The 72,089-nt window shown below is 42.8% G+C and overlaps 1 protein-coding gene across 1 annotated transcript; it reads right to left on the minus strand.

The window, feature by feature from the left end:
* Positions 1–285: 285 nt before the first annotated feature.
* LOC115169164 (one cut domain family member 2-like) lies at positions 286–29,676 on the minus strand. Its single transcript, XM_029724662.1, has 2 exons — positions 28,617–29,676; positions 286–662 (listed from the first exon to the last, which is right to left on the minus strand). The coding sequence occupies exons 1-2, from the start codon at positions 29,674–29,676 to the stop codon at positions 286–288; spliced, it is 1,437 nt and encodes a 478-aa protein (XP_029580522.1).
* Between the last annotated feature and the right edge of the window lie 42,413 nt (positions 29,677–72,089).

The raw sequence follows: 72,089 nt of genomic DNA on the forward strand, positions 1-72,089 counted from the left end.
GTCTGAGGATAATTTGGGACACCAATACACCCTTCCGCTCTCAGACCTGTTGGTTTCTCTTTGGTTTCTGATGGACAAAACAAAATGGAGTAAAGGGTGAGATCCCACACAAAAAGAGAACACCTTCAGACCAATGGTCATAGACACCTGATTCAATTCATCAACTATTCATCAAGACCAGGAGTTGAATCAGCTGAGCTGAACAAAAAGCCTGCACACCAGGGTCAGTGACCACTGCTTTAGATCCAAACCCCTCCATCCTCTCCCACCCCCTTCCCTTCTCTCTCACTCCTTGGAGAAGGTGGTAGCAGAGGAGGTACCCGGTTGCGCCGTGGATGAACCGGCGTTGTTCCCATGAGCGTGCATGTGACCGTGCCCATGCACGTTCCCATGCACACCCCCGTGCTCGTTCCCCTCAGCGCCTCCGGTGGACCCCCAGCGGTCGTGGCAGCGTCGCCGTGCATTCATGAAGAAATTTGAGACGGTGGAGAGCTCCAAGCCCAGCTGCTGGCTGATGGTGATCTGCATCTCCTTGGAGGGCCGGCGGTTCTCCCTAAAGATAGCCGCCAGCGTGCGGCGCTGCAGGTCGGTGAACACCAGCCGTTGTTTCTTGGGGACCAGGTTCCTTTCACGACCCTGGTCCTGCTCCTTCCGCTTACAGGCTGGAGAAGGGGAAGACAGGGGGAAAAGAGAGGGAGAGAAGAGAGGGGGAGAAGAGAGGGAGAGAAGAGAGGGGGAGAAGAGAGGGGGAGAGTTTAGTTTCCTCCTGTCTTTCCTGCTCTTTCCAAGTGTATTTCCCCCTATACTGTTGAATTTGACACTGATTTTACTGGTAATATTGATAATACAAAAGTCTATTTCAAACAGGAACCTACTACATAAAATAGTCAATATTGAAGGAGGGATGCAGGCAGTGTAAAGAATGGGGTGGATGGATAGATAAAGTAAAGTGAGATTCAATGGATGGATGGATGGATGGATGGATGGATGGATGGATGGATGGATGGATGGATGGATGGATGGATGGATGGATGGATGGATGGAAATACATAGATTGTCAGGTGGAATAATGGCGAAATAGAGGGATGTAGGGATACAATGAAGGACTGATATAGTGGAGGGACAGGGTGTTTAGGTGATGGAGAGGTGAGAGTGATAGAGTGGGAGGATAGCGGTGTGAGGTTCAGCTGTTTGTTCACCTGCACCTGCTCGCAATTGCTAATAACCTATCCGCAAATGTCCAACTATATGTGATAAAGGGAAAATCTGACCCTAACCCGCAAATATGGAAAATGCACTGTAGGCTACAGTCAGAGACAGCAGAACGTTTTGTTGACAGGGAGTGCAGGATTTTTTGTTGTTGCCTAATTTAGATATGTTTCTGCTTATAATTTCCTATTTTTTATTGGCTATTTCAAAAAAGCTTGAGACTATAAGGTTCTTTCTGCATTTTTGTCAAAATGTAGTTATTGACATTGTCTTGTTCTGTTCAATGGTTTCTACCTATATAGTACTCTAAATACACAAATGCATGTTGATAAGTTAAAAAGAATAGAATATAAAAATTGCTGACACCATTCAAACCCTTGGAATTTTAAAGTCAGTTATTTCAGAATCATCTTTTTGCAGATGGAACCTTATAAGTCCCAAGCTCTCCATTTGTTAATCTGTCTATAACTAGATACATGCAGCGTCTCTTCTGTGATTATATGTTGCCCTAGAAGACTAAACAAACCCTTGCTCACCACAATAATGGCATAAGTCGATAGAATCAACACTTCAATCCAGGGGCGGAAATCCCGGGGGGGGGGGGGGGGGGGGACACACGACCCCCCCATCCTGGGAAAAATATGATTTGTCCCCCCCAATATATCACTGAAACATAACTATGTAATTTAAATAATATTAATAATATGCAATGAAAGCAATTGTGCTGATTATAGACACTTAATAGCGCGTTTTTAAGTTTCAAAAGATTGCGACCCCCCCACCCTTTGCCTCACAATGGTTTGATCCACTGCCAGTTCCTTAGTTGGCAAGGTAACAGAGGTGTCGTATCTACTGTCTGAAAGGCACTCAATGAACGTAACTGACGTGAGGTTAATCTAGTCAATCGCGCACACACACTAGCTGAATATGCAGAGCTAGCGCGCAAATATTAACTATTAAGCTAGCTAGTACCTATTCCATTTATGTAGCGTCGTCAAAGATGGAATCTTTGCTATCGTCAATTTATTCCAAGATCAGCCTGCAGATGATGTAAGTTAGTGCTTCAAAGTCCCTGTGATAAGGTTAGCGATAAACTGAAGTCCAAACTGAACAGAACTACACTCTCTTCTACCATTGTCTTAAATATATTTAATGGTCTCGTTGCAAATGCTAAATTGTCGCAAGGGAACTTTTATTTATTTATTTTATTTCACCTTTATTTAACCCGGGTAGCAAAGATTATAGCAAACACCACTGAAACTGAATTGGTGCTCGCTAGCTTTGCAAATTCAGCTATTGTTGGAAACCAGCCAATATGAAACAAACTATTAAAATTACAAAAGGTTGCAGCATATGTTGTGTAAATGGTGAACTCATACAGCTGTCAACTCTTGTCATTTTAATCCGTTTCACATTTGCTAGCTACCTTTTAGATTGAAGCCCAAATAGAATGATAGAAGATGATAGAAGCCCATATCCTACTGTGAATAACCTACACACTGTGTGTGTGTGTGTGTAGCCAGCCAGCCAGGTAGAAAAATGGCAGAAAAATAAAAGACGGACATCAGAGTATTTTTCAATACACCAAAACGCATAGTAAGAACCCTAGTAGCCTAATATCTCAAAGACTAGTTGATAAAATGTTCATAAGAAAGAAATGAAATTCTAATGGAAATGTTTCACAATGATGTCATTAGGCAGAGCAGGCAACAGATGGCACACAGACAGCAGAGTTGGGGACAGATATGCAGGGACAGACTGGCAGAGACAGGGAGTCTCAGGTAAGTTTGTTGAGTCTTTGTTTGGCAACATTATGAAAGGTTCTCAATTTTTTTGACTTGTAAAATAGGAACATAATTGGAAAATGCCATGGATACCCCCACTCTCAACTTAAACTGGTGACTGAACTAAGATTTGTTAAAGGCAATGGTATTGCTGTTGTGATTAGTTGTGTAGTTTTGGGTACCGGTAGTTAGGTTTCTTTGGTTCCTCAATATACATTTACCATATTACAATGTAGGCTATGTGTTACAGCACTACTTTTGGTGTCCCCCTCAGGAATTGCTCTTGAGAAAATTTCCTGTAATTGTCCCCTCCAAAGTTGATATCAGATTTTCGCCCCTGCTTCAATCTAGTTGACATCCGTTAAGTTTTCTCTGTCATCCACGCTTCTTTCGCGGAGTAAAGGCCTTTAGGCACCGGGGAGAAAATGCAATAACAAAAAAAAAATGGGAATGATTTTCTGTGCAAAATTTCAAAATGACATCAGTTTCACCAGTTGTATTAAAAGAAATAGAAAGCTGTGAAAAAGACCCAACATGTTTCGGATAATATTTTAGATAGGCTTGGATGCATATTTCATGTGGTTGAAATACTATCAGCTTTTATGATGCTGATAAAGATAGAGCCTCAGCAGATGGTCCCTAACTGTGAATTTGCATTCTCTGAAGATGCTGAAATAAATAAATAATATTTGTCCACTCCTGTTCCCAGTGTCAAAATGTACATTTAGTGTATCATTTTACCCCAAGTAATACTTCATTTGGCAGGAGTTAATATTAAGGCTATGTAAGAGGTTATAGAACTACAATCAGTGTCCAGATTTCAGTTTCCATTTAAACAATCTGAACTGTAGGCTACGGTTCCCTTGACGTGCCTTAGGCCTATTTGAAGTCCCCATCTTGTATGACTGTAAAATTTGTAATAACATAGCCAGCACTGAAATCATCCTCTTTTACCACATATTTCCCAAACATAATTTTTCTGGCCCTCCCTTCTCTTTATTTTGAATTCTCATTTCGCAGCGTTTCTCTTATTGAATTAAACTCTGACAATGTCATTTTTGCCTCAGTGGATATACATGAACTTTTTCTGTCCGTTACCAAAAGCATTTGGTAATTGGCGTGTAGGCAATTTGGCACGCATACAGTTAGGTCCAAAAAGGACAAGAATTATACATTTATGGATCGTGTTATGTATTGTTTTCTCTTTATTCAACCCGCCCCACAGATATAACCGTGGGTTGTGAGTCAACCTGCGCATCACTATGGGTGGACAGACAGATGAAAATACACTGGGGTTGGGAGGAGGGTTGTCGAGTTAATTACCCAATGTAGACCTGATGTGATGTTGAGAGAGACATGAGTAGGATGTGAAGGGGGTAAGGCAACAGATTTTTCAGCTTAACTGAACTAATTAATGTGTGTGTGTGGTTTTTTTTTAGGGTTAGGTTAAGGTTTACGGTTATGGGTTAGGGAAAATCGGATTTTGAATGAGAATCAATTGTTTGGTCCCCACAACGACGTGTGTGTGGTATAAATTGATGGTCGTGAAAGACGACAAATCTCAACACTTTTTATTGAATTATCACGAATCAGAGTAATCTACACAGCTTTTCCTTTTCGCATTATCACCGAGGTATGCAGGTAAAGGAACGGGTGTAGCGTCAGACTTTCTTCGCGATTTAGCCTACAAAGGGTTGGTTGGCAGTGAAAGCTGCATGTCATTGATAATTGCATGTTTAGTTTATTTTTATTGGTAATCACTGTAGTTTCGCCTGCACCACGAGATGTTGGAACTGGACCATACTGTTTGCCTTTGCTGTGGTCGGCCTTTTGTTCATCTTTAAGCTGCATTGGTAGCTTTTGGAACGGTGGAGTGGAGAGTATTTTCTTGCTTTGTCGGGTGCAATACTAGGCCTAGGGTTTCTGAGCCGTTCTGTGCTGCTGGTCTAAAAGCTGCAATGATCGATTTTCCGCGGTTTTCTCCTGAACACGTGGTTCAGTAATCAGGGCTCCCTTCCCCACCCAATTGATCCGTATTGATCTGCGAGCCCGCGGTTTGTGTATGTGGTGCGCGCGCATGTGCACCCGTGTGTGGGCTTGTGCGCGCGCGCGCGTCCACTCACGGCGGGGGAGAGAACATGAGCGAGCATGTGACAGACAGCCAGATAATAAATGGTTTATCTCTGGAGGAAAAGCAGTTGTGGACAGACTGTCAGAACCACTACAATACATAAGTAAAATGCAATACTGTAAAATTGAATACATGATTACAATAAAAGTGGACGGTGTATGATTGCCATCCCCATGAGCGTACAGACCTATGGCAGGTTTGAATTCGCCATGGCAAAAGGTTTTTCTCCAGGTGCATGAACAATGAGGATATTTCCTGCGAGAAGCTATTGCCAAGTGCTCAAGAAACATTACGTTTCTTTCATTTGATTACATTGTGAAAGATGTCTTCAATGATCACACCTTTCATCACACATATTACAGAAATGTGATGTTCAGTTCATTTTAATGGATAAGGCATGTGTATTGCCTAATGTGAATATCGTTTCATGTACTGTAATTTAGAGTACTCTAGCATGTAAAACATGTATCTAAAATGTTGTTGGAATAACTGATTGATATAATTGTGTTGTGTTTTGGTGATTAAACCAATGTACTCATTATATTTGACAGTAAACTTATATTATGGATCAGTAACCAGGTTTGCATCCAACCTTCTTATGCGAGTAAAGTAGGTACATGTCGGATAAAACATTTAATGACAGGGCTGATGGAAACAGAACATTTGTCGCGAAACTTTCCAAATGTCAAAACAAAATAAGCTAGAGAAGGTGTGATATTTTTGTTTCAGTAAAATTCATTATGCGAGAAATGTTTGCGGAAACGCTTTTATGGCCAAATAGACTATTGATATAATAACCATCATATCGAAATAAATGTGGAGTCAGTCACACGATGACATGTTGTGTGGTCCTCCCACTTCAACTCGTAGGGAAAGCATGCAGTTTATCAGCCTATATATTACATAAATGATGAACTTCACAGGGTGGTGAAAGTGCATGGTGATGAGCTTGATGCTCCTTTCCAATGAATATCCAGGGTTTTATTCTGGTAACTAATATCAAGGGTCATCACGCAGTCTTTCATCCCTAACAAGTCCATCTGATAGAAACATTTCTGGTGGGAAAATGCGCATATTTTTTTTAATGCGGATTTTAGAATATTCGCATGAAAATCTGTCGCCAATTGGATGTATACAAACAAAACGAATGCGCAATGAAGGTTATGAATTTAAGAATGGTTGCATTACAAGTGTTTCCAGTTTGGAGTTTTGTAAGAGTTTTGAAAATTCACCACATTCTTGTGAAAATGCTACCAAAGCTGTGGAACAACACAAAGGAATGCCTTTCCTCCTCTCACAATGTGTGTGTGTGCGCGTGCGTGCATGAGTGTGTGTGCGAGTAATGTTCTCTGCAATGTTGAGGTGCTGTATGAAAATGATGGATGACTGAATGGCAAATTTAGACAACACCAGTAAACAAATATGACTGTGTGGAGGTGATCAATGTGTGTGTAGTGTGTATGTGTGTACGTGTACGTGTGTACGTGTGTATGTGTGTACGTGTACGTGTGTGTGTGTGTGTACGTGTGTATGTGTGTGTGTGTGTGTACGTGTACGTGTGTGTGTTGTATGTGTGTGTGTGTGTACGTGTGTATGTGTGTGTAGTGTGTATGTGTGTGTGTGTGTACGTGTACGTGTGTATGTGTGTGTGTGTGTATGTGTACGTGTGTGTGTGTGTGTGTACGTGTACGTGTGTATGTGTGTGTGTGTGTACGTGTACGTGTGTGTGTGTATGTGTGTGTGTGTGTACGTGTGTGTACGTGTACGTGTGTATGTGTGTGTGTGTGTATGTGTGTGTGTGTGTACGTGTACGTGTGTGTGTGTATGTGTGTATGTGTGTGTGTGTGTATGTGTGTGTGTACGTGTACGTGTGTATGTGTGTGTGTGTACGTGTACGTGTGTGTGTGTATGTGTGTGTGTGTGTATGTGTGTGTGTGTGTGTACGTGTGTATGTGTGTGTGCGTGTGTATGTGTGTGTACGTGTACGTGTGTATGTGTGTGTGTGTGTACGTGTACGTGTGTGTGTGTATGTGTGTATGTGTGTGTGTGTGTATGTGTGTGTGTGTACGTGTGTATGTGTGTGTGTGTGTACGTGTACGTGTACGTGTGTGTGTGTGTGTGTGTGTGTGTGTATGTGTGTGTGTGTGTGTGTGTGTGTGTACGTGCGTGTGTGTATGTGTGTATGTGTGTGTGTGTGTATGTGTACGTGTACGTGTGTATGTGTGTGTACGTGTACGTGTACGTGTACGTGCGTGCGTGCGTGCGTGCGTGCGTCTGTGTGTGTCTGTGTGTGTGTGTGTGTGTACGTGGACGTGCGTGTGTGTGTGTTGAAACAGTGGCATGAATTGCAGATCATAAAAGAAGACAAATCTCAACACTTTTAATTTAAAAATCACGATTCAGAGCACTTTATATGGCTTTTCCTTTTAACATAATCATTGAGGTGTATACAGGTAAAGTAACGGGTGTGGCAGCAGACTATCTTTGGTTGGTCGGCAGTGAAAGCTGCATGTTCGTGTGTGTGTGTGTGTGTAGTGCGCGGCACGTGTGTCTGTGTTTGTGAATGAGTTGACTGATTTGTTAATGCGGGTTGATGTGTGTATAGCCCTATACTGTCAACATCTCACGGTTTTTAACCAATTTGACTTCAGATTCCGAGTTTTTTTCCAAGTTTCTCCAATATGTAAATTCGGGAAGATTTCCCAAACGTTTACATTTCAACGGTTACGTTTGGGCTAGGGTTACGGTTACAACAGTAACAACTGGTTAAGTTTAGGCATTAATTCCGATGGGTAAGGGTTAAGGGTTTGGGATAGGGTTACAACATTGCTAAATGTAATTACTTCGCCACTACGGCCTATATTGCCTTACCTCCTAATCTTACCTCATTTGCACACACATTATATATATTTTTTCTGTTGTGTTATTTACTGTACGTTTGTTTATTCCATGTGTAACTCTGTGTTGTTGTTTGTGTCGCACTGCTTTGCTTTATCTTGGCCAGGTCGCAATTGTACATGAGAACTTGTTCTCAACTTGCCTACCTGGTTAAATAAAGGTGAAATAAAAAGAAATAAAAAAAGAGTTACAACAGAAAAAACTTGACGGTTAAGTTTAGGCATTCATTCCGAATGGTTAAGGTAAGGGTTATGGTTTGGGATAGGGTAATACTTTTATTTAAAAAATATATAAACGCGTGGCTTGCACTGGAATTGAACATCCGACCCTCGAGCCCGGAGCTCGTGGACTACTTGATGGTAATAGTGCTCACCATTTTCCCTAGTGGCAGGGTCCCTAGGGGCAACGTCCTGGGTATCTGGACGGAAGTCAATTGCCTTGGATCTTGAGCAACCTGACTGACACTGTAGGCTATGTTTGTGGGGGAGCAATGTGAGTGTGTGTGGTCTGTGTTTTTGTCTCTGAAAGCAAAGCATGTTAACCCTCATACATCACCATTACTCCAAATGTCTGGCAATTTATTTTCTGAAATGTATTTTCCTTTCAATCTCATATCCAGTGCATTCGGAGTATTCAGACCCCTTTACTTGTTTCACATTTTGTTACATTACAGCCTTATTCTAAAATTGATTAAATAGATTTTTCCCCTCATCAATCTACACACAATCTACACACCCCATAATGACAAAGCAAAAACTGTTTCTTAGACATTTTAGCAAATTTATTTTAAATTTTAAAAAAAAGAAATATCCCATTTACATAAGTATTCAGACACTTTAGGGATGGTGACAGGTTTCCTCCAGACGTGACGCTTGGCATTCAGGCCAAAGAGTTCAATCTTAGTTTCATCAGACCAGAGAATCTGTTTCTCATGGTCTGAGAGTCCTTTAGGTGCCTTTGGCAAACTCCAAGCGTCCCTGTCATGTGCCTTTTACTTAGGAATGGCTTCCGTCTGGCCACTCTAACATAAAGGCCTGATTGGTGGAGTGCTGCATAGATGTTTGTCCTGCTGGAAAGTTCTCCCATCTCCACAGAGGAACTCTGGAGCTCTGTCAGAGTGTCCATTGGATTCTTGGTCACTTCCAAGGCCCTTCTCCCCTGATTGCTCAGTTTGGCTGGGCGGCCAGCTGTAGGAAGAGTCTTGGTGGTTCCAAACTTCTTCCATTTAAGAATGATGGAGGCCACTGTGTTCTTGGGGACCTTCAATGCTGCAGACATTTTTTGGTAACCCTTCCCCAGATCTGTGCCTCGACACAATCCTGTCTCGGAGCTCTACAGACAACTCCTTCAACCTCATGGCTTGGTTTTCACTCTGACATGCACTATCAACTGTGGGACCTTATATAGACAGGTGTGTAACTTTCCAAATCATGTCCAATCAACTGAATTTACCACAGGTGGACTCCAATCAAGTTGTAGAAACATCTCAAGGATGATCACTGGAAACAGGATCCACCCGAGCTCAATTTCGAGTCTCATAGCATAGGGTCTGAATACTTATGTAAATAAGGTATTTCTATTTTTTATTTTTAATACATTTGTAAAAATTTTTTTTTTAAGATTTAAAAATCCTGTTTCAATTTGTCATCATCAGGTATTGTGTGTAGATTGATGAGAGAATTAAAAAAAAAATGTTTTTAGAATAATGCTGTAACCCAACAAATGTGGAAAAAGGGAAGGGGTCTGAATACTTTCCGAATGCACTGTATGATATCTCTCAGGTTTGTTTGTTCTCCGCAGCCCTATAGGTCAGTAATTACTTAACTAATTGTGTCTCTCCAAGTCTTCAGTTTGGCATTAACAACTACTGACAGACACACACATACACGTCACACTTCACACTTTAACTCTATAGTGTTCCCCTTTCCTCCCTATTTTGGGCTAAAAGCAAAGCAGCAGAAGTCCGTCCACTCCACTCTTCATCTGTTAACTCCCCTTGTTGTTCTCAATTGTTTTCATTTGTCCTCAGATTGATAGTCCCCATATTGATTGATCTACGTTTTCAAAACCATTCCATGGAACGTTTATTCAATTCGCTCAGGCTCGGCCATGCCAAGCTCTCCCCGGGCTTTCTAAGTGACGTTCCAACCCAACTCAATACTGACTAATGTAATGACTGAACGCGAGTGCTAATATACTGATACTTCAATACGTAACGCATGTTTTCAAACAACCGCTGCTACCGGCCATTTTACAATGCCAACACCACTCTCCCCTTCCTTTCTCTCCCATTAGCTCAACCAATAACATCGCAAACACTTGGGCGGCAGACCCCAGGGTGCAGTGTAGGCCTACATTGGAAATCTTCTGTAGAATAAGTTAACACATACTTATAATGGTCAATATAATATATTATGTTTGAATTCACTATTGCTATATCATGTTAATATTACTAAAACGAACAAAGGACTGGGAGGATTACATATTGGCCCTACAGATGCAAGCTATATTATCCACAGATACTTACATCTCTCGGGTTAGGCCTAATTCTAATCAACCCAGCTTAATCATGCACCATTCAAACCACAATCTGTAACTTTCAATTCTGGTCAAAGGTGCTTTCTCTGCTTTTAGTTTTGGTATGACTGCCACTGGGTTATTAGAATCTGTTCTAACCAGCCCGAAAACTAAACTCCAGGGTTGTTTGTGCAGTTACCAGAGCATTAAAATAACTTAGATTTTATATATCCATAAAGACCCACACTGAAGACCTACTCTTCCCTTCCAATATATTATAATTTGTTTGTGAAAGGTTAATAGCAAAAGAAAGAAAGTTTGGCCTCCCTTTACTCATCATAATCATCACCTTTACACGTGATGTCACATACTTAAAGGGTAGGTAACATAAACGTAACCACATGTAACATATGGATTTGCATTAGTATACACATCATAAATCCCAATGCAAAGTTATACCCCACTTTTCCATTTTTTGAGTTATTACATAAAACTCATCAGAATTCCAAAAAATACAGAGGTCATGTCGTTCCGGGGTGTAATGTAATATGGAGGACCCTGCAAGCCAGCCTATTCCCTGTTAATGTAAACTCCAGCAGAAATAACTTCAAATGCAAAACTTCTAATGAAACAAAATCGTTTGCACTCATGATTACTGGTTTCAATTGAATTTTCAGCCAATTTACAAGCAAATATTTTATGAATGTATTATTGTTAAAAATCAACTTGCAAGGTTGCGATCCAACTAGCCTGCTAATGTTAGCTCTACTAGCCTGCTAATGTTAGCCCTACCAGTCTGCTAATGTTACATTAGCACTGAATGAGTCAGCCAGCTGCTATCAACATCTAGCTCACAGCTACATTAAAGTAAACCAAAGTTTTGGAAATACATTACGCTATCCAACCAGTTATCAAAGATTGTTAGCTATATGCAGTTATCTTAGCCAACAAACTGGCTAGCAAGCTCATGTTAGCTACTTAGCCAACTAGCTATTAGCCTAGCCACCCTAGCCAACCACCATGGTTATGGTTGGCAACATAGAGCCCAACTACTGGAGACCTGCTAGAACACAACTAACATAACTAAAACATAACCACAGATTAAAAGCAAAGAGCAAGCAGAGACCATCCGATGGTAAAACTTTCAAAAGAGTGCAGGCTGAGTTAGCTCCCAAAGCAAGGGGGAGGTGGGCGCTTCACTGGGCCAAAATCCAACATAGATAGATTCCAGATATCAGTTAGCTAGCGCGCTAGCACTGAGCCAAGGTGGGAAAAGTTACAAAACTCCCACAGCCTAGTTCACAGAAAAAAAAGAAAAAAAGGAGAACAGAAGAGGTACTACACAATTAGATCAAGCAGATATGATTTTCTCTTTTGTTTTTGCATCAGAGCCTGCCATGCCAATGGGTTTCCACTAGATAACACATCCACAAAGTCCGGAATAGCATGAGGTGTGGCTAACATTAACCAGCTTGAGCTAGCTTCCAGGCTAGCATACGAACTCGGTAGCGCAGAATAGATCCTCCATATGTAGTTGAGAAATAGTGCATTGTCGGTAGTTAGAAGTTATACGGAAATAAGTGAATAAATCCGTAACAACCCAAAAACATTAGTGTGTGTCACATTTGTCGTTGGTGAAAGAGGACCAAAATGCAGCAGGTACGTGTATGCTCATCTTGATTTTTATTAACTACAAAAATGAACATACAAAATAACAAAACGAAACGAACGAACAACTACAAACAGTCTGGTAAAGCATACGGCTTACACACAGAACAATCACCCAAAAATAACAAACACAAACACACCCTCATATATGGGACTCTCAATCAAAGGCAGATAGACAACACCTGCCTTCAACTGAGAGTCCCAACCCCAATTAACCAGACATAGAAACAGACATACTAGACTAGACATAGAATAACTGAAAACCAAACAGTGCCCAAAAACCCCGGAATACTTAATAAACCAAATGCCCCTTCACCAAAACACACCACCCCGAACCACATAAAACGAATACCCTCTGCCACGCCCTGACCAAACTACAAAAACAATTAACCTTATACTGGCCAGGACGTGACAGTATCCCCCCCCCTTAAAGGTGCTACCCCGGAAGCACCTTAACAAAAAATAACCCCAAACAATACCCACAAGAAACATTCCCCCTTACTAAAGGGAGGGAAGGGAGGGTGGCTGCCGTCAACGACGGCACTGTGCTACACCCCCCCTCCCCAACCCACCTATATCAGGAGGTGGCTCCGGCTCAGGCCGTTCCATGCTGTCTGGGCAGTCTGGCAGCTCGGGACAGTCTGGGCAGTCTGGCAACTCGGGACAGCAGTCTGGCAACTCGGGACGCTCGGGGCAGTCTGGCAACTCGGGGCAGTCTGGCAACTCGGGGCAGTCTGGCAACTCGGGGCAGTCTGGGCAGTCTGGCAACTCGGGACAGTCTGGGCAGTCTGGCCACTCCGGCAGTTCAGGGCAGTCTGGCCACTCCGGCAGTTCAGGGCAGTCTGGCCACTCCGGCAGTTCAGGGCAGTCTGGCCACTCCGGCAGTTCAGGGCAGTCTGGCCACTCCGGCAGTTCAGGGCAGTCTGGCCACTCCGGCAGTTCAGCGCAGTCTGGCCACTCCGGCAGTTCAGCGCAGTCTGGCCACTCCGGCAGTTCAGCGCAGTCTGGCCACTCCGGCAGTTCAGCGCAGTCTGGCCACTCTGGCGACTGTTGACTGGCGGGCAGCTCCGACGACTGTTGACTGGCGGGCAGCTCCGACGACTGTTGACTGGCGGGCAGCTCCGACGACTGTTGACTGGCGGGCAGCTCCGACGACTGTTGACTGGCAAGGCTGGGTTTACGCACTTGCAGGCTAGTGCGGGGAGCGGGAACAGGACGAGTCGGACTGGGTGGACGCACTTCCGGGTCCGCACGAGAGACAGGAGCTGGAAACCCAGGGCTATGGAGGCGCACAGCCGGTCTAGATCTTACCTCCTGCACAACCCGCCTTGGCTGGATGGAACTAGTAGCCCTGTACGAGCGGAGTGCTCGTACAGGGCAGACTGGGCTGTGCAGGGGCCTGATGGTAGCCGTGCGTAGAGCGGGAGTTGGGTAGCCTGGTCCTCGGAGGCGTACCGGCGACCAGATGCGCTGCGCAGGCATCCTCCTACCAGGCTGGATGCCCGCTCTAGCACGGCACCTGCGAGGGGCTGGAATAACTCGCACCGGACTGTGCGTGCGTATGGGTGAGATAGTGCGCTTCTCAGCGAAACATAGCGCTCTCCACCTCATACGCTCCTCCATATAACCACGGGTAGCTGGCCTCCGGCTCTTCCTTCGCCTAACTACCCGTGTGCCCCCCCAAAAAAAATTATTGGGGGTGCCTCTCGTGCTTCTCCCTCAGCGCGTCTCTGGCCTCGTACCACCGCCTTCCTGCCTTGGCTGCCTCCATTTCCCACTGCGGGCGGCGATACTCCCCAGCCTGGTGCCAAGGTCCGGCCCCGTCCAGAACTTCCTCCCAAGTCCACTTCTCCCGCCAGTCCAACTCGAACGCCGTCTGCTCCTTCCTCTGCTGCTTGGTCCTTGAGTGGTGGGTGATTCTGTCACATTTGTCGTCGGTGAAAGAGGACCAAAATGCAGCAGGTACGTGTATGCTCATCTTGATTTTTATTAACTACAAAAATGAACATACAAAATAACAAAACGAACGAACGAACAACTACAAACAGTCTGGTAAAGCATACGGCTTACACACAGAACAATCACCCAAAAATAACAAACACAAACACACCCTCATATATGGGACTCTCAATCAAAGGCAGATAGACAACACCTGCCTTCAACTGAGAGTCCCAACCCCAATTAACCAGACATAGAAACAGACATACTAGACTAGACATAGAATAACTGAAAACCAAACAGTGCCCAAAAACACCGGAATACTTAAACCAAATGCCCCTTCACCAAAACACACCACCCCGAACCACATAAAACGAATACCCTCTGCCACGCCCTGACCAAACTACAAAAACAATTAACCTTATATACTGGCCAGGACGTGACAGTGTGTTTGTACTTATAGGTAACCAGATCGTGACTACACCTAAGTTACTAAGTCTTTGACCACACAGTGTTGTTAAATTGGTGAGTAAAAACTCAAGCTTCTTACCCTTTAAAGATGAAAAGGGTAGCAGGTAGTTGGTCGAATTGTACTTCCTTACCGTGAGCTATAACTCTTGAGAGTGTGCAGGACATGACAGAGATGTGAGAGGTAGATGGGGCCTAGTTTTCCAGGGCTCAGAGTGTAAGATAGTAACATAGGGCTTAGGACATTGAGAGATGGTTACCTTATTGGGATTTCCCTTGGGCTTGGCATCATTTGAGGGACATACTGTAATTTAGGCTGCAGGAGGCCCAAGGGTAGGCCTACATAAAAAACATGCAAATATCGATGTGTTTGTGAAATAAAAACCCTCCATGTTCCGAGCACAGTTTTGGAGAGAGTAACTAGATTTGTATAGGTTTATACAATAGCAAAAGCTTATCTTAAACATTTGCGTAATAGGCCTGAAAGAAGATCTAAAAAGGCATGTGCAAACTGCAAAATGTTGACCGAAACGTTGGTGAGCAAGTGATTATGTATAAGCAGCAGTGGTGGAAAAAATACCAAACTGTCATACTTTTTTTTTTTTTACCCCCTTTTTCCGTGGTATCCAATTGGTAGTAGTTCCTGTCTTGTCTCATCGCTGCGACTCCCATACGGACTCGGGAGAGGCGAAGGTCGAAACACAAACCCAACCAAGCCGCACTGCTTTTTGACACAACGCACATCCAACCCGGAAGCCAGCCGCACCAATGTGTCGGAGGAAATACCGTACACCTAGCGACCTGATCAGTGTGCACTGCTCTCGGTCCGCCACAGGAGTCGCTAGTGTGCGATGAGACAAGGATATCCCTGCCGGCCAAACCCTCCCTAACCCGGACGACGCTGGGCCAATTGTGCGTCACCCCATGAGCCTCCCGGTCGTGGCCGGCTGCGGCAGAGCCTGGGCTCAAACCCAGAATCTCTGGTGGCACAGCTAGCACGGCAATGATCTTGCAGACTCACTAAACACACATGCTTCGTTTGTAAATGATGTCTGAATGAGTGTGCCCCTGGCTATCTGTAATTTTAAAAACAAGAATGCAGTGCGATGCAGTGCCTTAGATCACTGCGCCACCCGGGAGGCCCCCCAACTGTCATACTTGAGTAAAAGTAAAGATACCTTATTAGAAAAAGTCAAGTAAAGTCAAAGTCACCCAGTAAAATTATACTTGAGTAAAAGTCTAAAAGTATTTGGTTTAAAATATACTTTAAGTATAAAAAGTAAATGTAATTGCTAAAATGTACTTAAGTATCAAAAGTAAAAGTAAAAGTATAAATCATATCAAAGTCCTTATATTAAGCAAACCAGACACCACCATTTTCTTGTTTTTAAAATTACAGATAGCCAGGGGCACACTCATTCAGACATCATTTACAAACAAACCATGTGTGTTTAGTGAGTCTGCCAGATCAGAGGCAGTAGGGATGACCAGGGATGTTCTCTTGATAAGTGCATGAACTGGACTATTTTCCTGTTCTGTTAAGCATTCAAAATGTACAGAGTACTTCTGTTGTGTCAAGGTAAATGTATGGAGTTTGTAGTAGTGAAGTTAATGTAGTGAAGTAAAAGTAAAAGTTGTCAAAAATATAAATAGTGAAGTAAAGTACAGATACCCCAGAAAATTACTTTAGTTGTACTTTAAAGTATTTGTACTTAAGTACTTTACACCACTGATAAACAGGTCCAGGCATATTTATTATTTTAGGTGTGATTGTTGAAATATGTATTTGATTAAAATGACTGTTTGCCTACTTTTGAAGGGTGCCTCATATCTCAGCCAGGTCACCCATGATTCAAGTCAGTATTCAACGTCCATCAATGTCTGAAGACGTGGGGAGATGACGTGGAAACTGGCCACTAGGGGCAACAATGAGCGCTGTTAACTTCAAGTCGGTTTCAGTTTTGCTTGGGCGTTGTGGATGGGCATGGTGGATGGGCGTAAGCATCTGCCTCTGTTGCCAAACGTTGGTGCCCAAGGTTGCATGTTGGAATCCAACAATAAAAAGTTGGTTTTGAGAAAAAAATGTAATGCCTATCCTAAACCTTAACCATTCGCAGTTAATGCCTAACCTTAAGATTTAGGAGTTAAGCCTAAACTTAACCCTAACCTTTAAAATGTGGGGCTCCCGAGTGGTGCAGCGGTCTAAGGCACTGCATCTCAGTGCTGGAGGCGTCACTACAGACACCCTGGTTCAAATCCAGGCTCTATCACAACCGGCCATGATATCCAACAGCATTGAAATTTGACATTTGAGAAACATGGATGAACATCTAATTCTGAGGTGAGACTGTGAGAGCTTGTTGTATATTTTGCCCTTTCTGCTTTAAATAGCAACTGCCCCTAAAAAACAACTTCTCATTTAGAGAACGGCCTATGTGGCATCGATTCAGAAACATTTATTCTACTGTCAAAATTGACTACAAAGTTTAAATAGGATCATTTTGGTTATAAAGTCAGTCTCGTCCAAAACTGAGCTATGTGAGACTTGTGGTCGTGACTGCATCACAATGTAAGTAAAGGTTGGGTTTGTTTCAATCCCGCCCACATGCCCACAGCTGGCAGCACACAAGTCATAATTAATTAAAAGTGCAGATGCACACGACCTGATCGTAATGCCTGTGCTAAATTTGGAATAGAAACTATTCATACCCTTGACTTATTTCACATTTTGATGTGTTACAACCTGAATTCAAAATGTATTAAAAACATAATAATTCTCACCCATCTACACACAATACCCCATAATGACATTTTTGCAAATGTATTCAAAAGGAAATACAGAAATAGCTCATTTAAATAAGTATTCGCACCCCTGAGTCAATACTTTGTAGAAGCAGCTTTGACAGCGATTTTAGCTGTGAGTCTTTCTGGGATTGTCTCTAAAAGCTTTCCACACCTGGATTGTGCAACATTTGCCCCATATTCTTTTCAAAATTCTTCAAGCTCTGTCGAAATGGATGTTGATCATTGTTAAACCAAAATGTTCAGGTCTTGCCAAAGATTTTCAAGCAGATTTAAGTCAAAACTGTAACTCGGCCACTCAGGAACATTCACTGTCTTCTTCGTAAGCAGATTTCTTCCTAAGTAGTAGTAGTTACTAAGTAGGTTCATCTCCCAGTGTCTGGTGGAAAGCAGACTGAACCAGGTTTTCCTCTTGGATTTTGCCTGTGCTTAGCTCCATTCCGTTTATTTTTTATACTGAAAACTTCCCCAGTTCTTAACTATTACAAGCATACCCATAACGTGATGCACACCCCCATGCTTGAACATATAGAGAGTGGTACTCAGTAATGGGTTTTATTGGATTAGCCCTAAACATAACACTTTGTATTAAGGAATAAAAGTGAATTGCTTTGACAATTTGTTTGCAGTATTACTGTAGTGCCTTGTTGCAAACAGGATGTATGTGTGGGGTTCAGAGATGACCTAGTCTTTTAAAAATCATGTTAAGCACTATTATTGCCCACAGAGTGAGTCCATGCAACTTATTATGTGATGTGTTAAGCACATTTTTACTCCTGAACTTATAACACAACAAAATGTGTAAAAAGTCATGGGATATGAATACTTTCTGTAGGCACTGTACGTTGCGCAATTTATTGAAGGGCCCTAACTAGCCCCGGAGATAGGCTATCCAAAAGTCAAACCAACTTTGCCACTGTTCTTTTCAATTTAAGCCATTTGATGAAATTCTCACTACAAAAAGAGTGGTCAGTATATGGGGCATTAAACAGTAGACCGGTGCAGACTCTGCAACATGGAAACAGAATCAATAGAGCATCTCTTTTGGTACTGTCCATCTATATGGCTTGTTTTTGGAGTCAGGTCCAGGAATGGTTGTTAGGTCATAATATCAGGGCGTGAATGAACCTGCAACCTGTATTGTTGGGGGATTTGAAACTGTATTGTTGGGGGATTTGATCAAATCCCCAACAGTCAGTCAATAGGACATATCATTGTGCTCTTTGGTAACATTTTTATTTTGGGGGCAATTTCGGCAGAAACGTTGCAGATGGGGAGGTTCACGTCCCTAGTGAGACACCGTGGTAGAATGGAGGGATGTATTGCAAGAGGAAATGGTAGAATGCCGATTTACTATGAAAGATGGGGTGATCTGTGGCTGGAATGAACGAGTGTTGGAATAAATACATACACAAATGCACAGTATAAATGTTTGAGGTCCTCCAATCAGGGGTGAGGGTGGGGATGTGTTTAGTTATGTATGTTTTGTGTTTTGGTTTCACGCTGTGACTGGTGTGTGTGCTGGTCCTGGTGATTATTGGTGCGCTCACTTCCATGCCCACCCGGGAGTCAGGCAGAGCTTGGTCCTTCCCGCCCTTGGAAAATCCCTTTGGGCCGGGGTCAGGGGCTTCGCTCTGCAGGCTTCTCGGGGTGGGTGGGAGCAAGCGCACCCACTGACCAGAGCACCCGCTCATGGGAGCGGCCATTTGTATAGTCTTTGTATTGTATTGTTGTTGTTTTAATAAATGCAATTGAAAATATATATTTATATATGTTTGTCACTGTCGCACACCAGCCAGCTGAAGCTAATTGGAGACACCCACATCAAACCACACCCTGAAACCAACCTAGTTTTGAATTCAGTCATAGCCAAATCACAAGGCCAAATCAGGAAGTTCAGTCGCCCTTTACAGTAAGTGTGTGTGTCTCTCTCTCTCGCTCTCTCTGTGTGTGTGTGTGTGTGTGTGTGTGTGTGTGTGTGTGTGTGTGTGTGTGTGTGTGTGTGTGTGTGTGTGTGTGTGTGTGGTGTGTGTGTAAGAGGTGTGTGTGTAAGAGACGTGTGTGTGTGTGTGTGTGTGTGTGTGTGTGTGTGTGTGTGTGTGTGTGTGTGTGTGTGTGTGTGTGTTTCATAACTGACCGCACCATGCTGCTATAGTGGTGTGCCCCTGAGCCTGGGCGTGCCTGGGACCGAGGCAGGGGCGGAATGACGTGATCGCGTTTTGCGTGCGGTGAGACGAGCCCTCTCCCTTACCGGCCGGACTACTGCAGGCGAGAAACAGTTTATGTCAATCAATCACTGTCGGTCACACCTCTGGGATCTACGCTCATTGGTTGTCTTGATTAGAGCCCACATATTGCTGTAAAGTCAACGGTTGGATTCCCACAAAGACATGCACCAGCAACTGTACAGCCGTCAAAAAATGTTACATTAGAAGCTGCCGCAATCAATAGAAAATTGTTTGATTTCGATGAATCATTTCATTAATTTTGATGAAATCCTGTGCTTCCTAATGAAGTCTACAAGCCAAGCATTATTGCAGTTGAATTATCTTGTACTTGCTACACCAACATGCGTTCACATTTTAGCCAACATTAGCTACAGTGAGGGAAAAAAAGTTTGATCCCCTGCTGATTTTGTACGTTTGCCCACTAACAAAGAAATGATCAGTCTATAATTTTAATGGTAAGTTTATTTGAACAGTGAGAGACAGAATAACAACAAAAAAATCCAGAAAAAAACGCATGTCAAAAATGTTATAAATGATTTGCATTTTAATGAGGGAAATAAGTATTTGACCCCTCTGCAAAACATGACTTAGTACTTGGTGGCAAAACCCTTGTTGGCAATCACAGAGGTCAGACATTTCTTGTAGTTGGCCACCAGGTTTGCACACATCTCAGGAGGGATTTTGTCCCACTCCTCTTTGCAGATCTTCTCCAAGTCATTAAGGTTTCGAGGCTGACGTTTGGCAACTCGAACCTTCAGCTCCCTCCACAGATTTTCTATGGGATTAAGGTCTGGAGACTGGCGAGGCCACTCCAGGACCTTAATGTGCTTCTTCTTGAGCCACTCCTTTGTTGCCTTGGTCGTGTGTTTTGGGTCATTGGCATGCTGGAATACCCATCCACGACCCATTTTCAATGCCCTGGCTGAGGGAAGGAGGTTCTCACCCAAGATTTGATGGTACATGGCCCCGTCCATCGTCCCTTTGATGCGGTGAAGTTGTCCTGTCCCCTTAGAAGAAAAACACCCCCAAAGCATAATGTTTCCACCTCCATGTTTGACGGTGGGGATGGTGTTCTTGGGGTCATAGGCAGCATTCCTCCTCCTCCAAACATGGCGAGTTGAGTTGATGCCAAAGAGCTCCATTTTGGTCTCATCTGACCACAACACTTTCACCCAGGTGTCCTCTGAATCATTCAGATGTTCATTGGCAAACTTCAGACGGGCATGTATATGTGCTTTCTTGAGCAGGGGGACCTTGCGGGCGCTGCAGGATTTCAGTCCTTCACGGCGTAGTGTGTTACCAATTGTTTTCTTGGTGACTATGGTCCCAGCTGCCTTGAGATCATTGACAAGATCCTCAAGTGTAGTTCTGGGCTGATTCCTCACCGTTCTCATGATCATTGCAACTTCACAAGGTGAGATCTTGCATGGAGCCCCAGGCCGAGGGAGATTGACAGTTCTTTTGTGTTTCTTCCATTTGCGAATAATCGCACCAACTGTTGTCACCTTCTCACCAAGCTGCTGGCAATGGCCTTGTAGCCCGTTCCAGCCTTGTGTAGGTCTACAATCTTGTCCCTGACATCCTTGGAGAGCTCTTTGGTCTTGGTCATGGTGGAGAGTTTGGAATCTGATTGATTGATTGCTTCTGTGGACAGGTGTCTTTTATACAGGTAACAAGCTGAGATTAGGAGCACTCCCTTTAAGAGTGTGCTCCTAATCTCAGCTCGTTACCTGTATAAAAGACACCTGGGAGCCAGAAATCTTTCTGATTGAGAGGGGGTCAAATACTTATTCCCCTCATTAAAATGCAAATCAGTTTATAACATTTTTGGCATGCGTTTTTCAGGATTTTTTTGTTGTTATTCTGTCTCTCACTGTTCAAATAAACCTACCATTAAAATTATAGACTGATCATTTCTTTGTCAGTGGGCAAACGTACAAAATCAGCAGGGGATCAAATACGTTTTTCCCTCACTGTATTCATTGCAGATGTTTTTGCAAACTGTAATAATGCATGTTTTGAAAAATAATTCACAATAATTCTAAATATAATCACAATTTAAAGAGCCTACTTCCTGTAGCCATTTGGTATAGGCATAGTATTCCCTGCTTATAAATGAAAAGAGACACTTCTGCTGTTTATTCGATAGGACAATACGGTTTCTGAATAGTTTGGTGTGCTGTTTATTAGTTTGTTATGTAATTTAAAAGCTATCCTATTGTGCACACGAGATTTGTTCAAAGCAGTTTATTCGTATGGTGTTTATATGGTGTTGATAAGCTATGGGTTTGAAAAGGATATGCCTAAATATATTGCATATAGGTCACGGGCTCTTAATGGAAAATTCATTTGGCTATAGGGTTAAAATAAGGGCTTTTAGAGCTCCGAAAATTATTTCGTTTTTCCTCCAAATTATGGAAAACATTGAAATAATAATAATTTGGAGCAAAAAAGTTAAAATTTCATAAATGAATAAAACTAGTGAAACAGAGAAATCGGTGATGCGTATTTAGTCATACAATTGTTCATGAAAAGAGGGGAAAGTAACTGACGTGACTATGCGGATTCGTGTCTTTAAAAATACACTTAGAAATTGTATGGATTAATCACATCATGCGGGATTGAAGCATTTACGTTATAGTTGCTCCATTTCTTTTTGTACATTTTAGTCGAATAATTGAATCCTTAAAACCGTTGTATTATGCGAAAGCAATGTTGCTGTTGCCGTTGTATTTTGTTTTCGTCTTCGATTGCATTTCATTGAAGTTGTGTGAACTAAGTGTTATGATTGTACATTCTAAACCTGAGAATAGGTGTCAACCCCACTGAAGATATTAACACACACACACACACACACACACACGCACACACACACACACACACACACACACACACACCCACACACACACACACACGCACGCACGCACGCACGCACGCACGCACGCACGCACGCAGCACGCACGCACGCACGCACACACACACACACACACACACACACACACACACACACACACACACACACACACACACACACACCACACACACACACACACACACACACACACACACACACACAGGTTTCAAGTAGCCTAGTGATTGCACTGCAGGGTTTACAAAACTGAAATGGGGAATATAGACTGGCTAAGTCAGCTTGCCAGTTTTTTTGAAGGGGTACAAAGTTGCCACCAAACGTTATACTCCAGTGAGAATGCAAATACGAATGCTGTTGTCCTTTGATGCTAACTCTGTTCAGAACCACAAACAACGCCACGCCAGCCGACAGAACTTTTCCCCAGAAATATGGACAGCGCTCAAAGGTGCGAGCGCACAAAAAATACTCTAAACCTTGCGTGCGCCAGTTTTCGCATAAAGATTGGTATTTATAAAATGTGAACTTGACGCAAGAGTGTGCGTTTCTCAGGCCATGTGTATGCTTGTACAACTTCTAGTGGTCCATCAATTTTATTGCAAGCAAATATTGTTATTTTGAGGGAAATGGAGGTGATTGATGTAGGGGAATTATAATAATTGGGAGTGTAATAAAAACATTCAAACGTAGGCCTAATGATAAAACAGGTGCATTTGCCGTTGGTAAGGAGATCACATAGCAGCATGTAGCCTAATGTGTTTCTTCTACATTTAGGCCTACATTTTAGTCGTTTAGCAGATGCTCTTACCCATAGCTCATTTAATAGCCAAACATGCTCGAAAGTAAATAGACTGGTAGCCCATTTAAAATATTGGGTATTCGTAGGCTATAGTATTGCTGTGCGATAGGAGCGCGATATCATAGACTATTTCAATCCAGCGACCATATGTACCATGGCAGGATTAACTAAATATTGAACAACATTTCATATTTTCCTTAGAAGTGTGTAGTATGCGCGGCCAGTGTTTGGCACTTGCTAGAGGCGGAATGCCTTTTTAGTTTGAAAATGGTGCAACTGAATATTAGGAAGGTGTTCGTAATGTTTGGTAGACTCAGTGTTGATTTATGTAACGTGGGACAGTTTGATAAATCCCAATAATTTGTTGAGCACCAAACGCAAATTCTAGAATCTCCATGTATGCCAGAATTTAGTGAGAAATGTACTCATGGTTAATAAATGAGGCTCCAGTCGACCGAACAGTCGACCACAAACAGCGCGCATAGGCACTCTGAACACTCTTCCGTACCACGGACAGCGCCTCATAAGCATACCGAATACTCTTCAGAAACCCAGACAGCGACTCACTTGCCGAGGAACGATGTACAGAAGGACCCTGGACAGCGCCTTCGCAGCCGAACCCTCACAGCTGAGCGTGTCATTCGACCTCCATCAGAACATTATTGACCTAATCTACTCAGGTTGACTTCACTTCTCAAACTCTTCATATTCTGTGTTTGTCCACGTTTTTTTCTGCACAGAACTGATCCTACCCGGTCTTTCACAACATTTTATTAGGTTACATAATTGGACAGCATTTAGCCTTTATTTTATTTTTTTAATCTAAAATTCTAAAATTAATCCCTCTATTAAACCCCAAATGTGAGTATGAGGCGTGTATATGTCATGCAAATATTGACTTATTGGCCTTTATATAGGCTACATGCATTGTTTTAGCCTACTGTATGGAGGTTACTGCATTGATGTCGTGTGGTATGCTCTGTGGTCCAGTGCATGCAGGGTGTTACTAAACATGTGGTGTTTGTTCTGTAGTAGCAGGGAAGACCATTGATGGGAGGGCCTGTGATGCAGAGGGGGAGGAGGGGGAGGACAGGGGATGAGGAGGAGCTGGACAGATCTGCTCGGTTGGCGCTGCTTGTGCAGTGCCAGAGAGGGAGGGAGGGAGGTAGGGAGGGAGGGAGGGAGGGAGGGAGGGAGGGAGGGAGGGAGGGAGGGAGGGAGGGAGGGAGGGAGGGAGGGAGGGAGGGAGGGAGGGAGGAGGAGAGGAGAGGAAATCGATTCTGATTCAGAGGGAGTCAGATAAGCCTGAACAATGTATAGTGCAGACACACTCTATAACCCAATCACACACGTACACACCACACACCACACACAAGCAAACACACACACACACACACACACACACACACAGTGAAATGTGCTTGCATGCCCACATAAAGATGCATTACATACCCCATAAACCATAACAACCTTTAAAAATCTAATGACATCACAACCTTGGATTGCATTGAGGTGGATTTGCTGACATAAGCAGAAACAGATCATTACTATGGCAGACTACATACACTAGAATCCCCCTGTTTAAAAAAACACTGGCTTTGTCTTGCGAGGACTATGTCTATGTAGATCTGCCTTCTTGGCCAGGCAGCCTTTCCACAAGAGATTCTTTATCATAAAAGGACCTTCAGGTTTCAATAAAAGTTGAATTAGAAAGTGTTTGGATGTTAGTATGCCGTCAGAGTTAACCACACATTTAAACAGTGCGTTCTTAAGTAACCCAGTTCTTTTTGTTATTTTCCTACAGGTGTAAAAACAGCATGTTGTACACACTTCTGTTTGTAGCTACCACGCATATGTTGGGTTGTGGTTGACGCTGGGTGTTGTTAACCACACATTTGACTTTGCTTACCCAGAAGTGAATCTGTTACCAGGGCTACACCCCTCTCATCCTTCCCTCTCTCTTCTCTTCCCCTGTTTCTTCCCACTCTCCTCCATCTCCCTCTCCCTCATTCTTATCAATTATTAAAGTCTCTATTGATCCTTTCTCTACCCTACCTCTATCTGCCTGTTGACACAAAGCCCAAACTCACCGACCCTCAATCAACGCCTGCTCTCCCAGCTGGCAGTGTTAGGGTATGGGCGCCCCGACAACACATAGACAAAAGGGTATACATAGTGTTATTCCAAAAAAACGTATCGCTATCAATCCATTCTGTAGATCACATTTCTAATAATAACAACAACACAATTCTGAGCATTGAACCCCTATTAATATAATCAAGCAACATCTGAAGTACGATGAGGTTGTTCACTCTATCCAAGTCTACATCCACTGTCACAAAACAGAAACCTGGGGCCAGCTTCTGAATAAATGTTCCCCGCTGTCCGTTCAGAACCACAGTAGTCTGAATCATCAGGACCAAGGATAGCTGCCTAACTGGCTCTATATACCTAAAGAACCACTGCCTTTGTCTTGCGAGGGCTATTTCTATGTAGATCTGCCTTCTTGGCCTTTTTCCTCAATTATATGAGTTGGGACTAGGCTGGAGCAAAAACATGCCAACCCTGTAGCTCTCTAGAACCATGATTTGTGACCACTAACTGACACAGAGAAAGAACGAACTACAAAGGCAACTGCGGTACACCATTGGCCGAATCCTAACTTAATATCAGTGGGCAAACGTCAAATTCACATGTACAGACAGAATACTGCAAGATGGATTTGCAACTATTCCTACTCTATTCCTACTCTATTCCTACTCTATTCCTACTCTATTCCTGCCCATTTTGTCATATTTTATCGGACGGTTCTCCTTCTATCCTCCAGCTTTATCCCTCAACTCTTTGTCCTGCAGTGTGTGGGTTTCCAATCCACTGAAGCAGCCAGTGGCAATGGCAATCATAATGGATTATAGGTTGCATTTTTGTGATGTACTGCAGAGAAGGAGGGAGAGACAAAAGGGGAGAAAGAGAGAGAGAGAGAGAGAGAGAGAGAGAGAGACAAAGAGGGAGAGAAAGTGAGACAGAGGGAGAGAGGGAGAGAGAGAGAGGAAAGCGAGAGTGGGGGTTGGGAATTGGAAGCAGCTTTATTGATCTCCTATCTGCGAAGCCAGGCAAACAGGGAAAGGACAGAGCTACACTGTGAATGGCCCTCCACAGTATTATGGCTGCTGGCCACAGCTATCTGTCTACTAGAAGCTCCAACACCTTACCAAAGTCTGTCCTGACGGACCCCTGGGCTAGCCTGCTGATCCAGTCTGAGCTACAAAACGTTTTTGTGTTGGTTTAATGACTTTACAAATGTGTATGGTATGACAGCGAGATTGGTGAGATCAGCATTTCCACTCAACACATGCTTGCTGACACATACACACACATACACACGCACCAAGGCTTACGCACACACTTTTCATGAGTCAGTAACTCACCAGCCATTCAGATGTACCTGAATTAATTGAAAACTGTGGTCTGGGAGGGGCACTAAAGTCAACCCCTCTGGCCGCTATTGACAAGGGAATTTACACACGCCTCCACATTGGTCAGAGTGATTTTTATTTGACAGATTAGAACAGTGAAAACCCACGGATGTAAAGTGATCACATAGCCGATACGTTTTGTGTGATTTTGATGTTTCAACTGCCTGTTTTTGAGTAAATTGGAAAAGACATTCGACTATATTAAAGCATAGGCCATAAACGGAAATTCCTATTTATTTCTTAAATAGAATGTCTGGACTATTCTGAAATGATATAGGACGAGGACGATAGGGGACGCCCGTTTATTCATCGGTGTGGACCGAACATGAAGCTTTTGCCTCAAAACATCCCCTCCTGTTTTACATTAAAAAAAATGTACATCTTCTCAGAAATACGATAACCATTTGGAAAAACAACTCTCCCTATAAATGTGGATTATTTATTGATTCAATTATTGTAATTTTTCTCTTAGACTCATTTCGAATGTCTCTTGTTTTTAAACTATTGATTGGACAATGATTCAAATGTAAAACCATAATCTGATAAATTAATCAAACCAATTAACTGCAGAGAGAAAATCGAATAAAAATTAAATGGACGCGTTTGTGGTCTTTATTTCGATGATTTAGGGTTGGCTGGAGGGCCTGTACGCCTACTAGTATTGCCAAAAGCAAGAAATGTCCTTTGAACAAAAATACTTTGTATTTTACTTGAGTGGTAGATGTGTTTATATGCCCAAGGGATAGGCCCCATAGCATTTTAAATATGGCATGAACTAAAACCTGCGTCATCGAAGCAGAGGGGAGCCAGTTGTAGACTGACAACCCATATGTAGTCTAATTTTAGAGCGTTAAGGGTCTAAATGAAAAGCCGGCGCGGCCGTGTGGTTGGTTGTCTTTCAGGTCGGATTCGAATATTGATTCGGGTGCCACATTTTAAAGGATAGAGTGGGACGTCGCGTATTGATCAGCAACCAGAGGTCACGCGCCGCTGACGCGCTCTCCTCCCGCGCGACTAACTTATACGCCTCCATGTTCAAGCTGGTGGAGCGCACGGGACCCATGAGAGAGAGTGACCGTGTGAGTTACATGTTTGGAACATATGGGATTCACTAGAGAGACCCACGATGGACAGGGTGACATGTTTTAGACACACACACACACACACACACACACACACACACACACACACACACACACACGGCCTGGCGCGTTAGAGAGCACACATTCTCCCTATCTCGAGGACCTTGTGGACATAATACACCCAGTCTCATATTAGCCTTATATGACAATGCCCGGGTCCTCTCAGTGATTATATTTGGCTATATGGGTACAAAAACACTGTTAACGTTAGGCTGAGGTGTAAGACAGTGTATGCAGCTGGTTTCTCTTGCAACGTGTCACACCAACATATGGTGACATGGATACCATGTAATCACTTTCACTGTACCGGCAGATATGTATCTAAAACTGCGATTTAAAGAGAGAAAGATTCGCTCTGAAGTTCTCCTGACAACCCGTTTAGGCTACTTGGTCTCGTGAGTAGCTTTGCTCGCAACCGTTTTACACCGACCGCTGTCCACGGTGCTGAATCGTTCGGAAGTTGAGGTTTTGTCTGAGAAAGTTCGTTTAAGTCTTTAGCATAAAACAAGTGCTTTGTATAGCATATCAAATGTTTATATAAGCCTATACAGCTAGCTATTTAAATAGAGCGAGTTTGACAAAAGCGAGAACATATGCTTTTAATAAGCGCAAACCGTCAATTGGTTACGATTGAGTGTTCAATACGAAGCCCACACGAAATAGGCAGTGAGACCAGATGCATCTTACCAGCCAACCGAAGGGCAGACATCCGCTGAAACTCGGGCTCCTGGAGCCACTTCCACATCCTCCTGAACGTCTCCCTGCCAGACTTGAGTTTACTCCACGGCTTGGGGTTCCGCAGAAGATCCGAGAGGGTTCCCTGGGACCGACATAGGATCCTCTGGGCGAAAATCGCCTGGGGGATGGAGTAGCGCTTCAGCTCCGCTGTTATCCGCTGAGCCACCTCCTTAGTGTTGATCTCCTCCGCCTGCCCACCTGACCCTCCTCCCTGGCCGGCCCCAGCGCCGTGCCTCTCCCGCTCCGCCAGCATCGCTGCCCCATTGGCCTGGGAGTGGAGGTGGCTGTGCGTATGGTGCATCCCATTGAGGTTGGAGATCATGCCGTGCCCATGGCCACCTAAACTCCTGGCAATGTGCTCCTCGCTCCGAGACAGCATCGCGGCGTGGGACTCGAAGCCTGTCACGGGGGAGAGCATCTTGGCATCATTGGAGAGGTGAGCACTTGGACCGTAGGCTGAGAGCGTCTGCTGGGAGTTGTGCAAAGAGCCGAGGCCGTTGGACAGCGGGGAGAGGGACCCATGGCCCATGCCGGACATATCTTTGGGGTAGTGGCAGTATAGGTTGCCCATAGACGCCAGCCCCCGGTGGTCATCCCTCATCAACGTGAAGCTCCCGCTGACATTCCCCGCGGAGAGTCGCTGTTGGGCGGCTGCGTGGTGGTGGGGGTGTGGGTGGTGGAACTTGTCGGAGACGGTGGATATTGGAGGTAGGTGCTGGAGAGGTGTCAGGGTGGTGTAGGTGTTGCTCAGGCTCATCCCGGACTCGCACATGCTCATGGCCGGGTGAAGGTGGCCAGAGAGCGACGAGGGGTCTGTCCGGTAGTCCCCGGTACCATCCAGTATCGAGGCCATGCTGGACACCATCGCCGACCGGCCGTGCGCGTGAGAAACTAGGTTCCGGTGAGAAGGGGCGGAGGACTGCCGAGCGTGTGAGGAGCTCATCAGGTCCCCCGCCTGTGAGTGCGAGACGCCGTGAAGGTTGCCAAGGTTTTCCATTGTGACTTCCATCGCTGAAAGAATATATCTTTCCCGATCCCACCTCCCTCCCCTCCCTCTCTCTCTCCTTTCACTCACACACACACACACACAAACAGAAAGAGGCGCGCGCTCACTCTCCTCCCTCTCGCTTTCCTGGAGCGATAATATTACCAAACGAGTTTTTCTCCAGTCAATCCAACATCTTTTTTGTAAATAATTTATCTTGATCCAAAGTGGTTAAATACCGAGTATAGTCCTCGTCCACGTTACATGTGTTGGTGTCCTGTGTTAGGCGCTCGTAGGCTATATCTCATCCCTTGTCCAACAGCGCTTCCACTGAAAACTGGCTGAGCCGCTTGTCAGTGTGTATGTGAGCGCGCCCCCTGTGTATTTAGAACTGTGTCGGTTACGCGCATGATAGTCGTGTGGAATTCACAGACAGACCACACTGTAGTGGCGTGTGAGGAGTATATAAGGACTTCAAGGCATGCACCTGTGTGTGTGTGTGTGTGTGTGTGTGTGTGTGTGTGTGTGTGTGTGTGTGTGTGTGTGTGTGTGTGTGTGTGTGTGTGTGTGTGTGTGTGTGTGAGAGAGAGAGAGAGATTTAAATGTAAAGGTAACAATATATCTATCTGAGTAATTCATTGCAGTATATGCACAATTACATTTTATTCCCTCGGCACACAAGTGCCCCTTCTAAATAAACTTTGTTTCCCACGGAGTGAATGGTTTGGCATTTATGCGCTTAGCGATAAACCTGATCAATGTATTGATTGACAGAGATTAACGACGTGGCCTGGCCCTGTTATAGAGGGGTGGAGGGAGGGAGAGGTCACAAAGTAAGGCTCCTAACGCCGTCCACGGCGATGGTAAGGAAAAAGAGAGGAAGGTCTTCTGTTCTGAATCGTTTCCCTCTAATCTCCAGCCAGCATTCTGAGGTTCACTCGGCTGGTACGTAGAGCTATTTGTTCGTCACAAAACACAGCATGGACACGTGAACGTAGACTTAATAAACAAGTTGGTTCTTCTATATCAAATGCTCTTTTATAGTTCTGATCTCGCGCAAAAAGCACGTTTATATTGTTTCCGGATATTTATTTAACGTGTGACCGTAAGATTCCATCCTACTAACCTTCTTTAATTTATCAGGACAGACTGGAAAATAACCCAATTTATATAATAATACAAATAAGAATCATAATACTTGTTTATAGCATATGCGAATGCAACATAACAATTGCTTTATAATTGCTTGTATTTGGGAACTTCATTTTAACAGTCCGGTTTCAGATGGTATTTTCATAATTTACAAAGGCATACTTTCTGGTTACTTATTTCAGAGAATTCAGCACAGTCGTTTCTCCATTAAATCAGAAATAAACAAAATTGTTTTTATTCGGTAAATATTATGTCATTTCCATTTGATCATAGAGTATAAGGAGATACCAGGCAATAGGCCATACATTGAAGCGTATAGGCCTTATCCTGAATAAAGAGGGTAGAGGTAGAAGTTTCACTGGTCACACTGTTGCGGCTTCTAAAAAGCATGCAGTGTGTGAACGTGTCTCCCGGGTTAGCCTACTCTCCCTCCATCGATGACCCACTGCTATCGGAAATAAATGCCCGTTGGATAGCCAGAGAATCGGTTACCTCGGCATGCACAGCGCTTCTTCACTCTGGGTATTGGCTCTGAGGCGCTATAGGGTACTGTATGTGTAGGTGTGTGTGGCGCTATAGGGTACTGCGTGTGTGTGTGTGTGTGCGCGCCCTTTGCGGAAGTTGAAATTCAGCTTTAGACCATGGACCTGTAGCTATATGACCCAGCTCGTTTGCACTTTCTTCACTTTTGGGAAAGTTGTTTTCTGGCCCTGTTTTATGTGCTAGTTCATTGATGTACTGAGAGGCTATCGAATCTTGATGTTTCTTTCCTGTCCACAATACAGCACTGAGATACGGAAACATGTCCCACCCACTCTTTATTTTGATGTTCACAGTATTGCAACATTTTTTACATTTTGAATAATTACGGTAAAAGGTGATGTGTGATTTAAAGTGTGGCAGATGGACACTGAACCAAATACAGATGGGCCTATCAGTTCCAATGGACTTTACTTATTTTGTACGTATTTAATTTTTTGGTTGTGGCAAGAACTACGTATGCCCTAGTAGACAAAATGCATATGACTACGGCACAAATGCTGTAAATAACTTTTTTTGTGTGCAGAATTTAGAGAAATGATACGCAAATAAGGATGCAACTATGTACGATTGTCTATTTGACAATACAGGAATTGAGTTTAATAATCCTGTTCATGAATTAGATCACTTTTGATTGCACGATGGCTGCACACTTGTCTCTCATGTAACCATGGCCCTTCTTCTGAAAATATATTGAATCTTTCATTTAGATGGGATAAAATGAAGTTCAAATTGAACAGTAAATCTCAAAGGAATTTGTTATAAACACTTGATATATACAATTGAACAGAACACACATTTTGATATCAACAAGTGGTAGCCGTTGAACGAAGATTTCCGGAGATCAAGACATCATATTTTCCAGCTGTGAGTTTTACGGGTCTGGCTGGTAAGATGGAACTAACCCATGTAATGTTATGTCAGGAAAACCCTTGTGTGTGGAAAATAGATAGAAAAAGTCAGCCAGAAGTTTGAGCATCTGTGTTATCTAGGCAATGCATGAATGTTTGGGCCTTAAAATATATTTGAATTCCTTTTGATGAATATTATGACAGGCCTCCTTATTTATAAAGTTTTTTCAGCTTTAGTAGAAAATATTTAGTTTAGAATTTATTTAGGCTAATGTATATTTTTATAAGTCTTCTAGCGAATAATACAGTGCTTTTAGAAACCACGAGAGTCAACCTGTTGTTTTGAAAGGTAAAAAAAAAAAGTGTATTCTATTTATAATGTTATCCATATTAAATCGTATTAAACATCATTTGGAATCATTATTAGTTTTGTAATTATAATACTCATAAATAAAACTGAATAACCGTTATTTTTTTAACCACACAAATCTTCCTCCTTATGGATAGTACTGGTACTTAATTATTTTTTTAAAAATTACATTGATTTACTCATTCGATTTATTGACCAAATTCATACACTTCTTTCTCAATGTTCTGCATGGTTATTTACTTTAAAAAAAACAGTAAGTAAGCATAATCTCTCGTCTATGAAATTCATTTTGTGTTCATAGTTTATTTGTATTGTTCATAGTCTATTTCCCGGAAACGGGAAAATACATTTGTCTGTAGGTGTGTAGGAGGACTAGGTTGGTTGCTCGATTTATTTTGATAGGCCTACATCCGTATGATATCGAGATATTGCCTCTCACACATTATATTTAGGCCTATAGTTATAACACAATAAATTAGCAATAATTGCGCTCTAGGTCTCCGTGGTGTCTGAAGTATAAAAAACGGACTTCCACATGTTTACGCTACGGTTTCTGCTTTTCGTCATAACAGGGGGATTGCTATTGGAGTGCAACGACTGACGGACTGTGGGCAGAATACTGAACAGCGTGGCCTACGTCCTATCGATGCGATCGGTAATCAATATCCAGTGAATAGAAATCCAAAGGTTGTTAAATGGATCTGTTTTAGGTAAACAACTCATTTGAAGTTGATTCATTTGAAGTTGCTAGATTCGTTGAAGAATATGTTTAGGTTGTCTACCTAAAACAATGCAGTGTTATTTGCTGTAGGCTAAGTTTGGCTGTGTGACAATATCATTGTCAAATTAATTTTGAGTTGGTTATTACAAAATGCTGATTTCATGAAACAGCCTATAGGTTTATTGTTGCTTTTTATGTAACCCATAGGCTAATTGTTGGTCAAACTTTAATATAAATATTTAGGCCTAGGCTACACTTTTAATTATTGTGACATTGGATAGGTGCAGTGTTCATTATTCGTTGAGATATGTGTGTGGATGTGAGAAGGGGCCTGTACCGTTCATATAGTTAACGAAAAACCGATTTATTTGGGGGGGGGGGGTTCTCCAAATAACCAACTCGACAAAGGTAAAATGTTTTTATCGAATTATTTGTTCAAACGGCTTTGAATTAGATAGTTCCATGGCCTCGTCTCCAATAGCCTTCGATAATAAGATCACCGTTAGAAGCTTCTTACGATGTACAGTATCTTTAGTACAGTAGTCAAGGTGCTTCCCAGAGCCGTTGTTAGTAATATGGCTCTTAATAGCCTTCGTACATCTACGAGTGACCCAGAGCACTTGTAGAGGAGCCAAAGTGCATAGTTAGAAATTATTTTCCATTCCGCCTCACTTTATTTACAGAAGATATCTGCTAAACATAGCTTCGAGATGTCTGATTGTGGTCTGATCTGTCTGATTGTGACTGCCGATACCTTCGGAGCGAAGTTGCAAACATATTTGCAATTGTTACAAACAAGTGAAGGTTAAAATTATGTTTAAAATGAAAACCCAGATGACTGAATTACAATATACATAGGTTACATGGGCCTATATAGGCTATTTCAATCATATTTCAATCTATTTTATGTTCAATCAACTGAGTTCTATTTTACAACTAGGCTACTGTCTGTCATTTTTGCCTCAATGTGTTTCATGATGTGTGACAAATGAATCTGTGATTTAGTGCATTATTATTGGGTAAGCATATTAAGCTCCCTCAATAGCCTATTTGTAGCCATAGGTCTTAATATCTCTCTAGGATCTGATCTGTCATCAGTATGTGGAACAATTATAATGTTAAGGTCAAATTTGAATGGAGAAAGCTGATCCGAGAGAACGCTGCTTTTCTTGTGATGCCACCAGTATTGATACATGGTCTAACATGTACTTAGCTAACATTCTCTCCAGGGGCATAGGCATGGATTGGCATGGGTGGGAGCAGGTTCACCCACTAGGGAGCCAGGCCCACCAATCAGATTGAGCAAAACATTTGAATAATTATGCTCTACTTTTCGGTGCTCTAAACGGGACATTATTTGTCTTTTTACCTAAGCACAGTACTTGACTTGGGCAGGAGCTCACCGGAATTGAGTACCGGCACCTCACACTTTCTTCTGCTTGAGATCCTGCACCTCCTATAGATTATTATCTCAAAAGTATTGAAGAGTTCCTGCACCGAAATATAAAAGGTACCGGTACCAAACATGAGTACCGGCACCTATTTCAGTCTAAGTCAAGCACTGGCCTAAACATACACCATCAGATAGAATTCGTAGCAAGCAGTAGGGAGGCGGTGAAAAAATGAACGGGATATACACTCAGTTGGCCAGTTTATTAGGTATCGGGTCAGACCCCCCTTTGCCTCCAGAACAGCCTGAATTATTCAGTGTACGGAAACGTTGCTCATTTGGTATCAAGGGACCTTACGTGTGCCATGAAAACATTCCCCGCACCATTACACCACCACCACCATCCTGTACTGTTGAAACCAGGCAGGATGGGTCCATGGACTCATGCTGCGACAAATCCTGACTCTGCCATCAGCATGACGCAACAGGAACCTGGATTCATCAGACCAGGTGATGTTTTTCCCACTCCTCAGTTGTCCAGTGTTGGTGATCGCGTGCCCACTGGAGCCACTTCTTCTTGTTTTTAGCTGATAGGAGTGCAACCCAGGGTGGTCATCTGCTGCAATAGCCTATCCGTGACAAGAACCAACGAGTTGTGCTTTCCGAGATGCCATTCTGCACACCACTGTTGTATTGCACTGCTATATGCCTGTTTGTGGCCAGCCTGTTAGCTTGCACGATTCTTGCCATTCTCCTTCGACCTCTCATCAACGAGCTGTTTTTACCCACAGGACTGCCGCTGACTGGATGTTTTGTTTGTCACACCATTCTCGGTAAACCCTAGACACTGTTGTGTGTGTGAAAAGCCCAGGAGGACGGACGTTTCTGAGATACTGGAACCGGCGCGATTGGCAATGACGATCATACCACGCTCAGAGTGGCTTAGGTCACTTGTTTTTGCCCGTTCTAATGTTCAATCAAACAGTAACTGAATGCCTGTCTGCCTGCTTTATATAGCAAGCCACGGCCATGTGACTCACTGTCTGTAGGAGCAAACCATTTTAGTGTTTTAATTAACTGGCCAATAAGTGTATATTGACAACAATAATGATAATAACAATAATAATACATTTTATTTGGCAGATGCCTTTCAGGACACTCAAGGACATCTTACATAAAATCTAGTGCTGTACATAAAATCAATTTCATTTACACCTATGTAATGAATTTCAAATCAAAGAACATTTTATTGGTCACATACACATGGTTAGCAGATGTTAATGCGAGTGTAGCAAAATGCTTCTGCTTCTAGTTCCGACAGTGCAGTAATATCTAACAAATAATCTAACAAATTCACAACAACTACCTGATACATACAAATGTAAAGGGATGAATAAGAATATGTACATATAAATATATGGATGAGCGATGGCCGTGCGGCATAGGCAAGATGCAGTAGATGGTATAGAACGGTATATACATATGAGATGAGTAATGTAGGATATGTAGACATTATTAAAGTGGCGTTATTTAAAGTGACTAACTTTATTAAATCAATTTATTACATTTATTAAAGTGGCCAGAGATTTGAGTCTGTATGTTGACAGCAGCGACTCTATGTTAGTGATGGCTGCTTAACAGTCTGATGGCCTTGAGATAGAAGCTGTTTTTCAGTCTCTCGGTCCCAGCCTTGATGCACCTGTACTGACCTCGCCTTCCGGATGATAGCGGTGTGAACAGGCAGTGGCTCAGGTGGTTGTTGTCCTTGATGATCTTTTTGGCCTTCCTGTGACATCGGATGCTGTAGGTGTCCTGGAGGGCAGGTAGTTTGCCCCCAGTGATGCGTTGTGCAGACCTCACTACCCTCTGGAGAGCCTTGCGGTTGTGAGCGGAGCAGTTGCCATACCAGGCGGTGATACAGCCCGACAGGATGCTCTCGATTGTGCATCTGTAAAAGTTTGTGAGTGTTTTAGGTGACAAGCCAATTTTCTTCAGCCTCCTGAGGTTGGGGACTGCAGGTAGCCTAGTGGTTAGAGCGTTGGTCCAGTAACCGAAAGGTGACAAGCTAAAAATGGGTCGTTCTGCCCCTGAAAAAGGGAGTTAACCCACTGTTCCTAGGCCGTCATTGTAAATAAGAATTTGTTCTTAACTGACTTGCCCAGTTAAATAAAGGTTAAATAAAAAATATATATTAAAAATAGAGGCGCTGTTGCGCCCTCTTCACCACGCTGTCTGTGTGGGAGGACCATTTCAGTTTGTCCGTGATGTGAACGTCGAGGAACTTAAAACTTTCCACCTTCTCCACTACTGTCCCATCGATGTGGATTGGGGGGTGCTCCCTCTGCTGTTTCCTGAAGTCCACAATCATCTCCTTTGTTTTGTTGACGTTGAGTAAGAGGTTATTTTCCTGACACCACACTCCGAGGGCCCTCACCTCCTTCCTTTAGGCCGTCTCCTCGTTGTTGGTAATCAAGCCTACCACTGTTGTGTCATCTGCAAACTTGATGATTGAGTTGGAGGCGTGCATGGCCACGCAGTCATGGGTGAACAGGGAGTACAGGAGAGGGCTGAGAACGCACCCTTGTGGGGCCCCAGTGTTGAGGATCAGTGGGGTGGAGATGTTTCCTACCCTCACCACCTGGGGATGGCCCGTCAGAAAGTCCAGGACCCAGTTGCACAGGGCGGTGTCGAGACCCAGGGTCTCGAGCTTAAAGGCGAGTTTGGAGGGTACTATGGTGTTAAATTCTGAGCTGTAGTCAATGAACAGCATTCTTACATAGGTATTCCTCTTGTCCAGATGGGATAGGGCGGTGTGCAGTGTGATGGCGATTGCATCGTCTGTGGACCTATTGGGGCGGTTAGCAAATTGGAGTGGGTCTAGGTTATAAGGTAGGGTGGTGGTGATTTGATCCTTGACTAGTCTCAAAGCACTTCATGATGACAGAAGTGAGTGCTACGGGGCGATAGTCATTTAGTTCAGTTACCTTAGCTTTCTTGGGAACACAATGGTGGCCATCTTGAAGCATGTAGGCACATCAGACTGGGATATGACTGGAATTTGAATTATGCTTGATTATTTACTGGAGAAAAACAAAAACAATCAGCTGATCAATTTCAAAATAATGGCCGGGTTCTGGCACATGTCACTTCTCACTGATACCATTGCAGTAAACAGTAGCTATCTCTGTGTAGGCTAGGCTACACTGTGTAGGATACTCACTGTTAGCTAGCTAGCTAAGACTCACTAACCAACTTGGCTAGCAAAAACAAGTAAAATGGCCAAACAAAGCTCACTGTTAAATTCTTCCAAGAAACAGACGTTGGAGCATTTGCCAAATTATTTGATATCAGTGATTTCCCAATAAGGGCCTCCAGTCCCTCTCTATATCAATCACTGATTGCATTGATCTAATTGAGGGCCTTAAAAACTATTTAAGTACATTCAGAGACACTGGTTTTATTCAACACTTTTAGAAATCATAAAACACCCTTCTTCACTTCGACTCGCAAGTTATTTCAATTTATGCTCCGATGTGCCTCACTAGTAATGGGCTTCAACTAGCCTATTACTAATGTTATCATATAGAATAGCTTGAGACTCAAGTTTTTAAATATAAAGGACTCGTAAAATATAAAGAACCTGCAAAACACCAGTCTCAACGTCAACAGTGAAGAGGCGACTCCGGGATGCTGGCCTTTTCGGCAGAGTTCCTGTCCAGTGTCTGTGTTCTGTGCTCATCTTAATTTGTTCTTTTTTTTGGCCAGTCTGAGATATAGCTTTTTCTTTGCAACTCTGCCTAGAAGGCCAGCATCCCTGAGTCGCCTCTTCACTGTTGACGTTGAGACTGGTGTTTTGCGGGTATTACTTAATTAATGAAGCTGCTAAATGAGGACTTGTGAGGCATCTGTTTCTCAAACTAGACACTCCAATGTACTTGTCCTGTTGCTCAGTTTTGCACTTGGGCCTCCCACTCATCTTTCTATTCTTGGTTAGAGCCAGTTTGCACTGTTCTGTGAAGGGAGTAGTACACAGTGATGTACGAGATCTTCAGTTTCTTGGCAATTTCTCGCATGGAATAGCCTTCATTTCTCAGAACAAGAATAGACTGACGAGTTTCAGAAGAAAGTTCTTTGTTTCTGGCCATTTTGAGCGTGTAATCGAACCCACAAATGCTGATGCTCCAGATACTCAACTAGTCTAAAGAAGGCCAGTTTTATTTCTTCTTTAATCAGAACAACAGTTTTCAGCTGTGCTAACATAATTGCAAAAGGGTTTTCTAATGATCAATTAGTGTTTTAAAATGATAAACTTGGATTAGCTAACACAACGTGCCATTAGAACACAGGAGTGATGGTTGCTGATAATGGGCCTCTGTACACCTATGTAGATATGGGATAAAAAATTAGCTGTTTCGAGCTACAATTTTCATTTACAACATTAACAGTGTCTACACTGTATTTGGGATCAATTTGACGTTATTTTAATGGACCAAAAAAAAATGTTTTTCTTTAAAAAAACAAGGACATTTCTAAGTGACCCCAAACTTTTGAGCGCAAGTGTACATGTTTTAAGTTTAAATCACAGGTTGTTACAAGGTCGATGTCCGCGCCCCGCGGAAATCAAATGAGTATAAGAAAGCAATCCCCATAAAAATCCATCAGTTTAAACAAGAGATATGTTTTTTTTGCATTGGATGTGTCTCAATCCACCATACAGTGAGGGAAAAAAGTATTTGATCCCCTGCTGATTTTGTATGTTTGCCCACTGACAAAGCAATGATCAGTCTATAATTTTAATGGAAGGTTTATTTGAACAGTGAGAGACAGAATAACAACAAAAAATCCAGAAGAACGCATGTCAAAAATGTTATAAATTGATTTGCATTTTTATGAGGGAAATAAGTATTTGACCCCTCTGCAAAACATGACTTAGTACTTGGTGGCAAAACCCTTGTTGCAATCACAGAGGTCAGACGTTTCTTGTAGTTGACCACCAGGTTTGCACACATCTCAGGAGGGATTTTGTCCCACTCCCCTTTGCAGATCTTCTCCAAGTCATTAAGGTTTCGAGGCTGATGTTTGGCAACTCGAACCTTCAGCTCCCTCCACAGATTTTCTATGGGATTAAGGTCTGGAGACTGGCTAGGCCACTCCAGGACCTTAAAGTGCTTCTTCTTGAGCCACTCCTTTGTTGTGTTTTGGGTCATTGTCATGCTGGAATACCCATCCACGACCCATTTTCAATGCCCTGGCTGAGGGAAGGAGGTTCTCACCCAAGATTTGACGGTACATGGCCCCGTCCATCGTCCCTTTGATGTGGTGAAGTTGTCCTGTCCCCTTAGCAGAAAAACACCCCCAAAGCATAATGTCTCCACCTCCATGTTTGACGGTGGGGATGGTGTTCTTGGGGTCATAGGCAGCCTTCCTCCTCCTCCAAACACGGCGAGTTGAGTTGATACCAAAGAGCTCCATTTTGGTCTCATCTGACCAAAACACTTTCACCCAGTTGTCCTCTGAATCATTCAGATGTTCATTGGCCTACTTCAGACAGGCATGTATATGTGCTTTCTTGAGCAGGGGGACCTTGCGGGCGCTGCAGGATTTCAGTCCTTCACGGCGTAGTGTGTTACCAATTGTTTTCTTGGTGACTATGGTCCCAGCTGCCTTGAGATCATTGACAAGATCCTCCCGTGTAGTTCTGGGCTGATTCCTCACCGTTCTCATGATCATTGCCACTCCACGAGGTGAGATATTGCATGGAGCCCCAGGCTGAGGGAGATTGACAGTTCTTTTGTGTTTCTTCCATTTGCGAATAATCGCACCAACTGTTGTCACCTTCTCACCGAGCTGCTTGGCGATGGTCTTGTAGCCCATTCCAGCCTTGTGTAGGTCTACAATCTTGTCCCTGTCATCCTTGGAGAGCTCTTTGGTCTTGGCCATGGTGGAGAGTTTGGAATCTGATTGATTGATTGCTTCTGTGGACAGGTGTCTTTTATACAGGTAACAAGCTGAGATTAGGAACACTCCCTTTAAGAGTGTGCTCCTAATCTCAGCTCGTTACCTGTGTAAAAGACACCTGGGAGCCAGAAATATTTCTGACTGAGAGGGGGTCAAATACTTATTTCCCTCATTAAAATGCAAATCAGTTTATAACAGTTTTTCTGGATTTTTTTGTTGTTATTCTATCTCTCACTGTTCAAATAAACTTAACCATTAAAATTATAGACTGATCGTTTCTTTGTCAGTGGGCAAACGTACAAAATCAGCAGGGGATCAAATACTTTTTTCCCTCACTGTAGCTAATGTTGGCTAAAATGTGAACGCATGTTGGTGTAGCAAGTACAAGATAATTCAACTGCAATAATGCTTGGCTTGTAGACTTCATTAAAAAGCACTGTATCCGCCTATGTAACACTAGGTGACAGAGCTAGAGCGGTGTCAGACCAAACAATCGTCTGTAGCTGCCTGCAAACTATTATGACACCCCTCTGGAAAGATGAGACTCTCAAGAACAAGATGGTGTTCTCCGTTTTGGGTCTTGTCTGAAGTCGGTACAGCCAATCTGCCAACTTCTGTCTGTAATGTCCGTTGGGCTACACACTAACTGTGCTAAGGTGAGACTCTCAAGAACACGTACATGTCAGTTGTTTTCCTCTAGGACGCCCACAGTTCTCACAAGACTCGTCTGAAGGTCCCCCGGTACCAGTCCAAAAGACTAATGGAAGTACACTACATGACCAAAAGTATGAAAACACCTGCTCGTCGAACATCGCATTCCAAAATCATGGGCATTAATATAGAGTTGGTCCCCCCTTTGCTGCTATAACAGCCTCCACTCTTCTGGGAAGGCTTTCCACTAGATGTTGGAACATTGCTGCGGGGACTTGCTTCCATTCAGCCACAAGTGCATTAGTGAGGTCGGGCACTGATGTTGGGCGATTAGGCCTGGCTCGTCGGCAATCCAATTCATTCCAAAGGTGTTTGAGGAGGTTGAGGTCAGGGCTCTGTGCAGAACAGTGAAGTTCTTCCACACCAATCTCAACAAACCGTTTCTGTATGGACCTCTCTTTGTCATGCTGAAACAGGAAAGAGCCTTCCCCAAACTGTTGACAAAAAATTTGGAACCACAGAATCATCTAGAATGTAGCGTTAAGATTTCCCTTCAATGGAACTAAGGGGCCCGAACCATGAAAAACAGCCCCAGACAATTATTCCTCCTCCACCAAACTTTACAGTTGGCACTATGCATAGGGGCAGGCAGTGTTCTCCTGGCATCCGCCAAACCCAGATTCGTCCGTCGGACTGCCAGATGGTGAAGTGTGATTCACCACTCCAGAGAACAGATTTCCACTGCTCCAGTCCAATGGTGGCGAGCTTTACACCACTCCAGCCGACTCTTGGCATTGAGCATGATGATCTTAGGCTTGTGTGCTGCTGCTTGGCCATGGAAACCCATTTCATGACGCTCCCGACGAATAGTTTGTGTGCTGACAGTTTGTGTGAGCCAGTTTGGAACTCGGTAGTGAGTGTTGCAACCGAGGACAGACGATTGTTACGCACTACGCGCTTAGCGCTTCAGCACTCGGCGGTCTCATTCTGTGAGTTTGTGTGGCCTACCAATTCACGACTTCACAATAACAGCACTTACAGTTGACCGGGGCAGCTATAGCAGAGCATAAATTTGACGAACTGACTTGTTGGAAAGGTGGCATCCTATGAAGGTGCCACGTTGAAAGTCACTGAGCTCTTCAGTAAGGTTATTCTACTGCCAATGTTTGTCTATGGAGATTGCATGGGTGTGTGCTTGATTTTACATAACTTTCAGCAATGGGTGTGGCTGAAATAGCCTGAAATAACATACATTTGTATATATAGTGTCTATAAGGAGACTGTTTAGTCACAAAAATAAGGGGTTAAACACAATGTTTCCAGATCGTTCTTATATCTCTCAGAACAAACTCCCTTTAGATTTTTTGGGGGGGACTATCTGTTATTCCATGTAGTGAATTTGTTATTCATTGCATTTGTATGGGCTAATAGCAGTAAGGCCAAATACAATTTTTCATCAAAATATTTTTTTAATCTTTTTTTTTAATACTTCAAGGGGTCTTAAAATTCAAAATCAAATAGCAAAATTATCCTTAGTATGACCTTAAAACAATTTCCATCATTCTTTTATCTTATCCTCAGCAAATGACCAAATATTTGAAAAAATCATGATAACAATAGGACAATTCAGAACTGTATGTGCATCTGAACTATTTTGGCAGAAGGATTTCAATTATATTGAATGAATGAGCATTTTGGGGGAGGGTGGGAGGGGGTATGAGAAGAGAGGCTTCATATCTTTGAACCAGCACTTCAGTATTGCTTGAATGTCATGATCCTAATTTCCTGTTGTCTCCATTAAATTGAATGAAATATTTGTTTCCTATTTTGTCCTTCCTTCATCCATCTTTGTATTAAATGATTTATTGATCTAGGCCCGGTTTCCCGATGGCGATGGGACTTAGGCTTACGAGAGTAACGATGCGTCTTTCCTCACCGCCAAAGATGTTACATGTGTTTCCCAAAACACCGCGCAGAGAGAAAGTGCGTCGTTGAGGCATGTGTTGCTACTGATAGGATCGAAAGAAAGGCAGCGCGGCTCTCGGATCAGCTTTCTTCATTCAATTATTCCACAATACTGACGATTGATCAGCTCCTAGGATAGAGGAACGCTTTCCATTTTACTTGTATGTCATTGGTTGCCGGTTCAATAGGTTGCTCTGTAATTTTGTTCAAAGTTGAGATCCTGTTGAGGACAGGGTTCTCTGTAAAATATTTTTGGAAATATATCCTATGGAGTAAATAACAGTCCACACAAACAATCAATAACTATATACCCCCACTTTAGAAAATAGCATACATGAAGTATCTGGCGTTGATATGAATAATATCTACTTTATTTACTGAAAATACACTGGCATAAAACTCCCACAACCTTTAGCTCCACTGAGGCACTGGTTGCTAAGTAACAGAGGGAGAGATGGATTGAGACGGAATAGTCAATCGATTCTTCAGGGAGGTTTGTGTGTGTGCTTATGATTGTGTGCGCATGCTTGTGTGTGCGGGCTTGTGAGCATGCACTCATACACGTGTGCACGTGTATATGAATATACACTAAGGACTGGGATGGGGGTATGGGGTGAGAAAAGGAGGATCTTCTATTCCTCCAACCATATTGTTCCCAGACAGATAGATATATACTGGGCAGATCACAACATGCCCATTCAAATGCCCAACCATACCAATTCTTTGATCCCGATGGGGATATCGACTAAGCCGTTTTATTCCTATAGGTCACAGGTCATCCTCCATCTCTCCAAGGGCTTATCTGATTAGCTGTGTCTAGTTTAGGGAATATGGGAATATCTTATCTTCTCCATACAGAGGCATGGCCTAACCAGTCAGATATACAGTATCTTTACACTCACAGCACTGCAAAGCCCAACGGGATACATTGATCCTCCAACATCACCTGAAAATATAACCCTGTTCATACCCTCGAGTCTCACGGACCAATAAAAAGTCCTAACGTTAGATAATTGAACAGTCCCTGGCCAATAGGAGAGAGGAATGTTGACACAACTGGAACATATGTTGAGTCAAATACAGTGCATCCCAATAGTCACAGGGAAGGTGAAAACAATGTGGATGCTTTCTGTGGCAGGAATTTACTTTCACCATTCCGTCACATCCGTGCAGGTCAATTAAAAGAGAGGAAGCCTAGGGTATGCTACTGAGATAGCCTACCTGAGAGAATGGTTAGGCTAGTAAGATACAATAGGATGACTACACTATGTGCGGTGCTGCATATTAAGGAAATTACTGCAAATACATGTGTCATACGAATACAGTCGAATTTCTATAAAGTGCTGAATCGTTCCAAGACCCCCAAACAACCTCTACAACATTTATAAAGAAGGTAAATACATAACATTATGTAAACAAGCAAAATGTATGTTTTTTTCCCACCCAATTCCTCACCCTAATCTAACATGTCTGCTCCTCCACCAACCATTTCCCCTGGTCGGCTACTACGAGAGGCAGAAAAATTTGTCTGTTTCATACGCCTATCGATTTTGCCCACGAACAAAGACAGAATGAGAGAAACGGAGGGAGGGATGTATGAAGTGAGGGAGGAGGTGGATAGAGAATGCTTGCATTTTTTATTTGATTAGATAATGCATGGCCAGTTGACCCCAGATGTTTGTTGGGCATATACAATATCTGTACTGTAAGTCTTATGAATGGATACATACTGTAGATACTGCCTTCCTCTTCAGTATGAGGTTGGTTTTGACACTCGGCATATATCAATTCACAAAAATCCCTCAGCATTTGCTCCGAGAGCTTATAACAATGATTATGGTTGTGTTGGTATTTCTGACTGTGTGTTATGGAGAGGGAGAAATGGAGAAGGAGAGGGAGGTGGACAGAGAGAGAGCGATGAACATAGACAGAGATGGGGAGAGAGATACAGAGAGTTGGAGAAAGAGAGAGTTGGGCTGGTGTTAAGGTGATTAGTCTGGTGGGCTGGCGATAGAGAGAGTTGATCAATAACCTATTGATCTCAGCTGGCGAGTGTCAGGGGGATAGTGGGAAAGAGAGGGGGATAGAGAGGGGGATAGGGAGGGGGTGGGCCCTGGGTTGACTTTTAAAAATCCTTTACTCTGCCGATGACAAATAACCCTCTGAATTGGAAGGGAGCTGGGAAATGCTCATATTTCTGCTCTGTCTGAAATCCCATATAAAGGCACACACAAATGCATGCATGAATGCAGCAGGCGCAAACACACACACACACACACATCACGTGCTTTCCAGGCTATTCATGTATCTATGGGTCTGAATAAAATCGTTTTAAACTAGGAAAAGAAGAGAGAGAGAGAGAGAGAGAGAGAGAGAGAGAGAGAGAGAGAGAGAGAGAGAGAGAGATACGCCTTTGTTTGTTGGAGAGGAAAATATGGTTAGTTGGTGGCACAGGTGTTTTGGCCTCTTTGCAGATCCAATAGCTAAAATCATTTCTGTCGTGAAGAGAGAGGAAAGCTATTGAATTCTACGCAGAGCAGGTGCTTAACCAGGCACAGCATCACAGGATTCCTGTAGACCCTAATGTTCTCTGGACCAAACCTTGTCAAATACCTGGTCAAATACTCCAAAGTCTGTCAGAGTCCATCTCTGAGGTATTGAAAGATAGATTGTGTATCAGATTGAAAGAAATAGAAGACCAAAGGAAAGGCTGTATTTGGGTATGCATTTAGCTTGTATTGGGGACTGGAGAGAGTGTATATGAGTAGACAATCTGGACTCAGGTGTAGACATTACATAGTAAATGTAAATCCGTGACTCTCCAATTAGTATGATATGTTACGTTTGGTATGTAATGTATTCATTTTTGGATGTCCATCATCTATTTCATATGATACGTTACGAATTTGCCAAATGTATGATATGTTACGAATTCCAATTTGTTGTGGCTAACATTAGCTAGGTGGCTAACGTTAGCTAGGCTAGGGGTTAGAGGTTAAGGTTAAGGTTAGGATTAGGAGTTAGGTTAAAGGGTTAAGGGTAGGTTTAGGGGAAGTAGTTGCAAAGTAGCGAAAAAGTAGAAAGTAGTAGAAAATTTGCTAATTATATAAAATGCTAACGTTGTCCATGATGAGATTCAAAAATGTAACCTTTGGTTTGCGAGACATTCACATTATACACCTACCCATCCACCCCGACTAACCACCCTACGTTAATTTTTGCCTTAAGTAACCTTCTGTCTTATGTAGCCATAGCAATCTCAACAGATCACACTAATTTGAGTGTCCCGGAATTACGTTTACTATGTTACTTCTAGTCTATGAGACCAGGCTGGAGATGAGGGTGGTGTGGAAATGATATATGAATACAGGTGCAATGTTTATGTTGATACATTGAATGTAGAAAAAACAGCTAATGTTGATAATAAAACTATGGGACCATTTACATTGTGTGCAAGTATTTCTCCTCTTTTCCAATGAAAAGCCAATAGTCCCACCCCCCTCCCACAGCCCAGCCTGACCAGCCCAGACCCTTGAGAGCCCAGAGTAGGTTTCTTACAGTGGAGGCTGCTGAGGGGAGGATGGCTCATAACAATGGCTGGAATGGAGTAAATGGAATGGCATCAAACAGATGGAAGACACGTGTTTGATGTATTTGATACCATTCCACCAAGTCCACTCGAGCCATTACCACGAGCCGGTTCTCCCCAATTAAGGTGCCACCAGCCTCCTGTGGTTTCTTGGTATTCTAAACAGATAGATAGGAAGATCAGGCAAAACTATTAATAACAAACAGATAGGAGGGGAGTTATATCATAAATCAATCAACCCAGGGAAGCAAAGATGACACCGGGGAGAGAGAGGAGGTGGGGTGCAAGGTTTGTCGCTCCCCGGTGTAATCTAGACCATGTGGTTGGGGTCAGAGTTGAGGGGTTAAGGGTCAGGGGGTATTGTAAAAAATACCTCTGAGCCCTGGAGATGGATGTGGAGGGGATGGGGAGGGGATGGTTATCGAGTAGCCCATCATGTTTAATGTCAGGCCCCCTGGACCGGAAGTGTTTTTACTAGCCTGGTACCCAAAAAGGTCAGTGGAGGACATGGTTGTATTACTGCAGTAAAATAAGAAAGCACTTCTCCCCGATAAATCACTGTTCTCCGACATCCTCGCCCTGAAGAAGCCCGGAGATTTGATGGCTGAGAATGATGGATTTGACATGCATTTTAGCCCAGTGTTCACTTGGCCATTATCGTTTGAGAAATGCCTGAACTCAGCAGAATCCCTAACAATGGGAGTATGTTTCTTAGACCATCCATTTGATACTTGACGAATAGGATTGAAGAGAGAATAGATGAATGTACTTTTCATCTTAACTGTTAAAAAAGTGAATACGGCCTGCAGTGTTTCCTCCATCTCTCTCTCTCAAGCCTCTTATTATATTCCCTGTTTCATTTAATCTCTCTCATCCTTCTTTCATTTCTCTTTCAGCCTTCTTCCCCTTCTCTGTCCTTGTCTAACGACAACTCTATCTCCTCCCCCTTCTCCCTGCATACATCCACCCCTCAGGCTCGTAACGCCTCCGCTCGGAGCTCGCCCGTGGGGCTGTCTGCATCACCGTGCTGCCTGTAAGATTAAAATGTTGATATTGACAAGCCATCTGCTCAGGGGGGCATAAATCATCAGGAAGAAGGAAGGAAGAGGGGCTGGGATGAGATCACACTGCTTTATATGGTCAGACAGGATTTCCTTTAGGCTGTAGGCTACTACGGTACCACACGTACCTGAATGTCTTGGGCTGCTAGATGTACAGGTTTTTTGTTCTGGCTCAGCTGTAACACACATGATTCAAACGAGAGACGTTTTCTGAATTGAGGAATATTATCAATGAATCACAAAACTGTGCACACACTGCATTCCTCTAGGACCTGAGTTGCCTACCCTGCACCTGTAACCATAGTGGGTTATTCATTCACCAGGTAATCATTGAATAAAAACCTTGCACGATCACAATAGAAAAATATTTTCGCAAGACACACAGACACAAAACAGACACGTTCAACAGAAGTGCTGCAGCTGTTGAATTTACCAATCCCATAAACATTACACATCCGCCTTACCCACTACACCTTAGCCCTGTAAAGTGGATAAGGTGTTATGGACAGTGTACGAGTGGCCAATTGGTCAATACCGCAATTATATCGATGAGGCTATCGCCAGGGCAAATGATAGCCAATCAGTGAAGTGCTTTAACCGCCCCTCTGGCCAGTGCTGACCCCCTGAACCTTGCTGATGACCCTCAGGCCAAAGGTCACCTCTCCAGGGCTCAAAGGGCATCGCTATGGTGCCAAACAGAGTGCCGTCGCCATGGTTACCCACCTGTCCACTGAGGGATTGAAGGGGGGTATATGGGTATAGAGAGAAATGACCTACAGTGGGTTGCCATGTGAAACAAGTGATGACTAACTGGACTAGACTGGACTATAGCTCCCCCCAAAGGTTATAAACATATACAGTTAAAGTCAGAAGTTTACTTACACTTAGATTGGTGTCATTAAATCTCATTTTTCAACCACTCCACAAATTTCTTGTTAACACACTATAGTTTTGGCAAGTTGGTTAGGACATCTACTTTGTGCATGACACAAGTAATTTTCCCAACAATTGTTTACAGATATATTATTTCACTTATAATTCACTGTATCACAATTCCAGTGGGTCAGAAGTTTACATACACTAAGTTGACTGTGCCTTTATACAGCTTGGAAAATTCCAGAAAATGATGTCATGGCTTTAGAAGCTTCTGGTAGGCTAATTGACATCATTTGAGTCAATTGGAGGTGTACCTGTGGATGTATTTCAAGGCCTACCTTCAAATTCAGTGCCTCTTTGGGAAAATCAAAAGAAATCAGCCATGACCTCAGAAAATACATTTGTAGACCTCCACAAGTCTGGTTCATCCTTGGGAACAATTTTCAAACACCTGAAGGTACCTCGTTCATCTGTACAAACAATAGTACGCAAGTATAAACACCATGGGACCACGCAGCCGTCATACCTCTCAGGAAGGAGACGCGTTCTGTCTCCTAGAGATGAACGTACTTTGGTGCGAAAAGTGCAAATCAATCCCAGAACAACAGCAAAGGACCTTGTGAAGATGCTGGAGGAAGCAGGTACAAAAGTATCTATATTCACAGTAAAACGAGTCCTATATCGACATAACCTGAAAGTCCGCTCAGCAAGGAAGAAGCCACTGCTCCAAAACTGCCATAAAAAGCCAGACTACGATTTGCAACTGCACATTGGGACAAAGATCGTACTTTTTGGAGAAATGTCCTCTGGTCTGATAAAGCAAAAATAGAACTGTTTGGCCATAATGACCATTGTTATCTTTGGAGGAAAAAGGAAGCACAGAGGTGGCAGCATCATGTTGTGGGGGTGCTTTGCTGCAGGGGGGACTGGCGCACTTCACAAAATAGACGGCATCATGAGGTAGGAAAATTATGTAGATATATTGAAGCAACATCTCAAGACATCAGTCAGGAAGTTAAGGCTTGGTCGCAAATGGGTCTTCCAAATGGACAATGACCCCAAGCATACTTCCAAAGTTATGGCAAAATGGCTTAAGGACAACGAAGTCAAGATATTGGAGTGGCCATCACAAAGTCCTGACCTCAATCCTATAGAAAATTTGTGGGCAGAACTGAAAAAGCGTGTGTGAGCAAGGAGGCCTACAAACCTGACTCAGTTACACCAGCTCTGTCAGGAGGAATGGGCCAAAATGCACCCAACTTATTGTGGGAAGCTTGTGGAAGGCTACCCGAAACATTTGACCCAAGTTAAACAATTTAAAGGCAATGCTACCACATACTATTGAGTGTATGTAAACTTCTGACCCACTGGGAATGTGATGAAATAAATAAAAGCTGAAATAAATCATTCTCTCCACTATTTTTCTGACATTTCACATTCTGTGAAATAAAGTGGTGATCCTAACTGATCGAAGACAGGGAATTTTTATTAGGATTAAATGTCAGGAATTGCTAAAAACTGAGTTTAAATGTATTTGGCTAGGGTGTATGTAAACTTCCGACTTAAACTGTATAAGCATATCACATTGCATTATGAAACTGTATAATAAAGAAGTAAGGCACAAAGGACATAATATATTGTGAACACATTATAGCTCCTGGGCCTTCAGAGTTTGCTTGGTGAAAAACAAAAACAGCTCGTTTCCAACATGGAGGTTTTGACCATGATATTTAACAATATGAGAAGAAGTTATTTGTCTTCTATAGGCTACTGAGCTTGATGAAATTGGTTATGTTTCTGGAGGTTTATGACGGAAATCATTATGGTGCAGACACTTTGATTATAATGTAATTGCGCCATCTAGTGGTTTCTAACGACACATTGAACAATGCTGCTGAACATAGACAAAACATTTCCTTCATTTTTACAAATATTTTAACATGAACTTGTGATTCTAAACACTCACTAATATAATCAGTGTGTACATTGTAGAATAATAGTGAAGACGTCAAAACCATGAAATAACACATGGAATCATGTAGTAACAAAAAAAAAGTGTTAAACAAATGAAAGTATATTTTATATTTCAGATTCTTCAAAGTAGCCAAAGTAGATGACTGCATTGCACAATTCTTGGCATTCTCTCAACCAGCTTCATGAGGTAGTCACATGGAATGCATTTCAACTAACAGGTGTGCCTTGTTAAAAGTTAATTTGTGGAATTTCTTTCCTTCTTAATGCATTTGAGCCAATCAGTTGTGTTGTGAAAAGGTAGGGTTGGTATACAGAAGATAGCCCAGTTTGGTAAAAGACCAAGTCCAAATTATGGCAAGAACAGCTCAAATAAGCAAAGAGAAACGAGAGTCTATCATTACTTTAAGACATGAAGGTCAGTCAATCCGGAAAAGTTGAGTGCAATCAAAAAAAACATCAAGCACTATGATGAAACTGGCTCTCATGAGGACCACCACAGGAAAGGAAGAGACAGAGTTACCTCTGCTGCAGAGGATAAGTTCATTAGAGTTACCAGCCTCATAAATTGAAGCCCAAATAAATGCTTCACAGAGTTCAAGTAACAGACACATCTCAACATCAACTGTTCAGAGGAGACTGCGTAAATCAGGCCTTCATGGTCGAATTGCTACAAAGAAACCACTTCTAAAGTACACCAATAAGAAGAAGAGACTTGTTTGGGCCAAGAAACACAAGCAATGGACATTAGACTGGTGGAAATCTGTACTTTGGTCTGATGAGTTGAAATTTGAGATTTTTGGTTCCAACCGCCGTGTCTTTGTGAGACGCAGAGTAGGTGAATGGATGATCTCTGCATGTGCGGTTCCCACCGTGAAGCATGGAGGAGGAGGTGTGATGGTGTGGGGGTGCTTTGCTGGTGACACTGTCTGTGATTAATTTAGAATTCATGGCATACTTAACCAGCATGGCTACCACAGCATTCTGCAGCGATATACCATCCCATCTGGTTTGCGCATAGTGGGACAATCATTTGTTTTTCAACAGGACAATGACCCAACACACCTCCAGCCTGTGCAAGGGCTATTTTACCAAGAAGGAGAGTGATGGAGTGCTGCATCAGATGACCTGGCCTCCCCAATCACCCGACCTCAACCCAATTGAAATGGTTTGGGATGAGTTGGGCTGCAGAGTGAAGGAAAAACAGCCAACAAGTACTCAGCATATGTGGGAACTCCTTCAAGACTGTTAGAGAAGCATTCCAGGTGAAGCTGGTTGAGAGAATGCCAAGAGGGTACAAAGCTGTCATCAAGGCAAAGGGTGGCTAAGAATCTCAAATGTAAAATATATTTTCATTTGTTTAAGACTTTTTTTTGGATACTACATGATTCCATGTGTTATTTCATAGTTTTGATGTCTTCACTACTATTCTACAATGTACAAAATAGTAAAAATAAAGAAAAACCCTTGAATGAGTAGGTGTGTCCAAACTTTTGACTGGTACTGTATATAAATATATATATTTCCCCAAAAATATATGGGGGATTGGAAATAATGCAGACAATTACATTGATGGAAGCTACAATCTATCTGCAATATTAAAGCTGATATTAACAGCTGATATTAACATTTTGACATTGTCAAAAACAATCTTGCCTACAGAAGTTCTCAGATTGATGTGTGTTGTTCGTTCGAAGTGCACAATGCCATTATCCAAGTTTGTAGACACGCCCCATCTACCTTAGCGGGTGCTATCTGCATTCGCTATGAATTCCGGACTTTGTGGTTCACTATGAGCAAACGAATACACAGGATACAGTGAATAATCTGTTTGTAAACAATTGTTGGAAAAATTACTTGTGTCATGCACAAAGTAGATGTCCTAACTGACTTGCCAAAACTATAGTTTGTTAACAAGAAATTTGTGGAGTGGTTGAAAAATGAGTTTTAATGACTCCAATCTAAGTGTATGTAAACTTCCGACTTCAACTGTACAATTGACCATCTGCCGTGGCAGAGCCAGGATGAAATTCCCCTTTAAGTTAATTAGGGCTAGGGGTCCCGGACAACTTCCGGTGAAACTGGAGGGCGCGCAATTCAAATAAATAATCATAAATATTATGGATTTTAAACATTTATGTACATATAAGTGTCTTATATCGGCTGAAAGCTTAAATTATTGTTAATCTAACTGCACTGTCCGATTTACAGTAGCAATTACAGCGAAAACATGCTATGCGATTGTTTGAGGATGGCGCCCACATTAAAATATTTTTCCACCGGCACAGGTTTCATACATTCACATATAACGATAAAATATTCACTTACTTTTTGAAAATCTTCCTCTGATTTGTCATCCAAAGGGTCCCAGCTATAACATGTAGTGTCGTTTTGTTAGACAAAATACTTTTTTATATCCCAAAATGTCAGTTTAGTTGGCGCCATCGATTTGAGTAATCCACTCGTTCAATTTGCAGAGAAAGGAATCCGAAAATCTACCCCTAAACTTTGTTTCACCAGGTCAAAATACATTTCTATTTACTCCTCAGATACCTTAAAATGTAATCAAACTATAATATTTTTCGGAAAGAAGTATGTTCAATAGGAAACCGATTTTAGCAGGTGCGTCATGTCTTCATGGCGCGCGCAAACACAAATTTACAAGACTGTGTCCCTCAACTAAAACTGTTATTTCTTATTCGTTTTTGAAATTACAAGCCTGAAACCTTGAACATAGACTACTGACACCCTGTGGAAGCCATAGGAATTGCATCCAGGGAGCTAATTTTTAATATGACCTTTCTCTTGAATTTCTAAGAGGATGGTCTCTCCCCCAACAAAAATTCTGGTTGGTTTTTCTTTGGATTTTCTCCTACCATATCTATTGTGTTATATTCTCCAACATTATTTTAACATTTCTACAAACTTCAACTTGTTTTCTTTCCAATGGTTCCAATTATATGCAGATCCTGGGTTCAGGGCCTGAGCTACAGGCAGTTTACTTTGGGCATGTCATTCAGGCAGGAAGTGGAGAAAAAAGGGGCCTAGCCCTAAGACGTTTTAATACCTGCAGTCAACTTGTGCAATACGTTAGGAGATAAAGCAGATCGTTAGCATTTAGCTAACATTGTCTGTGTGATTTCGCTATTACTTGTGCTAATTTCGTTAGCATTTTGGTAATAGAGGCCTAATGGACCTTTTTTGTGTATTTTTAGCACCCTCTTGTGTGCTATGTCGGTAATACCGTAAATCCCAGAATGGCAGAAAATTATACAGCCCAAGCCTTGCTCTAACACGGCTGCAAATACAATGAGGTGATAATTACATCCCCCCCAAACATTCAAGTGAAGGTGCAAGCAATTTTTGTTCTGGGCAATAATGATTTTGGGGCGGAAACCCTGTCTGGGAGGGGGACTACACACAACACGAATGTCATAATAATTAAGAAGATGATTTCCTGTGATACATCTACTGTACACCTGAGAATCTGTCTCTACAGAGAACAAGAAAGAGGTCTCTTGACTCACCCACTGCAAACCTTGAGACATACACGAGAGGAAAGAGGACGGGCCCAGAACCATTTGAAACAGAGGTGGAACTAGGCCTAGAGATCTATATTCTTACCCAGAATGTAGTGTGGGCGTTGGAAGGCGCCTACATCCTAATGAAGACTTCAAAAGTCCATGGCATTGTCCTTCCTGGATGTACTGGTACCAACACACTGCTTTCGAGAAGTTTGATTCCACCTCCGTCCAGCATTGGGTACCTTCCAGTCATCGATGCCAGCCCTACAGAATAGGGTACAGTACAAACAATCCTAAAACGGTCAACAGAAATAGTAGACAATTTGGAACTTCAGGAGATACTTCTAGTCATGGATCAAGCCATCTATGCTAAAGCACAGGAGATACTCTGGAGGAGTGAGACATATATGAGCGACACCATAAGAATGGGGGAGTTTCATACATGCATGGCTTTTCTTTCATGTGTTGGAAAGAGCTTTGGGGATACTGGCTTTCAGGGTATCCTGATTGAGGCAGAAGTAATTGCTGATGGATCTGTTGAGGGAGTATTAAAAGGCCATCAGTATAATCGGAGCATCCGTGGACACAAGTTGATGTGTGAGGAGCTACAAAGGTTACGCCGGCTAGTATACCTCGAGACCCTACCTACAGAGGGCCGTGAAGCTGCCTTAAAAGTTGCCACTGACCTATAGAGAGCCTTCCCTGATAATGACTTTAATGTCCTAATGCAGTCACAGGACTTCTATACAATCATGGAGGGCTATGAAAACGTCAACAGAGTGACACAAAGTAAGTTTTAGAGTTCCTACATTGGCATGGTAGAGGACCTCCCACTCTTCATTAGGCCAACATGGGAGGCCAACTGGAGACTCCATCTCTCCAGCATCCAGGTCATGCTGCCATGGTTCCTCTCTTATGACAGGATCAACTACTCAAGATACCTGACAGTGCCTCCCGGGTGGCGCAGTGGTCACCTCCCTGGTGACGCTGTGCCACCAGAGATTCTGGGTTCGAGCCCAGGCTCTGCCGCAGCCGGCCGCGACCGGGAGGCCCATGGGGCGGCGCACAATTGGCCCAGCGTCGTCCGGGTTAGGGAGGGTTTGGCTGGTAGGGATATCCTTGTCTCATCGCACACTAGTGACACCTGTGGCGGGCCGGGCGCAGTGCACGCTGACCAGGTCGCCAGGTGTACGGTGTTTCCTCCGACACATTGGTGTGGCTGGCTTCCGGGTTGGATGTGCATTGTGTCATGAAGCAGTGCAGCTTGGTTGGGTTGTGTTTCGGAGGACGCATGGCTCTCGACCTTCGCCTCTCCTGAGTCCGTCCGGGAGTTGCAGCGAGGAGACAAGACTGTAACTACTACCAATTGGATACCACGAAATTGGGGAGATAAAAAAAGATACCTGACAGCATACTGGTTGGAAATGAGCAGTATGGAAGATACCCTTCCCAGCATCAACAGACAGGTTCAATCAGGGAGAAAACTTTGTAGTACAGAGTGTATCGCTTCGCACACACTGCATGATGACCAGGTGATAGAGCAGATAGCTAACAGAGACAAAAGGTGGGCTTACTGGTTTGTCAATGAACCAAGGTGCAGTACACAGGTGGACACTGACACAGCATGAGCAAGCAGCCATCACAATGGAGTGCAAGGACATGGCTGGACAGAACACAATATCAAGGCAACGAACAGAACTGGATGGAAAATGTTTAAAGCATTTTGTCGAAAACTTGCTAAACCTTGATACAAAACTTGATTAACCCCTTTGTCCAACATTTGAAAAAGATACTCCATCATGTCAGGTCAGGTAGCATCAAAGCCTGTCATTGCTGACCTGTCAAAGGTAAAAGAAAGAATTTAATTGAAATCTGTGAACGACATCTACAAACAGATGAAGTTGGATATCATGAGCCAACGAAAATAAGTAAGTTAAAGACGTTCAAAGACAACAACAACTGTGACCAAAGTGAGAGGCAGAGGCAGATAGCCCTTACAGCAGATCGAGGTCTTTTTGCAAGGCTTATTGTGGTAGGCGAAGTGAGAAAGATCGACATAGGTGAAAGACTTGTATATAGTCTGGGGCCCTTGCCTGCAGCAATTACAAACATGAATGGCTCCCTTGTGAAAACTGATAAAGTGAAGCTGATGCATTTTCTAGAGGGATCAGTGAACCCAACAGCCACAGTTGAAAACATCCCTGATGGCTCAACCTGAGTGTGGGATGCAATGACACTTGTTCAAGTCATGAAACCCCAAGACAGTGCACTAAAGGTCATGATGCGTTTTCACTAAAGGTCAAAACGCGTTTTGTCCCAGATACAAACAGAACAATGAGCATCAAGAACGCTGAACGAGGTCGTCAAGCAACAAAAGCGTGTCAGGTGTTTGAAATATATTCGGACTACCAGAGAACCCCCAAACAATGGTCAAAGTTCTTGTTGTGTCGAGATAACAAAGAACATCTGCAACATTTTCTCTTTCAGACATGGTCCAAGTCCAGGAAAGATCAGATTGAAGACATCACCAAAATAGTTAGACATGGATCTGAGTGCCATGCGCTCAGAATGAACAGCAGTGGCATGGATCTTGAGGTCTTACCACTGCCGGCGCTTCGCAAGAGGAGGCTGACACTCGGCTATTAGTGCCTTACAGTAAAGCACACTTGTAGTGATCAAGAGTCCTGACACTGATGTGTTTGTTCTGGCAGTCTCTTTCAGCAAGGAGGTTGGAGTAAACCTGTACTTCCACCCAGGGAAATGGGCAAACACACGCACTATACATGTCCAAAGGATACACAAGCACTTGGGTGAAGAATTCTGTGATGCTCTGATTCTCCGGCTTTAACACAGTGAGTGCTCTGCATGGCATTGGCAAAGTGAAGGCAGCAAAGGCACTACTCTATAGCCATGAACATTGCTCTAACTTCAGAAAGTTGGGAATAGATTTCCAACAGCCACCAGAGCTACAGTGCATTCGGAAAGTATTCAGACCCCTTTTCTTTTTCCACATTTTGTTACGTTACATACATAGTTTACATACACTCAAAAGTATTTGGTAGCATTGCTGTTCTGTTTAACTTGGGTCAAACTTTTCGGGTAGCCTTCCACAAGCTTCCCACAATAAGTTGGGTGAATTTTGGCCCATTCCTCCTGACAGAGCTGGTGTAACTGAGTCAGGTTTGTAGGCCTCCTTGCTCGCACATGCTTTTTCAGTTCTGCCCACAAATTTTCTATGGGATTGAGGTCAGGGCTTTGTGATGGCCACTCCAATACCTTGACTTTGTTGTCCTTAAGCCATTTTGCCTCAACTTTGGAAGTATGCTTGGGGTCATTGTCCATTTGGAAGACCCATTTGCGACCAAGCTTTAACTTCCTGACTGATGTCTTGAGATGTTGCTTCAATATATACACATAATTTTCCTACCTCATGATGCCATCTATTTTGTGAAGTGCACCAGTCCCTCCTGCAGCAAAGTACCCCCACAACATGATGCTGCCACCCCCGTGCTTCACGGTTGGGATGGTGTTCTTCGGCTTGCAAGCATCCCCCTTTTTCCTCCAAACATAATGATGGTCATTATGGCCAAACAGTTCTATTTTTGTTTCATCAGACCAGAGGACATTTCTCCAAAAAGTACGATCTTTGTCCCAATGTGCAGTTGCAAACTGTAGTCTGGCTTTTTTATGGCAGTTTTGGAGCAGTGGCTTCTTCCTTGCTGAGTGGCCATTCGGGTTATTTCGATATAGGACTCGTTTTACTGTGGATATAGATACTTTTGTACCGGTTTCCTCCAGCATCTTTACAAGATCCTTTGTTGTTGTTCTGGGATTGATTTGCACTTTTCGCACCAAAGTACGTTCATCTCTAGGAGACAGAACGCGTCTCCTTCCTGAGAGGTATGACGGCTGCGTGGTCCCATGGTGTTTATACTTGCGTACTATTGTTTGTACAGATGAACATGGTACCTTCAGGTGTTTGGAAATTGCTCCCAAGGATGAAGCAGACTTGTGGAGGTCTACAATTTTTTCTGAGGTCTTGGCTGATTTCTTTTGATTTTCCCATGATGTCAAGGCACTGAGTTTGAAGGTAGGCCTTGAAATACATCCACAGGTACACCTCCAATTGACTCAAATGATGTCAATTAGCCTATTAGAAGCTTCTAAAGCCAAGGAATTGTCCAAGCTGTTTAAAGGCACAGTCAACTTAGTGTATGTAAATTTCTGACCCATTGGATTTGTGATACAGTGAATTCGTTTTAATGACTCCCATCTAAGTGTATGTAAACTTCCGACTTCAACTGTATATGCTCATAATACCTGTAAAATGGCATGTACGGAAAAATATTGTGAAACATATTGAAGCTAAAGGACAGACAGTAAATACTGATATGAATAGGAAAATATTTTTCTATTTGCACAAACAAAAAATTCCAATAACACTATTTCTCCATTGTACATAATAGCAAGCTTTGACTAAATTGCATTCCTTAAATGGCCAATTCAACACCCTGGTAGAGCATATTTTTCAAGAGTTCCTAAAATTATAAAACAACCACAATTTCATCATTCCAAAATAATGTTTTATAGGTCAACAACATTTGAAAGTCTTGTATTTTCCCATTTTATACACAATTAGTAGAACAAAAACTGTGATTAATGAGATTCGGTTTTGCTAACGTTCACTTCATGGTTTTCAACCATCTTTGAATGTGTGTTTAAAAAATTCAGGAGTCCAATAATGAAAACCACATGATAATTTTACTAAATGTAGAGGATCAGTAGAGGATGCCTGGTTCATTTTTTTAAATGCCTTCCTCACCATCTTAAATAAGCATGCCCCATTCAAGAAATGTAGAACCAGGAACAGATATAGCCCTTGGTTCTCTCCAGACCTGACTGCCCTTAACCAACACAAAAACATCCTGTGGCGTTCTGCATTAGCATCGAACAGCCGCTGTGATATGCAACTTTTCAGGGAAGTTAGAAACCAATATACACAGGCAGTTAGAAAAGCCAAGGCTAGCTTTTTCAAGCAGAAATTTGCTTCCTGCAACACAAACTCAAAAACGTTCTGGGACACTGTAAAGTCCTTGGAGAATAAGAGCACCTCCTCCCAGCTGCCCACTGCACTGAGGATAGGAAACTCTGTCACCACTGATAAATCCACTATATTTGAGAATTTCAATAAGCATTTTTCTACGGCTGGCCATGCTTTCCACCTGGCTAACCCTACCCCGGTCAACAGCCCTGCACCCCCCACAGCAACTCCCCCAAGCCTTCCCCATTTATCCTTCTCCCAAATCCAGTCAGCTGATGTTCTGAAAGAGCTGCAAAATCTGGACCCCTACAAATCAGCCGGGCTAGACAATCTGGACACTTTCTTTCTAAAATTATCTGCCGAAATTGTTGCAACCCCTATTACTAGCCTGTTCAACGTCTCTTTCATGTCGTCTGAGATTCCCAAAGATTGGAAAGCAGCTGCGGTCATCCCCCTCTTCAAAGGGGGGGGCACTCTTGACCCAAACTGCTACAGACCTATATCTATTCTACCCTGCCTCTCTAAAGTCTTCGAAAGCCAAGTCAACAAACAGATTACCGACCATTTCGAATCCGCTATGCAACCTGGTTTCAGAGCTGGTCATGGGTGCACCTCAGCCACGCTCAAGGTCCTAAACGATATCTTAACCGCCATCAATAAGAAACAATACTGTGCAGCCGTATTCATTGACCTGGCCAAGGCTTTTGACTCTGTCAATCACCACATCCTCATCGGCAGACTCAACAGCCTTGGTTTCTCAAATGATTGCCTCGCCTGGTTCACCAACTGCTTCTCTGATAGAGTTCAGTGTGTCAAATCGGAGGGCCTGTTGTCCAGGCCTCTGGCAGTCTCTATGGGGGTGCCACAGGGTTCAATTCTTGGGCTGACTCTTTTCTCTGTATACATCAATGATGTCGCTCTTCCTGCTGGTGAGTCTCTGATCCACCTCTACGCAGACGACACCATTCTGTATACTTCTGGCCCTTCTTTGGACACTGTGTTAACTACCCTCCAGACGAGCTTCAATGCCATACAACTCTCCTTCCGTGGCCTCCAACTGCTCTTAAATACAAGTAAAACTAAATGCATGCTCTTCAACTGATCGCTGCCTGCACCTGCCCGCCCGTCCAGCATCACTACTCTGGACGGTTCTAACTTAGAATATGTGGACAACTACAAATACCTAGGTGTCTGGTTAGACTGTAAACTCTCCTTCCAGACTCACATCAAACATCTCAGATCCAAAGTTAAATCTAGAATTGGCTTCCTATTTTGCAACAAAGAATCTTTCACTCATGCTGCCAAACATACCCTCGTAAAACTGACCATCCTACTGATCCTCGTCTTCGGTGATGTGATTTACAAAATAGCCTCCAATACCCTACTCAATAAATTGGATGCAGTCTATCACAGTGCCATCCTTTTTGTCACCAAAGCCCCATATACTACCCACCACTGCGACCTGTACGCTCTCGTTGGTTGGCCCTCGCTTCATACTCGTCGCCAATCCCACTGGCTCCAGGTCATCTACAAGACCCTGCTAGGTAAAGTTCTCCCTTATCTCAGCTCGCTGGTCACCATAGCAGCACCCACCTGTAGCACGCGCTCCAGCAGGTATATCTCTCTGGTCACCCCCAAAGCCAATTCCTCCTTCGGCTGCCTCTCCTTCCAGTTCTCCGAGGCCAATGACTGGAACGAACTACAAAAATCTCTAAAACTGGAAACACTTATCTCCCTCACTAGCTTTAAGCACCAGCTGTCAGAGCAGCTCACAGATTACTGCACCTGTACATAGCCCATCTATAATTTTGCCCAAACAACTCCCACTTCCCCTACTGTATTTATTTATTTTGCTCCTTTGCACCTCATTATTTCTATTTCTACTTTGCACTTTCTTCCACTGCAAATCTACCATTCCAGTGTTTTACTTGTTATATTGTATTTACTTTGCCACCATGGCCTTTTTTGCCTTTACCTCCCTTATCTCACCTCATTTGCTCACTTTGTATTTAGACTTATTTTTCTACTATATTATTGACAGTATGTTTGTTTTACTCCATGTGTAACTCTGTGTTGTTGTATGTGTCAAACTGCTTGCTTTATCTTGGCCAGGTCGCAATTGTAAATGAGAATTTGTTCTCAACTTGCCTAATAAATAAAATAAATAAATAAAATGGCATTGGTTGAGATGATAAAATATGCCAAACAAAATTCATATGTTTAATTTAATTTAAAATTTGTTGTCAAAATTTGCTCAACCACCCTGTTGAGCTGCCTGTTAAAATGGTTAAGGAATCAATATGTATCATTAATTAAAATGATAATTGAACAGGTAAAGAAGTTTGCTTAGATAACCTATGCAGAAAACTGTACAGCTTTTTTTTTTTTACATAGAATTAGGCATAATGATTATGACCTGGAGTTTGCCAATCATATTCGTCAAAACAGGAGATAAACAAACTCAGCAATGAAGGAATAGACACTTGAAGTACCTTCAGATATGGCGTTTTATGATCATATTGCATAATTTATGCATTGAAATATGATATGGAAGTTGTTTGTGTACAGTCTATGTAAGCAAGCTGTTAAATGCAGTGTATTCAAGGGTGTGGCCAAGATACAGGAGGCCGGGGAAAGATGAATGACTCCCACACATGTCAAATGACGACTTTCAGCTGCTGAGGAATTCGCCAGAGTTCGAGACCAATTTGTTACATAACGTTAGTGAATCTTATAATTTGGTAACGTAAAGTTAATTTGATAACTAGTAATAGTAAGCTAATGGTAGGCACCCATGTTGTGTAATGTTACCTTATATTCTATGTCAGAATGGCATGCTATTCTCTGTACTATGTTAAATACTTTGTCACATCACTTTTTATACTTCAAGGTTCTCTCTCTCTCTCTGTCTCTCTCTCTCTTTGTGTGTGTTTGGCTACTTCTGGCAGATGTGGCTTGTTGTATCAAGGGCAAACCTGTAAGGTCCATGTGAAGGCTGGTGCTTTTGGAGAACATGATCAAATAGTAGAGGCAAAAATCAAAGATTTTGTAAGTAGCCTAAAATGTGTACATCCTCACTTGCCTTACCTATGATATGATTGACCAAACCAGACAGAAATTAAACATAATATTTAGCATTGAAATTGTATTTAAGAACAGAAGTTTGTCAACATCATTTACCTATTTAAGACCAGATCAACTTTGTCAGTGTCGTGATCAAGGTTACACTTAATTAGATGTGCAGTTTATACAAAGACACATCTGTACATGGTAAGCTTGTTCGAGTTGCAGGTACATCTCCCTTTTACACATTGGGTTTTCTTGCAGGAGCAGTGCACAAACTCCAAGATGTCAGCTGGAGCTGGAGGGAGTGTCATCCAGTCGATCACCAAGAAGTCTCCCTCAATCTTCTAGCCGTGGGCCACTGGTGGGGGGGATGTCTGGCCCGGCTCTGTAGGCTCCTCCAGTGTATGACTGCTTAGTTGTTTGCCCGTTTTTGTTTGGTGATAGACTTCTTTCTGTCTGAGCACTTTCTGTTGCTGAACATCTGACATCTTGTTTGATATACATTACTTTTTGATCATACAGGTCACACATGAAAGCTTCTATGGCTTCATATACAGTGTATCCAGAAAGTATTCAGACCCTTTGACTTTTTCCACATTTTGTTACGTGACAGCTTTATTATAAAATGGATTAAAAAAATGTCTTAACTCATAAATCTACACACAGTACCCCATCATGACAAAGCAACACTCCTGCGTTGTCTTGGCTGTGTGCTTAGGGTCATTGTCCTGTTGGAAGGTGAACCTTCGCCCCAGTCTGAGGTTCTGGAGCAGGTTTTCATCAAAGATCTTTCTGTACTTTGCTCCGTTCGGCTTTCCTTCAATCCTGACTAGTCTCCCAGTCCCTGCCGCTGAAAAACATATTCACAGCACGATGCTGCTACCACCATGCTTCACCGTAGGGATGGTGCCTGGTTTCTTCCAGACATGACACTTAGCATTCAGGCCAAAGAATTCAATCTTCATTTCATCAGACCAGAGAATCTTGTTTCTCATGGTCAGAGTCCTTTAGGTGCCTTTTGGCAAACTCCGAGTGTCTGTCGTGCCTTTTACTGAGGAGTGGCTTCTGTCTGGCCACTCTACCATAAAGCCCTGATTGGTGGAGTGCTGCAGAGATGGTTGTCCTTCTGGAAGGTTCTCCCATCTCCACAGAGGAACTCTGGAGCTCTGTCAGAGTGACCATCGGGTTCTTGGTCACCTCTCTGACCAAGGACTTTCTCCCCCGATTGCTCAGTTTGGCCGGGTGGCCAGCTCTATGAAGAGTATTGGTGGTTCCAAACTTCTTCCATTAAAGAATGATGGAGGCCACTGTGTTCTTGGGGACCTTCAATGCTGCAGACATTTTTTGTTACCCTTCCCCAGATCTGTGCCTCAACACAGTCCTGTCTTGGAGCTCCACAGTAAATTCCTTCGACCTCATGGTTTGTTTTTTTGCTCTGAAATGCACTGTCAACTGTGGGACCTTATATAGACAGGTGTGTGCCTTTCCAAATCATGTCCAATCAATTGAATTTACCACAGGTGGACTCCAATCAAGTTATAGAAACATTTCAAGGATGATCAATGGAAACAGGATGCACCTGAGCTCAATTTTGAGTCTCATCGCAAATGCTCTGAGTACTTATGTAAATAAGGTATTTTTGTTTTTAATTTTTTATACATTTGCAGAAATGTCTAAAATCTTGTTTTTGCATTGTCGTTATGGGGTATTGTGTGTAGATTGATGATGAACTTTTTTAATTTAATCAATTTTATAATAAGTCTGTAACGTAACAAAATGTAGAAAAGGGGAAGGGGTCTGAATACTTTCCGAATGCACTGTATGTCCGAGATTGAAGCTAAATGCACATATTTTTCAGAAAAAGTATTTTTTCTGATATTGATTTATTGGTGTGCCACTTAAAGGGTTAATAACTTTTATGCCTTAGGAGTGTAGTACAACTGACAACTATCACCACCCAAGAACTACAGCAATTTTTGTATATTCTAAAGACTATCAACCTTGCAAGCAGGCCTGCCCGCTATAATAATTAGACAAGCTGCTCTAACTTGATTGATAGCCTGAAATGGCTTGGTAGCTAGTTATGTTTCGGTGATTGGGAACTATCTGGCTAAAGCCAACTTAATAATACAATAGCTAGGTGGCTACCCAGCTAGCACATATTGTTCTGAGAACCATATGTTTCTTAGAGCTTGGTGAGAGAGGGGTTGTCCTATGGTTATTTTGCATACAACCTTCCCACAACTTTCTGGGAATGGTGCAGGATAGTCGCATGGCTTTGAAACTTCACTTGGGGTCATCTGATATGAAAATGAGGCTGTGGGAGAATTTATATAAATATACTGTATACTGCAGCAGGTAATTTAGGTAATTAACAGGGTTGGGGAGTAATGGATTACATGTAAGGGATTACAAAAACTATAACGGTTACGTTACCAGCTAAAATATTGTAATCAGATGAGAGATACTTTTGAAAAACTAGATTACCTCGATGATTACTTTTAAATTCAGAAAGGATGTTTGCAAAATATTTTTTTTTCTCAATGACATTCAAATCAGCATTGAAAAAATGCTCAAGTTTGTTCCACCTGAGAGAGTCTGACCACAAGTCAGAGACCACTACGATGACACATCAAATGTTTGATGGATCGCGGGAAAAGAGCTACAGTCAAAGCCATGTATTAAGATGCGACTGCTGTCGGCATCTTAATATTATCCAACTTGAATAAACACTTGGAGGTAAGGATGACACCAGTGGTGTTGTCTACGGCGATACGGATATCACTTATTATTGATATCTACTTAGCGCATTGATGTGAATCACACTGCTGCTCTCTCATTTAGCTATTTGCACCTTACGGATTGTGGTTGTCGTGGATGGCTGTTCACATTCAAATGTCTATTTGAGCCCAATAATGGTTGAATTCAAAAAGGTTAAGCTGCCTATCAATCATTGTTTTTAAAACCAGTGGACAGCCAGTGAAAAATGCGCCCTTGCAATAGCTGCATAGTGCGGATCCAAACCTATGGAATACAAGTGGGGCTTTTTTTTCTTTAGTAGTGCTCAAAACATGACATTCCACGAGCGCAGCATTCATTTTTCAACTCGAATCAATGAGCCCAATCAGTCCTCCACAACAACAAAATCATAAACAACATTACAGGGCTGGCTAATGAATCCTTGGTTTTGGGGTCATGCTCAGGTTAAACAATTTGGCTAATCTATAATTCCATATTTCCGAGTCCTAATCTTGAAGATCAAGGGGTATAACATTTATTGGAATGAGTAGAATACTGATAGACTTTGGTTTTGAATGTAAAGATATAATTCTATTGTATTATTATATGTAGTAGAAAGCAATGGGTTAGAAGAAGCCTACATAACCAATCCAATCCCCGTCCCCAGTGAAAGTTGCGCCCCTGGAGATATGTGATCAGAGCATGTCAATGTTCTATTTCACACCGAGGCTTGGTGGATATCGAGGGAGTGTTGAAAAGATTTTACACATTGAGAGAGGGACTGTTGTCATTCACAATGGATTAAAAAAAACTGACTTGGTTGACTTTCTGTTAATGAAAATAAAATAACAGAAAACAGCCTCAGTAAGTGTCCCACACGGGTGATAACTGCTCACCTCCAACGCCTGGAAGAGCACTTTGGGACGGACCTTCTTTCTAATCCGTTTGAATGTGTTCCTGGCTCAGCTGATATGCTGGTAAGTGAAATCGAACAGCTGATTGAGCTGTTATTTGACAGAATGCTGCAGTTTTGGAAGTGGTGTAAAGTACTTAAGTAAAAATACTTTAAAGTACTCCTTAAGTCGTCTTTTTGGATGCATCTGTATTTTACTTTAGTATTTATATTTCTGACTACTTTTACTTTTACTTCACTACATTCCTAAAGAAAATTATGTACTTTTTACTCCATACATTTTCCCTGACACCCAAAAATACTCGTTACATTTCGAATGCTTAGCAGGACAGTAAAAAGGGTCCAATTCACACACTTCTCAAGAGAACATCCCTGGTCATCCCTACTGCCTCTGATCTGATGGAATCACTAAACACAAATGCTTTGTTTGTAAATTATGTCTGAGTGTTGGAGTGTGCCTCTGGCTATCTTAAAAAAAAAAAAAAAAAACATATGGTGTCATCTGGTTTGCTTTATAAAGGAATTTGAAATGATTTATACTTTTACTTTTGATGCTTAAGTATATAAACCCAAATACTTTTAGACTTTTACTTAAGTAGTATTTTACTGAGTGACTTTCACTTTTACTTGAGTCATTTTCTATTAAGGTATCTTTACTTTTACTCAAGTATGACTATTGGGTACTTTTCCCACCACTGAGTTTTTGTTCCTGACTCAAATGGAATACCCTGCCGTCTCCCTCTGAGCATTAATGCCGCGTTCAAAACTACTGGGAACTCAAAACTGGTAACTCGGAAATCTCAGACTTCTGAATTCCGACTTAGGGCATTCAAGACAACTGGGAATTTTTTTTTGAATGGTCATCCAACTCGGAATTCCAACTCGGGAACTTGGGCCTCTTTCTAGATCTCTGACTTTCTGACCTAAAGATCACTGAGGTCATGATTTGACCATGTATTTTTCCAAGTTCCAAGTTGTCTTAAAAGCACCATAAAACTCATGATAGGCTATAGTGGTGCGCGGGTCAGCTGTTTGTTTACCCGCACCCGCCCGCAATTGCTAATAACTCATCCACAAATGCCCAATTATATGTCATAAAGTGAAAATCACCACACTGCCAGGTCTCTGACCTCCTCCCTATAGGCTGTCTCATCGTTGTCGGTGAACAGGCCTACTGTTGTGTCGTCTGTTGTGTCGTCAGAAAACTTAATGATGGTGTTGGAGTCGTGTTTGGCCACGCAGTCGTGGGGTGAACAGGGAGTACAGGAGGGGACTAAGCACGCACCCCTTAGGGGCCCCCGTGTTGAGGATCACCTGGTAAGGGTAGGCAACAAGTCCAGGATCCAGTTGCAGAGGTGTTTAGTCCCAGAGTCCTTAGCTTAGTGATGAGCTTTGTGGGCACTATGGTGTTGAACGCTGAGCTCTAGTCAATGAACAGCATTCTCACATAGGTGTTCCTTTTGTCCAGGTGGGAAAGGGCAGTGTGAAGTGCGATTGAGATTGTGTCACCTGTGGATTTCTTGGGGCGGTATGCGAATTGGAGTGGGTCTAGGGTTTTATGGGATGATGGTCTTGATGTGAGCCAAGACCAGCCTTTCAAAGCACTTCATGGCTACCGACGTGAGTGCTGCGGGGCGGTAGTCATTTAGGCAGGTTACCTTCACTATCTTGGGCACAGGTACTATGATGGTCTGCTTGAAACATTTAGGTATTACAGACTCGGTCAGGTAGAGGTTGAAAAAGGTCTTGCTCACGGCTATGGAGAGCGTGATGACACAGTCGTCCGGAACAGCTGGTGCTCTCATGAATGCTTCAGTGTTGCTTGCCTCGAAGCAAGCATAAAAGGCAGTGGGAGTTGGTGAGTGATAATCCATGGAAGGTCCTCCTCTCCACCTCCATCTTCTTCCTAGGAGTTCTTCTGATCGGATCTTTCATTAGTGGCCAGCTCTCTGACAGGTAGGTTCATTCACGTTTGGCCTTAGGCACAGATCTAGAATCAGATCTAGGATTTATAGCATGGGATAGTCTCGCTACACAAACTGGTTGCCTCCCACAATGTAACCAATGTTCCATTCCGAGACTAGCATGGGGATGTAAATTGACCTAAGACTAACACAAACATCAACATGCAACAGTATGCACACACATCCACAGAAAGGGTGCCTAAACCTACCCAACCACTCTGAATGAGAAGCCAAGAGGGTTTATTTGCATGCAGGAACAGTCAGGTATGCTTTTTATGTGTAAGGATAAACCGATATCACGATATGACTTGCTCATAATGACATTAAATTATCGATATTGGTGCTGCCCACCACTAAAAGATACAGTAGGCTCCCAAAGCCTAAACACACACAAGGTTTTGAGTTCAGAAATGGAATTACTAGAATGGGAATTCCTATTCAAGTGAACGTCTTATGATTATATTTCTATGCTTGTGTTGATATTATGTCTGTGTCCTGCAGGTTCGGGAGGAGGCCAGTGATTTTCAGTACAATGGCTGTTTCGTCGCACTAATCCAGTCTACCTCGGTCCGCTGGCCCATGTACTGTGTGCTCAACTCTTTGAGGGGCGTGGGCCAGATATCTAGTTACATTTCATCACTAGTATTAGGTGACATAAGTGTTTCGTGTGGCAAAAAGGCTAGGACAGTGTCATATAGCCAATTGACATTCATTTTCCTGTCCAACCTCTTTGAATGTTCCAGTTAAAAACCGGGGGCTTCCAACAGTACAGGATCGCCAATTGTGTTCTCAAATAGACTACACAGCAGAGGTACATAGAAGTCAGAATACCAAACACAGGAAGTTATTATACTGCATACTACAAACAGTCTTCACGTATAATACATACCCCAACCATCCTGAATGGTTTGCGATGGTGGTGGTGATCCATTATTTTGTGGCAAGTAGTTGTAGTACAGCAGTAATAATAGTTATAGGCTTTAGCCGTAGGCTATAACCAGGGCACAGAGTCTTTGCTTGTCAGGAGAAACTAACTCCTGGGCCTAGTAATGTGTTGTCTGGTGGTCCTGGTTCAGTGTTGGAAATCCTGGGGAAGTCGCCCGCGAGAGCTACACCATCCTGGGCCACAGTGTGGCCTTCGGCTTGGGCTACACCTGCCTCGCTCTCTTCGCCTACTTCATACGCGGTTGGAAGATGCTGCTGGTCGCCTTCGCTATACCTGGCTTTTTCTACATCCCTCTGTGATGGTGAGTGATTACCGCGGAGCGTGGCATAGTGCGCACGCTGTAAACCTGTTGTGTTATATCAATGGACAATGATCATAGCCCTGCAGATCATCACGGGACAATTATGCCATTGATATATGGTTAAAATGTAACTAAATGATATGTGCATGTGAAGACAAACCTGGAAGTATGAAATATGAAACAGAATTATTATTTGCTAAATTGATCATCCTGAGATCAAATTGATTGAGATTATAGATTGAATAATTGATAACTGATCAATTTATTTGCATTGTCATAATTATGATGAACGGTTATGATCCTAAATTGAATTCATATTGAACTGAGTTGCTGAATTACTTCATTATGTCACACCCTGATCTGTTTCACCTGTCTTTGTGCTTGTCTCCACCCCCCTCCAGGTGTCGCCCATCTTCCCCATTATCCCCAGTGTATTTATACCTGTGTTCTTTGTTTGTCTGTTGCCAGTTCGTTTTGTTTCGTCAAGCCAACCAGCGGTTTCCCCATGCGCCTGTCTTCCTCTAGTTCCTGGTTTCACGGTTTTGACCATTCTGCCTGCCGTACTGTACCTTGTCACACCACCCTGGATTACTGACCTCTGCCTGCCCTTGACCTGTCGTTTGCCTTCCCCCCTGTTTTTGTAATAAACGTTTGTTACTTCGAAACTGTCTGCATCTGGGTCTTCTCCTGAGCCTTGACATCACGAACCCGCCATGACGGACCCAGCAGACTCGGACCAGCTCCGCAACGCCGTCTCCTCCCAATGAGAGAGTTGTTAAACAGTCTGGTGTTTTAAAGTTGCTCAGGGGATGTAAAACGCATACAAAAGCCCAGGCCCAGACAAAATAAGAGGACATGGGTTAAAGCACTGTGCTGAACAATTGGCTGGTGTTTTTACAGACATTTTCCAATCCTCACTCGACTATCAACACATGCCAGTATTGTGGAAAAACTGAGTAATTATACCAATTCCTAAAGCATCTAATCCCTCTGTGCTGAATGACTACTGCCCTGTAGCCTTGACATCCTTAGTAATGAAATGCCTTGAGAAAATTGTGAAAAGTCATATTCTCAGCGTCACCCAAAAGCTCCTCGACCCATTTCAGTTTGCCTATCAGCCTAGCAGAGAAGTTGATGATGCCATTCTTACCCTCCTTAACATGGTCTATAGACATCTAGAGGGTGCCAAATCCCATGTCAGGGTTCTGTTTGTTGACTTTTCTTCTGCTTTCAACACAATCCAGCCTTACATTCTGGCACAGAGACTCATTCGGGACTTCTCCTTAGATGGGGGGGCTGGTTTTGTGGCTGTTGGACTTCCTGAGCCAACGCCCACAGCGAGTCAAAATAGGTCCCCACATGTCAGATATACGCAATACCAACACAGGCTCTCCTCAGGGATGTGTTTTGTCCCCACTCCTGTACACTAATAGTTGTACTAGTTCCCATCCTGATAGACACCTTGTTAATTTCGCTGATGACACTGCCTTGATCAGCGATGACGAGGAACATCATGGCCCGGTCCTAGATGACTTTGTAGAGTGGTGTGAGGAATCACACTTGGTCCTCAATACCAACAAGACCAAAGAGATGTGCATAGGACTTCAGGAAGCGTACAACACTTACCTCTGGAACATCTATCAGAGGTCAGAATATCAAATCAAATCAAATTTATTTATATAGCCCTTCGTACATCAGCTGATATCTCAAAGTGCTGTACAGAACCCCAGCCTAAAACCCCAAACAGCAAGCAATGCATGTGAAAGAAGCACGGTGGCTAGGAAAAACTCCCTAGGAAAAACTCCCTAGAAAGAATATAGAGATTGTAGAGGAATACAAACATCTGGGTGTCCTCTTGGACAATAAGCTTCAGTGGAGTAAATGTACAGACCTGATCTACAAAAAGAGCCAACAGAGACTGTACTTTCTCAAAAAGCTGGGATCTTTTAATGTAGACTGTACTATCCTGACTCGTTTTACAAACCTTTCATTGCGAGTATTTTAACTTTTTGTATTGTTTGTTGGTTTGTCAATGCCACTGTCAGCCAGAGAAATATGCTGAGACGGATTATCACCACAGCAAGCAAGGTACTTGGAGTCAAACAGACAGGTCTGGAAGAGATCTTTAAGGTCAGGGCCCTCCGCAAGGCTCACAAAATCATTTTAGAACGAAGCCACCCCCTGTTCCCAGACTTGAACTACTCCCCTCTGGGCGCAGGTATAGGGCACCCCTCAGCAGGAAAAACAGAACTAGACAATAATTTGTGCCAGGTGTGATATCCCTCCTAAATAGCTCGGGGCGAATGTTCCTATCGACTCAGTAAGGCCAGCAGAGGTGACTCTTTTTATTGGTATGGAACTGTTATGAAAGTTGTATTGTCAATTTTGTTTTGTATTTAAACGCCACTTTAAACGTGTACATGACACTGCAACAAAATGTCCCCATGGGGACAATAAAGTAAATAAGTAAAGAGCCACCATTGGAAGGCACGAGGAGTTGCTTCGTGGTCTTATGGAAGGGTTCTAGACCTTGGCCAAACACCATGACCGTGGTTGCTTGAACAATTCCACGGGTTGTTTGTCAGGCAGCCTACCACGACCGTGACCTCCCAGCCCCTCAGTAACCCGGCTGTTAGCAGCGCGGCCTCCCCGACTGTAATGTAGTTATTAACATTATGCCATAGTCCAGTCCGTGTATTTGTACTGTGGGATTCCAGTTCCATGTTTTACAGTAGCCAGACAGTGCGAGGGACATGTGAACAAGTTAAGGCCAGCATACTTCTGAGTAAAGTTAACCTAAAGTATACAAACGCCCCGACCTCAGTTCTTATAACAATAAGCAATCTCA

Source organism: Salmo trutta, chromosome 31 (genome assembly GCF_901001165.1).
Source record: "Salmo trutta chromosome 31, fSalTru1.1, whole genome shotgun sequence".
NCBI classification, from domain to species: domain Eukaryota; kingdom Metazoa; phylum Chordata; class Actinopteri; order Salmoniformes; family Salmonidae; genus Salmo; species Salmo trutta.

What these genes read in the sequence shown, in the direction of transcription:
- LOC115169164 (XM_029724662.1), bottom strand. Translation starts at nt 29,676, where the DNA reads ATGGAAGTCACAATGGAAAACCTTGGCAACCTTCACGGCGTCTCGCAC. An exon ending in GTCTGCCCTTCGGTTGGCTG is followed by an intron (nt 663 to 28,616) that starts GTAAGATGCATC and finishes CCCCTTCTCCAG; the next exon opens with CCTGTAAGCGGAAGGAGCAG.